Source organism: Eschscholzia californica, unplaced genomic scaffold, assembly GCF_041429995.1.
Source record: "Eschscholzia californica isolate CP2 unplaced genomic scaffold, dmEscCali1.0.p SCAF_5, whole genome shotgun sequence".
Lineage (NCBI taxonomy): Eukaryota > Viridiplantae > Streptophyta > Magnoliopsida > Ranunculales > Papaveraceae > Eschscholzia > Eschscholzia californica.
In genome coordinates this window covers 6,305,872-6,358,154 of record NW_028238472.1, presented here as the reverse complement: position 1 = coordinate 6,358,154, position 52,283 = coordinate 6,305,872, and the positions used below count along the sequence as shown (strand labels likewise).

Genomic DNA, 52,283 nt, shown 5'->3' with positions numbered 1-52,283 from the left:
TTCGAGTGACGTAAAACATGTGTGTCTTTTAAACCAATTAGGTGTCTAATATGTTTTGTTCGGGTTATTCTGATCACTTTTTCTCGAGCTAAATAACATTTTCTAGTGCGTAAATAAAAATTCTTAAATTTCCATGGTAAAGTGGTGAGTCTAGATTCTAGAACTACTAAACAGAGATACAACAACGCATTATATTTTAAAATCACATGATTTGATTGTTACATATCTATATAGTGTAAAAGGTCATTTTCCTTTTTCTCAAATGAGATTCGTTTGTAGTTGGTTTTTGTTATCGACGAAGATGTTCTTTCAACCTTAAAACAAAGTGTGGGAATGTAAGACCAAATAGACTTTGTCACCTTGAAACAGTAAAGTCTTCCATTTCATAAAATACAAGATAGTGGGACATTATTAAATAATCCTCCTTGTGACATTTATCACCTCCAAAAAATGTTATAAATAGTTAATTTGTTTCAACATATAATCCATTCTTAAGCTTTCTTCTTTGTTCTTCTAAACCCTGCCCCCCCCCCCCCCCCCCCCCCTGCCCCCCTGCTCCATACATATACACATTAAGATGGCAGAAAGTAGGGTTTTGGTTGTATGTGTCTCATCAGGTTTCTTAGGTATACTAGCTGCTGTTTTGGGTTTTGCTGCTGAAGCTACAAGGACTCAGGTCTTTCTTCTTCTTTCTCTATCTCTTATCTTTCAACAAATTTTTAAATTTGGAATGTGGGATTATTTGATTCTTGATTACCTCTTACATGCAGCCTGGTGATATATTGGTGACTTCTGATAATGTATGTATATACCCTAATAGTCCAGCATCAGGTCTTGCATCAACTGCATTTGTGGCTCTTTTAATTGGTCAAGCAACTACTACTGCTTTTGCTGGGTGTATTTGTTGCAAAAGAAATTCAAATCCTAATTCAAACCCTAGTTTGGCTGTTCCAAGGCTTTTATCTGTCTTTTCTTGGTAATCTATCACACCCCTTTTTAAACATTGTGTTTATCTATCATTATTCCCACAAGTTTTCTGATGCTCTATGAGTGTATGAGGGAGATTATGATTAAATAGATAATTTTTGTTAAAATATTCTTGAATATCTAAGTTAATTTTTGGGTGTCTCTAAAGGCGCCCCGTCTTTTTTTGCTTAAACCCACCTTCACTCTTGGCACTCCCTGTGGGACATGTCTGAGTCCCTGTTATTCAAGCCCAGCACGGATTAGGTCCAATTCGAGTGTCTCAATCAGTGAGAGCTCCAAAAACCGAATTTCCAAAAAAATTAAAGCCAAAAAACTCTAATATTACCATAACTAGGTTTATATATCTGTTTGTTTGTCTGTTTGTTTGTGTTCGTATAAATTAAACATTTATAATTCTTGTTGTTTATGAAAACAGGTTAGCCTTCGGCTTAGGATCTTACTTTTTAATAGCAGGATCAATAGCTAACGATGTACACGAAGTAGATCTCAAACGTTCAGTCACCTTCTGCTCTTACACAAAACCTTGGATATTTGGAGGAGGTGCCATTTTATCCTTGGCTAGTATTCTCCTTGGTATAGGGTACTATTATCTCATCTCAAAAGCAACTTCAGATATCAAGAATCATGAAAGTAATATTGCAGTTGGTCAGCCGGTGGCGCCACCTCAGGGCAACTACCCACCGGTTTAATTTTTCGAAATGGGAGTTCTTGGAGGTGTTTCTTTTTTTTTTCGTCTAAATAAGGGTTTATTCTTCATATTCTTTGTTCTTATTTTGTTTGTTTTTTGTTATGTTTGATTGGGTAGATGATAAATATGTTGATTAAAGGCTTTTGGTTTGTTTATGTAACGCCCCAAATCTAGATTTCCACGTCGGCCGCCATGAAAACCTAAACTCAAAGCATTTCTCCGCAGAACAGTAAACATAGTCGATATATCCATCAAAAGAGACAAATAATATCAAATGTGAAGCTCATAAGAATCAATAAATCATCTAAAAGAAATCCATTAAACTGTCTTAACTCAAATAATGGTTCTGAATCATCGACACATAGGTCGGACAATAACGAATGAAACAAATAACTATCTAGAAAGTGAAACTCCAAATAACTACCTAATCTCGAAAGCGAAAACTAAGAAAGAAGCTCTGAGCTGACGAACTGGGATCGAGCTGGTGGCGCTCCCCGATCTCTATCACCTGAAAAATAGTAGGCTGGGTCAGAACCCAGCTAGTAGATTTCTAATTACCTAAGGTCTAAATAGACCAATTCAACACAAAACCAAGTATCGAACAACAGAACAAGAATAACAGTCCATTATGTTACACCTTTCGTGCTAACACAATTGAAGTCAACCTGTTACACGGTTGAAGAGATTCATACAATACAACTTCCCTTTTGGAGGGGCATAACCAATTTTGAGGTCCACGAGATAGCGTCACTTACCATTCATGTTTGCATCGTCTTAAACCTCTCAATAGACAAAGGATACCACCCAAAAAGGGGATCCGTGCAACACGAGCACAGTGCAATACGAGCACTTCACATATGAGCAGGAGGCGAGCCAACCTCTAGTTGGTAATTACTTCTCAAACTAGAAGTATGTGGTCCACAAGAATGATCTTGTGTTTGCATCGACTTAGACCTCTTCATAAACTATGGATACCTCCCCAAAAAGGGGATCCGTGCAACACGAGCACATATGAGCAGGAAGCGAGCCAACCACCGATTACTTATGGATTACAATCGTCAATCCATATTTGAACTCAAACCCCTGGTCCACTGGGTAGTCCAATATCACATTGACAAACCCGTGTTTGCAATCGATCCACATGTCGAGCCAACCAGTCTTAGTTCATTCCATTAACGGAACTCAAGATCATGGTCCACCAAGTTATCTAATATCACATAAATAACTAGTGTTTGCAATCGACTCACATGTCGAGCCAACCAGTCTTGGTTCCGACTAGCCTATGCTTTCTAGGTTAACAACCTAAAGCAATATATCACACACAACTATTGGTAGCACTCATGCTCCAATACCACACAAATAATCTCATACAATCAATTATCAATAACAATAACATAAACACGAATAATTCTTAATATCTAGGCTGCTGTCCGGGTGTATATATACACCATATTTATATAACCTAAATAACCTAGGTTGCTGTCCGGGTATATGTATACTCCATTAATATAACTATAATGATCTAGGGTTACTATGTTGTTGTTGTAATTAGTTCCTAATCATAATATATATCTATGGTATCACTAATTAGTTCTAAGTTGATGATAACCTAGTAAACAACAATGGTTCAAAGCTATTATGGTACTACTATCCAAAACTAGGTTAAAAATTAAAGAGGGCTATATAAACCCTAGGGAAGAAGAAACCTACTTGATAATGGAGCACAAAGAAGAAGAAACCAAATCCCTAGCAAAACCCCTTTGTTGTTTCCCTCTTAGTCTTCACTTTCTCTCACTACACCTTCAATTTCCCACTAAACAAAACCCTCACTTTAGAGCTTCTCACAATCTCACGGGTTGACAAAGAAGGAAATAGGGAAAAGGATAGGTTGCTGTTTGGGTTATCTTTTTTTTTAGGTGCTATGCTATAGGGAATCCCGTTTTTGCTTTAGGGAAAGTGACCCTAAATAAACCTGGGCAGCACATGGGCATGTGAGTGATGTCCTGTTATAGGCACTCCTAAATTTTTTTTTTTTTTCTTTTCTAGTCAAGGCTGTTACAATCTTCCCCACTAAAAGAGGATTTCGTCCTCGAAATCGAACATACCTGACGAGAGGAAGAGATGGGGATAACGAAGTTGCATATCATCCTCTCGTTCCCAAGTGACTTCCTTGTCATTGTGGTGATTCCACTGAACCTTGACCATGGGAATCGTCTTTCGGCGAAGGACATGCTCTCTACGATCAATGATACGAACTGGTTCCTCTTCATATGATACATTTGGTTGGAGCTCCAAATCATGGTAATCTATCACTGAATGTTGATCTCCATCTCTCACATGTTTTCGAAGCATCGAAATGTGAAAGACATTGTGGACTCCTGTGAAGCTTGCAGGCAAGTCAAGACGATAGGCTACTTTTCCCACCTTCTCAACTATTCTGAAAGGTCCAATATACCTGGGAGCCAACTTTCCTTTCTTACCAAATCGCAAAACACCTTTCATAGGTGACACCTTCAACAAAACTTCATCTCCAACAGTAAACTCCAAATCCCTTCGTCGGTTGTCGGCATAACTCTTTTGACGACTTTGAGCTGCTTGGAGCCTACTTCGAATCAAAGCAATTTTCTCAGAAGTGTCACGAATCACCTCTGGTCCTTCTAGTTTAGCGTCACCTGCCTCTGTCCAACACAATGGTGACCGACAAGGTCTCCCGTATAATGCCTCGAAAGGTGCCATGCCAATACTAGATTGGTAGCTATTATTATATGCAAATTCCACCAAAGGCAAGTGATCTTGCCAACTCCCTCCAAGATCTAGTACTGAGCATCGCAACATATCTTCAAGTACTCTGTTAACTCGCTCTGTCTGCCCATCAGTCTGAGGGTGAAAAGTTGTACTGAAATGTAAAGATGTCCCCATAGAAGTTTGGAAACTCTTCCAAAACTGTGAAGTAAAGGACGAATCTCTGTCTGAAACAATAGACACCGGAACTCCGTGTAACCTGACAATCTCCTTAATGTAAAACTGTGTCAGTCGATCCCCACTATCTGTCGTCTTCACTGGTAGGAAGTGAGCCGACTTCGTCAACCTGTCAACTATCACCCAAATAGCGTCAAAGCCTCTACTAGATCGCGGTAAACCCGTGATGAAGTCCATCGATATATTCTCCCATTTCCACTCCGGAATGGGCAACGGTTCCAAGAGTCCGGATGGATGTCGATTTTCCACTTTCACCATCTGACACACATTACACTTCCTCACATACTCCGCAACATCTTTCTTCATCCCTGACCACCAGTACTGCCTCTTCAAGTCTTTGCACATCTTGTTACCTCCGGGGTGAACTGTGTACTTACTTCGGTGTGCTTCATCTAATATATCCCGTCTCAAGACCGGATCTGCCGGTACATATAATCTCCCTCGAAATCTCAATCCGCCGTCCTGCCCGGTACTGAACTCAGTCTCAGTCTCTTGCATTAACGAAACCTGTTTCTCGCACCACTCATCATCAATTTGGGCATCCACAATACGATTCAACAAAGATGGTCTAACAACCATACTACCCAGAAATAACGAGTCAATTCCTGACCCAACCACGTCAATGTTGTATGTTGCTACATCCTCCAACATCTTCCACTGGTTCATCATCAATGTTGCCACGATACCCCTCGGTTGTCGGCTTAGTGCATCCGCTACCACATTTGCCTTACCCGGGTGGTATTGCAACGTGAAGTTATAATCCTTCATCAACTCCAACCACCTGCGCTGACGCATGTTCAACTCCTTTTGTGAGAAGAGATACTTGAGGCTCTTATGATCGGTAAAGAGATCGAACTTCTCACCATACAGATAGTGCCTCCAAATCTTCAAAGCAAACACTATAGCTGCCAACTCTAAGTCATGAGTTGGATAGTTTTGCTCATGTGGCCTCAACTGCCTAGAAGCATAAGCAACCACTTTATCTTTTTGCATCAATACACAACCTAAACCCTGAATAGAAGCATCAGTATAAATCACAAATCTGGTGCCACTCTCTGGAATGATCAACACCGGTGTCGTAGTCAACTTCGTCTTAAGTTCTTTGAAAGCCTTATCACACTTTGTATCCCACGAGAATGTCACTCCCTTCTTTGTAAGATTCGTCAAAGGTCCTGCAATACTTGAGAACCCCTTGATGAACCGTCGATAATACCCAGCCAATCCCAGAAAACTGCGAATCTCAGTAACCGAGGTAGGTTGCTTCCAATTAAGCACAGCTTCAACCTTAGAAGGGTCAACCAATACTCCGTCCTTCGAAATAACATGGCCTAGGAATTTTACTTCCTCTTGCCAAAAATCACATTTCTCGAACTTTGCATATAACTGATGTTCCATCAGTCTCTCTAACACTAATCTCAAGTGATCTTCATGATCCTCCTTAGTCTTGGAGTAGATAAGAATGTCATCAATAAAGACAATGACAGATTTATCCAAGAAGTCCCTGAACACCCGATTCATGAGGTCCATAAACACTGCAGGAGCGTTAGTCAAACCGAAAGACATAACAAGAAACTCATACGAACCATAACGTGTCACAAATGCCGTCTTAGGAATGTCCTCCTCTCGGACTCGTAACTGATGGTACCCTGACCTCAAGTCAATCTTAGAGAACCACTTGGTCCCTCTCAGTTGATCGAACAGATCGTCAATCCTTGGTAAAGGATATTTATTCTTCACAGTAACCTTATTGAGCTCTCTATAATCAATACACAACCTCATTGACCCATCTTTCTTTTTAACAAAAAGAACGGGTGCACCCCAAGGAGAACTACTCTGACGTATGAACCCCTGATCTAGTAATTTCTGAATCTGGTCCTTAAGCTCTCGCAGTTCTATCGGAGCCATTCGATAAGGAGTTCGGGCTATAGGTTTAGTACCCGGTTCCAACTGAATGCAGAAGTCAACCTCTCTGCGTGGTGGCAACCCTGGTACATCTCTGAACACATCGTGGTACTCACTAACCACATCAATACTATCAAGCCCCTCACTCATTACCGAATGCTCTTCTAGATCTACGTGACTCAGGTGAACCTCTCTCATCTGACAAGTCAACGCTGACACTGTAAACACTTCTTCCCCTGGAAGAGAAAATGTGACTGTCTTGGCATAACAGTCCAGAAGTGCATGGTATGAGGCAAGCCAATCCATGCCTAAAATCACATCATACCGCACCAACTCAAGCACAAAAAGGTCTGCAGCGAAGTCTCGCTCACCCAATCTAATGATACACCCCTTACAGATGTGGTCTATCACAATCAAACCACCCCAAGCAGAAGACACCGAAAAAGATCTCCCACATCGATCTAACTCTATGGGTAACTTACGAACAAAAGAAACAGAGATAAATGTGCCCATGGCACCAGGATCAAATAAAATTTTACCCATTCTAGTATGAATAAGGAATGTACCTTCCACCACATCAGTAGGTGCGCGGTCATCTCTAGGAAGGATGGCATTCAACTGTGGTTGTTGCCCACGCCCCTGTGGTCTGCCCTGCGGGTTACGCTCATGATGACGCCTCTGATTTCCTGTCTGAGCTCTAGTCCTCCTCGGACAATCAAAAGAACTGTGTCCTACTTCCTGACAATTAAAACAAACTCCTCTAAATGGTCTCTGTTCCACACCATCAACATTAGCCACTGGCGGTTGCCTACCTGTAGTCACCACTGTCATATCCCTGTTGCCTCCCTCGATCTGAGGCCTCTTACCATCCCGTTGACCATTATAGTTGTTGCGTTGATTCCAACCAACCTTCCCATAACTGCTATTGTTCCCCTTTTGTTCACCCTTGCTTTGCACTTTGATTCCTCTCTGCTTCTTTGCCTCCTGTATCCGAGCATCGTGAACCTTAGCACAAGAAACCACCTTCTGATAGGTGTCGAAACTAGGTTGCCCTGCAATGTACCTAGCAATGTTGTCACGCAACCCATTGACAAACCTCTCAATCTTTTCCTCCTCTGTGGGAATTAGTTGAGTAGCGAAGAGGGAGAGTCTGTGAAACTCATTCTCATACTCCAAAACTGATTGATTCTCCCCTTGCTTCAACTCCTGAAATTCCCTCTTAAGTGTTTGTTGTGCCGAGAAGGGAATAAAGTTTTCCATAAAGACCTTCTTAAATTCTTCCCAGGTGAACCTCAACGGATCCACTAGCCTAGACTGAGTGTCCCACCAAGTAGCTGCATTCTTCTTCAACTGGAACACTGCCATCCGCTGCTTATATTCCTCAGAGCAATCAAACGCCACGAACATCCTCTCTATCTCCTTACACCATTCATATGCCTCTACCGGTCCTCCAGTCCCATCAAATGTTGGCGGTTTCATTTTCATAAACTCATGGTAGTACTTCAACCAGGTCATCTCAGTCGGTGGCCTCAGATTCACAGCAGGACCTCCCGTCTCTAGTGTCGGATTCTGCGTCCGAGCTTGTTCCCTTGTTTGAGCCTCTGCTGCGATGTTAATCAAATTTTGCAATGCGGCTGCATCAATTGTCACTGTCTCTCCTCCGTTCAGATTAGGCTTTGTAGTCTCATGACCCCCTGACTGTCCATGTGTACCCTCTGGTGCTGTAGAACCCCTTTCCTCAGGTAGGACACCTCGACCTCGACCTCTACCACCCCCTCGAGTGCGAGCACTGCGACGACCTCTGCCACGACCAGTAGCCCCTTCGCTAACCATAACTCTATTCAAATCCAAAAGAGAAACCAAGTCAGAACTTAGACAGTCAAGAGCTCCGTACAAAAATTTACTACGTACTATGCGCTTAGAGGGGTTGAACCCTACACACTGATCCTAGGATTTATGAACCTAGAGCTCTGATACCACTTTGTAACGCCCCAAATCTAGATTTCCACGTCGGCCGCCATGAAAACCTAAACTCAAAGCATTTCTCCGCAGAACAGTAAACATAGTCGATATATCCATCAAAAGAGACAAATAATATCAAATGTGAAGCTCATAAGAATCAATAAATCATCTAAAAGAAATCCATTAAACTGTCTTAACTCAAATAATGGTTCTGAATCATCGACACATAGGTCGGACAATAACGAATGAAACAAATAACTATCTAGAAAGTGAAACTCCAAATAACTACCTAATCTCGAAAGCGAAAACTAAGAAAGAAGCTCTGGGCTGACGAACTGGGATCGAGCTGGTGGCGCTCCCCGATCTCTATCACCTGAAAAATAGTAGGCTGGGTCAGAACCCAGCTAGTAGATTTCTAATTACCTAAGGTCTAAATAGACCAATTCAACACAAAACCAAGTATCGAACAACAGAACAATAATAACAGTCCATTATGTTACACCTTTCGTGCTAACACAATTGAAGTCAACCTGTTACACGGTTGAAGAGATTCATACAATACAACTTCCCTTTTGGAGGGGCATAACCAATTTTGAGGTCCACGAGATAGCGTCACTTACCATTCATGTTTGCATCGTCTTAAACCTCTCAATAGACAAAGGATACCACCCAAAAAGGGGATCCGTGCAACACGAGCACAGTGCAACACGAGCACTTCACATATGAGCAGGAGGCGAGCCAACCTCTAGTTGGTAATTACTTCTCAAACTAGAAGTATGTGGTCCACAAGAATGATCTTGTGTTTGCATCGACTTAGACCTCTTCATAAACTATGGATACCTCCCCAAAAAGGGGATCCGTGCAACACGAGCACATATGAGCAGGAAGCGAGCTAACCACCGATTACTTATGGATTACAATCGTCAATCCATATTTGAACTCAAACCCCTGGTCCACTGGGTAGTCCAATATCACATTGACAAACCCGTGTTTGCAATCGATCCACATGTCGAGCCAACCAGTCTTAGTTCATTCCATTAACGGAACTCAAGATCATGGTCCACCAAGTTATCTAATATCACATAAATAACTAGTGTTTGCAATCGACTCACATGTCGAGCCAACCAGTCTTGGTTCCGACTAGCCTATGCTTTCTAGGTTAACAACCTAAAGCAATATATCACACACAACTATTGGTAGCACTCATGCTCCAATACCACACAAATAATCTCATACAATCAATTATCAATAACAATAACATAAACACGAATAATTCTTAATATCTAGGCTGCTGTCCGGGTGTATATATACACCATATTTATATAACCTAAATAACCTAGGTTGCTGTCCGGGTATATGTATACTCTATTAATATAACTATAATGATCTAGGGTTACTATGTTGTTGTTGTAATTAGTTCCTAATCATAATATATATCTATGGTATCACTAATTAGTTCTAAGTTGATGATAACCTAGTAAACAACAATGGTTCAAAGCTATTATGGTACTACTATCCAAAACTAGGTTAAAAATTAAAGAGGGCTATATAAACCCTAGGGAAGAAGAAACCTACTTGATAATGGAGCACAAAGAAGAAGAAACCAAATCCCTAGCAAAACCCCTTTGTTGTTTCCCTCTTAGTCTTCACTTTCTCTCACTACACCTTCAATTTCCCACTAAACAAAACCCTCACTTTAGAGCTTCTCACAATCTCACGGGTTGACAAAGAAGGAAATAGGGAAAAGGATAGGTTGCTGTTTGGGTTATCTTTTTTTTTAGGTGCTATGCTATAGGGAATCCCGTTTTTGCTTTAGGGAAAGTGACCCTAAATAAACCTGGGCAGCACATGGGCATGTGAGTGATGTCCTGTTATAGGCACTCCTAAATTTTTTTTTTTTTCTTTTCTAGTCAAGGCTGTTACAGTTTATTAAAGGATTTAAACCAATGACATTATTTTTGGGTCTTCTACTTTTATCAACAATTTTATCTCATATTAATTTGTCCTCAAAAGAGACCTAATAAAAAAAATTACCAAGAGAGAAGGAGAGTTAACTCGAAATTAAAGACTGTTGATTTAGTGAAAGAGAGTTAACTCGAAATTAAAGACTGTTGATTTAGTGAAAGAGAGTTAACTCGAAATTAAAGACTGTTGATTTAGTGAAAGAGAGTTAACTCGAAATTAAAGACTGTTGATTTAGTGTAGATCTTGAGTAGACTTTGACTTGTATTATTTTCTACCATCACTCATTTACGAGAAGACTGGGTAGCTTTAGGACACGTCGTTTTAGATTAGGGCAACAACCACTTATATAGAACTCCCGAACACCAAAAGCCCATTAACAATATAGGATCGTTGAAGTCCAAGTCCGAAGAGACAGCTATCCTTGTAAACCCAAGCACGGAGAGCCCACCCAGACGCTGTAGCAAGCCCAAACCGGAACTCCAACCAATATGGTTTCGTTGCAACCCCCAGGCCCCAATATGAAATCGTCGTAGACCCAGCTACAAAAATCCCTTTCTTGTACAACTTGCCTGTTTGCGAGTTCTGAGCGGCTAGTTATGTCGTCTATACAACTAGCCCGTTTGTACAAGTAAAACTATGAAATGAGCGGCAAACCGCCACAGATTCTTACACAAAAGATTTGTCCTTGCATAGAAAACAAAAAGAACAATACTATATTATAAGGAACCCAGAAAACTATGCTATCAAAAATCAGAGAAACAATATCATAAGAAAATCTTGTAACTGGATGTATGATAATATGAAAAATATCAAATCGTGCTTACAATCAACATTCTTAGAAATTCTTCTAGTTTGAATGATAGATCTTTGACAGATTCTCAACTTTACAATTACAAGCAAAATGTTTCGGTTTATGCCTCAGAAATTGCAGGCATGCAACTCAACAGCAGTAACCAAACCCGAGCAGAGTTTCTTCATTTGCTGTATTCGATCATTAGAGGCGCCTTTCATGGTCATTTACAGGTAAACGAGGAGTGATCGTCGACAATCATGTCTTCAGGCACAAAATTGACTATTAGACTAGTTATTTTGCAAATAGGAGAAAAGGGAAAGGAAGTGAGAGAAAGAAAGTTCCGTGAAAGGAATACGGCACAAATTATACCTGTTTCGAAATCTTAATCATCGTAGGTGAAAAAGGGAACTCCCCTACAAGAAGAACGAGAAGAATGAAAATTTGTTCTCACGAAACTTAACGACAAAAGAAAGAAGACACTATTTTAAGTCATGTAGGAGGTTCTTCAAGTTATAAAAAGATTAGCAAATACTAATTATATCACCAACAGGGCTCAAGTAACCCAGTTCCGTATGATCAAGGGTTTTCAGGCCTACACTGGACTAATCCAGATTTCTTTACCTAACCCAGGCTAGGCCAAGTAAACCTAGAAGGCCTCGACGCCTAGCCAATTTGTAATACAATGTGCTACACCCCAAGTCTGGAAGGTCGGACTTAGCAATTTAGGGCTAAGTGTGATACACATGAATCTTAGCAATTTAGGGCTAAGTGTGATACACATGAATCTTCAGGCTCAAATCATCTACCAATGGGGCAGGGTAGGATTCGCCACACACCCTAATGAATGAATTCTAAAGTTAGAGCCCTTTTTAAGTTACAGGTGGGAATGATAATGTCAATCAAAACCAAAGAATTTCGAAGGTTGTCTTTTATAAGCTTACCACCCTCCGTGTCGTGAGAAATAATCATTATCAAGTGATATTGCAAGAGCAACTGCTACAGCTCTCTCTGAGAGAGTCAATGGGCGTTTGACTTCTAAATCTTGAACCTGAAACACAATCAGCACAAGGAAGAAGAACAAATTCAGGATCGGGAGCGATAAGTAAGATTCACTACTACAAGCGTTTACCGGTGAAGAAGACTCGGTCTTGGAGCTTGGATTAGCATCCCCAAATCTGATTACATATTGACCAGCATCAGTGAAAAGCTGCAAAGAACAAAAGATCAGATCTCTTTAAATTCACAGAAAACTGTGATGATGCACCAAATAGATATATCCCCTCGGGCTTTTAAAGAGGAGCTGAAATTGGCTTTCTTAGGCTCTTGGTGCATTAACTGAAATACTTGTTTAGGATAAGCAATTATAGACGCTAGATTTCAACCTTTATTTGACTTGTATACGTGAGAAGTAGTAAAAGAAACTAATATGGATCGGATGAAAGAGAAAAGAGTTAGAGACAACCTCAAAGCCGAAACCTCTCCAATCACGATCTACCTCAGCTAGCACATTTCCATCAATATCCTTTAGGGTAAACGTCCAGTACCAAAAACCAGGATTTTCCACAACAGCAAACTGTGTATTCCTACACGAGATGGGGGAGATCAGAAAGCATATTAAATAGAGATGAAATCTCCGATTTTACTAATACCCACAAATTCATGGCAATGTACAACACTTTTTCTCATTTTCTGCATTTGATACAACATTAATTCCTTCCTGTGAAACTTAATACATGTCCAACTTCCAAAATTAGATTACCCCAAATACAAATCATATATTCTCCTCCATAGATGCCATCGCCTGTGAACCACACCGACCTCCTAAATAGAAGGAAAAAAGTAGTTAAAAGAAGATTAAGTTTTATCTGAAAAGCATCCTACACTCTCAGAGCTACTATAGATATAGTACATACCTTACCATCAACCTCGGCATAAATTGTACTGGTTATCCACCAAAATGGTCTACGAACCTAAGAACACCAGCAAACAAACCTTCAAGTCATTCATGAGAGCAAGAATCAAATTTTATTTAAGGAGAAGAATGAACTAAACCTCACCCTAAAAATTTCATTACCCATGGCATCAGTTACGTGCGCGATGAAAGGGCGTCTCGTGCGAAGAATCTGCAGAATTGGAAAAGGGTCCTCTCTTCAGAAACAATGACAAGAAGCCGGAAAACATGTCCATCATCATGTGTCATATAATATAGAAAATTGTCTTTCGTTCTGTGTTTGGACGTAAGGAAGAGTGAATCAAACTATGAAGGCCAAAGCAAGGTCCTCAAAAGAATGACTGTGAAACTCCTCACAAAATTGTAAACATTTCTAGAGGAATTCCAAGAGTGCAATGTGGTTTTGTAAGACGAAGGAGGTAATTAATCATTTTACCCTTTTTCACCAGACGTTTAGTTGTTAGGTCGCCTGAGGTAGCTTTCAAATTGTACATAATGAAAATTGAACCTTGTATGGAGTATCTTAGGCTCTTAACTCTTAAGAACCAAATATGAGCTTCATAGAGATTGAACAAAATGTGATGTTGAAGAACTTGAAAAGTCCTTCCCCATAACAAGGAAAAATCAGTTGAAACCCCTCTAAAGATCAACAAACTGACCTTCTTTTCAAGTTTGAGCTTTATACCTCAGTCAAGCACAAGAAAATGTATGAAAAAAAGTTACCAATTTCATTGCTTTGGCATTTAGAAAGAAAGAAAAATAAACTCTTGTCTTTCCTTTCTTTTTCTTTTTTCCTATTTTTTTTCCTTCTCTTTCCTTTCTAGTTACAGTTTACATCTAAAATAATTTTTAAGCAAGAAAAAATGTTAAATAAGTTAAAAGATTGAAAGTGAACAAGGGTCCTAAGAGGTAAGAGCTAACTACTTTTTGAAATATTAACAGTGCCAACATAGGCAAATAGAAACTTTGAAACTACAGAATACTGAATAGCATACCTGCCTATAAATGATATGACTTTGCTCTCGGATGAAACCCACAGGCTGAAAAAAAAAAATAAGTGTATCAAAAACTTTGAGTGGTATAAATGAGGAAACTCACAAACTTCGTGTTCCCGTCTCAAATAGAAAAGCATATTGATAAAGAAAATAGAGTGGTAACATACTGATTGAGGGTAGCAAGGATCTACTACTGCATAACGATTCTCCTGTAATAACAGAAATGAGACTACTCAATAAAAGGATAAACCATAACTTATATAGACAAAACATGGCCAAACTATATTTGAGCAATTTAAGGAGAAACAGAGATAGATAAGCAGAAATTATAGAGCTAGCCCTCATTTAAGAAGATAAATATGGATATCTTAATAATGAGATAATATTCTCCGGTAGCTGACATAAAGGTACCAACTGCGTGCAAACAGGACTTGCTCAGGTCTTGGGTGTGACAAACAGAATGAAACCACAAACACACTAAAACTAGCAGAAAAGAAAATGCATCCACCAAATATGCGCCCTCGACAGCTTGGCACAGTGACCCACCAATTGCTTATCGCTGCAGCATTGCTGACTTCCTCTGGGTAAGAATCTGAAAGTTCATTTTTTTTCTTCACTTTCAGGTCTAGCAGATCCAGATTAGGGACCCTTAAGTGAACCTTCAACATAATATATGTAATCTGGTTACTACATAATCACCTCAGGTCTTCGAAATCATCAAACTCTCTAATATCTGATAGAATAGTACTAGAAAAACAACTATGCTGCAAATATTTTAAAAAAATTCAAGCACACAATTTTGTTACCACGCCAAATGGGAATGAAAATGTAAAAGTGTGTCGAATATAATATTGGAAACGAAACTCTAAATTTAACTCACCTGCTCAAAACCAAGTACAAGATTTGCCCACTCTATATTTCTCGTTATGAGCAAATTCGACCTAGCAAGAAGAGGAGCAATCTTGGCCTATAAATTCAGAAAAAAAGAAGTAAATAAGCAATTATACAAATTAAAGCAAGTAATATCATATATTTAGATTGAAGTACAGAACTAACTAAATATATTGCTAAAGCAGTAATAAGAAACCACTGAACATAACAACGACAAGGAGTAAGGATTATTTCTGCACTCCTTTCGACAACACGCTACATAGAATTTAAAGTACCAGGCACTGGATATCAAATCATGTTGCTGCTTGTTGGCTAGTGTGATTACAACATTAAAAGAAAAACGCAACCAACATCCTACAAAATGAGAAAGTTATAGGGTGAATCTTATTAATCTTTCTGAATTATCTAGATTTTTCTGAAGTCTTGCCACAGTCAGCTCAACTATTCCAATTTCCAATGGGAGTGATTGTAAACAAGATTCCATCCCGAGGTTAACTGGGATTGAATTTTGAACAAGCACAAAAACAGTCATTCACAGTGTTGAATGCTAGGGGCAGCAACTATGTATGTGCAGCTGTTTTCTTTACATCAATCATGTGTAGAAAACCATTCTTAAGATTATTATAATAAAGAATATGTAAACTTTGAAGAATTAACTACGGAGAACCATCCTGATCTAGTGGTACTGGTAACTGAAGTTTTAAAAGCGCCCTCGAAAGTGTTATTGCCGTCCCCTTGCTTCAAGATCCTCCTCTAAGTTTTACCTTGAAGGGACGCCAATAACACTTTGGAGGGGCGTCAATAACACTACAGAGATAATATCTAGCTACCTCTTCTTTGGATGCTGGCTTCAGAAAACCCGTAGCAGCTTGGCTAAGAGGTGGTTGTGCAGGAATTGTTTCAACCTGTTCATTTCCAACACATGGACTAGGAGACCACCAACTAAGTGGTATTGAAAAAGAACGCCGATTCTCAAACACAGCAATACTACTTTGGTCATGTCGCGTTAATCTTTGTCTTCTTTTGCGTCTAGAAATTTCATATTTCCTATCCGCATCCCACAGCTTTGCTAGCCACTCTCTACTTAAGTTGGGACCATTTGAAGCCTGACAAAAACGGCGAAACATATTCTGAGGGTTATACTTTGAAGTCCAAAGGCTTCTCTTCGTAGCCAAATTAACCCCAAAGGTTGAGGCTGAATTTTCCAAGCACGGGGTTTCTTTCAGACCTCTATTGTGTTTTTCCGAGCCAACCCGCTATAACAACGACAACAAAAACATACTCTATGAGTCTATAAGCATATAGAATCACAATTTATGATAGGCATGCAAGCAACACTCTGTGTTAAGTAAGTACCATATGACATGAATATAACGCACCAACTCCGGTAATATCTCCAAAGCGCCTGACATCCTTTTGAGAGCAAGACAAGCCTTTTATAAGCTTCATCTTTTATTTTGGCACCAAAACAAGTAACACCTTAGAACGAACAATTCTAAGATGATGATGACGATGATGTAATCTGTAATGAACAAGCAAGCTTGTCTTTACACAATCTAAGAAATATCGCAAAAATCTTCAAATTTCAAGAAAAACAATATAAACATAAAGAAAGAAACAGAATCGAGTAAGACTGAATCTAGTATCACATGAGGATGGAAGAAAGACTATTATTTTATTTTATTTTAATTTGAATATCGACTACGATTTACGTTAGTCATTACATGGCATCGATACATCGTCAAGATGTGATAAGCACGATAACCGCCGAAGTTAAACTACGAATGAAAGAGGCCTAAAGCCCAACAACATATTAAAGAGGCCTAAAGCTCGACAAACTTATTATTTATACCTTTAATAACCCAAACTCAATAACAATGGATCGACCTCCTATGGGAATTGGGACCTCTGGGATTTTGGAGTTTATGTCAACACTATCAACCACTTGGGCAACCAAGTGTTGACGAAGAAAGACTATTTTTAGATACAACTAACTCAATTTTATGAGATTAATATATCCCATACTAAGAAACATTAACAAACTAAGTTGATTGCACCTGCTAATGGGGAAATTAGCTGTTAAATCTGAGTAGATGGCTCAATCAATACTACGAAATATACAGCTAAGACTTATTTGAATCTTTCTTTCTAAATTGAATAAAAGAAAATACATTATCACCTCAAAGTGGGAAGAAATCAAAAACAGTAGACAATTCGCAGTACAATTTTCACAAACTAAACCCTAAAAGTACCAATACGTCCATTGAGCAATGTCCGAACAATCATTTCAAATCATCGGATTACAAATTATTATTCTAATTTCTAACATGAATTAGGAAATACAATGTTAAATTAGGTTAGAAATACAGTTTCACATCTGTTAATAACGAGGTTAAAGTTTGAAAAAGGAACTTATAAATAAAATGAATAAGAAGAAGAAGAAGAACTTGATTGTTGAATCAATCGAGAAGAGATGCATTAGTGAGAGAGAGAGAGTATATGGCTGAGAATACCTCAACTGTGAGACAAAGAAGAAAACTCCAGACAGAGAGGGAAAGTCTAAAATTTGAGTGTGGAGGTTAAAACGAGAGATTTCTAGAGAGAGAAATGAGAGATTTACTTGTCTCCTGTGTGACTGAGTCTCTAATTGTGCATACTCTTTCACAACGGTGCGGGCCGCGTTTACGTGGTTCTCTTTCTAAATCTTGTCCGCTTACATACCCGGGCGGGATTCTACTAGAAGAGTAGTTAGGCATTTTATTTGTACGATTTGCCGTCAAGGTACGTGGTTCTCTTTCTAAATTTTGTGCACTTACATATCTGGTGGGGATTCTGCTGGAAGCGTAGTTAGGCATTTTATCTTTACGATTTGTAAACATTGAGGTGTAATTGTTTGTAAAAGTGAGATATGACCAAGCTCTCCATGTTACACAATATATTGTTCGGTATCTCGAACTAGATGGTCAATGAAAACATAATTTTCTTTATACTAAAAGATATATTCATGTTAAATCATATTAACAAATTATTTTATCGATCTATACTTGTAACAAATAACAATATCTTGCAATTTAATCTCAATCAAATCAACAATTTTTCTTTGATTTTGTTTTAGTTTATTAGTTGAATTACAAACAGAAATTGTGTACGAACATAGGAGCATACATCCTCTCAGATGAGAGGATTGGCCACAAGCTGACTCTACCACAACCCTCGACCAACCTGGTTACAACCACTCATGTGAGAGGGCAGAATATACAGACGGTCATCCATTTATACAGATACCAATTTCGACCAAAAAAAAATAAATAAAGGTGAAGAGATATAACCCCTTCGAAGTCATTGAGAAATGTTGCTATAAAAAGGGTCTCCTGTTTTTTCATTCTTATTGATTCTTTTCCACGAACTAGTCTGAGACACTACTTGAAAGAAATGTTGTTAGGAGTAATAAGATATAATGGTACAAAACTAACAAAAGAAATGTTTCCTACAAACAAATACTAAAAAACGATCAAGAAAAGTTTTAAATTAATAAGAATTACTTCTCGTTCTCGAGACACGATGATGATGGTGACGGTGATGATGCATGAAGCAATTGGTGAGTGTTTGATAGGGAAAATTTGGGTGGAAGTACCACGCGAGGTTGATCGTCGCCCACCTTCAGCAACGCCATTCCCAATGCATAACCTAAAGCGCGTGAAACTGAAACAGCCACTGCATTCCCGATCTGTCGGTATCTGCCCAAGTAAAACGTGTTATATGAATATATATGTACATGCATTTTTTAAAACCAATAAGAATATTAGTAATAGAGTATGAAATAGAGGTTCTATATGATTGTCAAGTAATATGGTGATTGTCACTCAGAAATCAGATCCCGTCCGAGTAAACTCCTCGAGTGATTGTCACTCAGAAATCAGATCCCGACCGTGTAAACTCCTCGAGTGATTCTTCTGGACACATATACGGACCAACCAAGTCTAGACAGAGTCCCGACTCCCGAGCCCAACCACTAAGGAAACCACATCGACTTGATTGTCGTTTTCCACTACCCTAAATGGGTTTTTGTTCCTATAATATCATCTACATATGAGTAAATCGAACCAAGAGGCCAAGACCCATATAGCCGACCGGTCCAGACCATCATAATTTCCTTATTAAGCTTCCACATACTGGTTCACATCACGGAAATTCCAAATTTCCTTTGCAAGAAAAGTTTCAGAACATATTGGGCAGAAAATTAAGATTTTCACCTCACAAAAAGTAAAACTGATGTGGAAGTCTAATTCTGCAAATAGAAAATTAAAAGGAGAAAGGGCATACCTTTTCTTCACTGTCCCATGGAACCTGTAATAATCAGGAAAACCTTGCAACCTTGCACATTCACGTACAGTGAGAACTCGGTCTTGCTCGGGATGTAAAACAGCCTGTATGAATAACAAGAGTGTAATAGAATTCAGAAAAAGACATGACTAACAAAGAAATTTTTTAAGGTATAACCCGTACCAGGGCATGAGGCTCCGGGAGTGTGATCATAGTTGGCATTGTCTCGTCCCACCATAACCGTGCAAAAGGTCTACATGAAGAAGCAAGAAAATTCAAAACGAAACCAAACATTCAACGGCAAGGCCATGACGACAATCACATACACATGTATGTAAATATACATAACCAGAAGACAGGCAGATGATCTGAAAGGCCACAGCCCACAAGTGTCTCACCTTCTAGATTTCCCTTGACCAAGTGTCAGAGCATAGTCTGGAACCTACAAATAACCCAAACATGAGATAAAAATGGAAATTGAGAATCAGTTTGAAACAAACAAAAAAGACCAAACAATTTATAACATATTCAAATAAGCAAGTTCCGTTCCCATCCAAGCAAACATAAACTGAAACAGAAAGAGGGTTGAGACCATAAACTAAATAATTCTTCAGAAGCTAACTTCCAGATTATTTTTACAGTTTTGGAATGAAACCATATATAGCAGTTGAATTGAGCCGTTCGGAAATGCATGGAAAAATCTATTTACTATGTAAACAGGTCTGTAGAACGATATGGATTTACAAACAGGAATTACATTAGTCTAAAGACCAAAGCTATAAGAATTTCAATGGCAGCAAAAGTCCAAAAGAAAAGAGAAACGACTTAAAAATCTCTCACCAGTGCCTTCCCAGATGGCAATAGTAATCGCTCCATATTTGGGTCTAATCTAGCAATATTATCAGATCCCACAATTACACCAGGGAGGTCCCTAAAGTTTGCACCCTATAAATTACAAAATGAATATATCATAATAACAAAAAAAAAAATATTAAAAAGATAAGAAGAGCTTAATAGATAAATATAAAGTAACAGTTCCTTTATGTTAACACACCTTTTTCCTTGGGATTTGACAAACTCGCAAATAGTCATCCTCACTTAGTGCAAGAGGACGGTGATCATAAAGTACTGCCTTTTTCTTGTCCCTTTCATCAATGAATTCAGAGCACACCATATCTATATAATAAGACAAGAAAGATCATGTCAATAATTAGATGGCTTAGCACCCAATATGGATGTACAAGGATTTGCATTGTGTTGGAGAGCCAAGGGCACTTGTATTGCAAATGTTCTTTTTGTTAGTTTTGGCTAGCACTACCACTAAACGTACATGTTAGAAAAGTAACAAAGTAGTAGATTCTCTTTTAACACTACATGGGTACTCTGTCTATAATAGAAGTGTGGCCTATATAGAGATGTGAAAGGGTTTATGTTATAAGTGAGGAGAGGATCCTCGTGACGAGCAGGCCAGTAGAGTGTCACGACAAGGTGAACACTGAACAGTAACACATAAAAACATTATAAAAAGATGAATGCATACACCATATATTTAGCTAAGGTAAGCGTCATGAAAATAGTAAGAATGTGATAGGTCAGTCATTTTTGCAATGAAATGGTTGCAAATTGGACGAGAAAACGCTCCGTTAAACATTGAAGGAAGATAGCATTCAAGAGAGTGGGAAGAACAGAAAAGGTGAATTGTTAACAAAAGGGTTTCCTGTACACCCTATAGAAAACTAACAAGTCAGCTCCAAATCCAATGTCAAGTTGTGAGGAGTGACTCATTGAATATAAACAAGGCGCTGAAGGCAACTCTTGATATGGTGGTTAAGTTCTTAAATATAAGAATTTAGTAATAAATGTGAATCTTGGATATCGTAGGAGTTCCGCATAGTTAACCGTATGGTGCCAGACATTTGCCAAGTTTTCCTACTGCCATGAAATAAAAAATTTGGTTGGATCGAAGCCTCCAACCATTTAGATACCTAGAAGTATATAGAAAATCGCATATCTCAAAAGATAGAACTTGGAAGTTGTAGTAGTTTCAGAGATTTACAATAGTTCAAAGAGAGCAGCATAAATAGCACATACAAAAAAAAAAATTCCAAGATAGCTGTAACATTAAGTCGGGAATTTTAGATCATAAAAACTGAAACATACCACATTTGCTTGATCTGATGTATTTCTGAAACTCTGTTTGTGGGGCCTCCTTATAAGGCATTTCATCACGAGTCTCATGACTTGTGACCTAAAGGGTATGAAAGGAGGCGTTAAAAGCATTATCTAGTTGAAGAAACATCAACCCAAGCAAATTAAAGTCAAGTAACGTACAGCTGGTAGATCAGAGATAGCGTCACGAAGAACAACTGCTTTTTCTAACTTGCGTGGTTGACCCTCATCGTAAGCAACAGTGCTACTCTGCAAGAATAAAGTCTAACGTTGTGGGAACATACAACTAATAGTCGAAATACCACATAAGAGAATGCAAAAAATTCAGTACCTCAAACTCGCTTGGAACACCATATTTAACGACCACATTATGTGTAGGAAGTGGAAATTGAGGCAATTTCTACAAGTTAACAAGTAATCACTAAAAGTGTTGAGATTGTAAAAAAAAAAAAAAAAAGAATACATAAAAGATTGTGAAATAACTTACTTCATGGGGATGAGCCCCCCATAAGAATGCCCGCAACCGAAACTGCGGAAGACCATAACAACCGGCAGCCATGATCCCAAACCTTGCTTGATAATTCATATGAACCAAACGACTCAAAGCATAACGACCTAGAGTACCATTAGCAAACCTCAAGATATCAATAACGTTTTCCATTAGCACATACTTGGGCTTCAAGAAGTTCACAATATCCATGAAAACAACTATTTGCTGGTTTCTTTCATCATCTAATGGTGCATCAACATTACGGAAGCGATTGTACCCACTGATCCCTTGGCATGGAGGACCTCCACATATAACACCAACATCTCCCTGGAATAAACAGATTTTCTGAGAATGTGAAAATTGTATATAAAGCATATACAAGCCACATCAAGCAACTATAATAACCCACTCAAAGTATATACCATGAAAATATCTCAAACAAATAGCACTTACAGGAAGTGGCAGTATCTTCTTTTTATATCCTTCTCTTACAAAATCTCGTATGTGATCTTCGCACTTACTGAGAGGTGAAAAGATGTATAAATGTTATAAATTAAGGATAAACTGAAATTCATGATAAGTTCAAGGTAGCATACCTTAATCCGCTAACCGGCTCCCACGTATCCTCACTTGGGCCATAACCTTTCCAACGCACCTAAGCAAGATGAAAATGGACTATGATGCACGTCTACGATATGCTTCCTTCTCCAACATAGAAACGAAGGATACAAAATAATTCTGGTACCTTAAATGTCAACCCACGCTTGCCCGTTTCATTTGGATCACCATAGCAGATATCTACTAATTTGAAAACTTCGAATTCACCGGATGATATCTCATCATCTTTGCTGTCTACTCTTTCCTGGCCATTTCTTGTGATTCTTGCATCGGATGAAGGTGATTTCTCAGTACTGCCAGCTCTATGGAGTTTGCAGAGCTTTTCCCATGACTTCAATAAGTCTAGAAAATCTTCTGCTGATTCATTTCTAATCTGTTAAAACAATAATAGAAGTAAATATCCCCAAGAATTTAAGACATACCAGTTTCTCGTCAACCCAAAGTTGAAGTGCAACACTACCTTGGTTTCTGGATGATTTAACCTCAAAGTCTCACAAGCTGGTTCGTCCATATCAACTGCCCATTTCTATAAGAACAGAGTAACTAGTTAGAGACACCATGAAGCAAATTACAGGCTATGTCAACAGGTTTTCTGGCTCAGGGCTTACTCAAGGGAAACTATGAAAGTATCAAGCAAATATACCATAGGATGCCAAGAAACTTACAGTAACAAGATTTACAGAAGAGATTGCAGCACCAAGGCACAATCCAGTTGACATTCCACCACAACCAGAGTAAAGATCTAATAATGCTATATCTGGTTTGTCAAGTTTGCTACAAGTATCATTTGCATGAGTTGTCTTAGTGCCATCACATGAGGATAAGTCCTCGGTCTTTGATGAGTTATCTAAGGAAACAAAGCAAAATGGAATTAATGATGTCCAACAACTGCAACAGAATGAAACAAAGACTTGAATGGTGTCACACTGACTCACACACTTCACTTATCAGTATCCATCTTAATGAATGACTTACCAGTCATTAAATTACAAAAAGTTGTATATTCCTCATTATATTTCATGTTGTAATAAAAGTCACATGATTCAATAGAACTTGATTTCGCCCTCATGCTTAACTGCACAAGACAAAAAACATAAAACAAAGTTACTTCAAATGACTAAGAGAAATATGATTTTCGACTAAGTCATGCTAACCCATGCAAGTAAGCAAGGTGAGAGCCATGAGATTAACCACTAGGTACTACTTAAGAAGGAGGTGCCTCAGACAGAGTTCCACTCTACAACTTAGTAGTTGACCGTGTGGTCCAGCAGAACCTCAAAGCTTTCACCTCAGGTACCTTTATGGCACAACAACCATTAAGAATGAAGCTAAATAATATTAATAAGATGCCTTATGAGAACAGTTAAATTCGCTAAGCAAATGCGCTATTTTAAGTCATACATGAGGTCCCAGTTGTACGATATTGACTTTAGAAACAATGCAATCCAATAAATTGTCATTCATTAGATCAGAATAGAATAAACGCTTCTTGTCATGAAAAGCAGCTTGATCTTTCATAACCTGAAAAAATGCAAAATTTGCAAAAAAAATGAGCACAAACCAAAATAAACTACAACATTTGAAAAATTCGAAAGAATTAGCATTTTTACCGTATCTTCAGCTCTGAAAAACCATTGAACCCTAAAGTAGTCATCTCCTTCCACTGTTTTAAAAAACTCCAATATCCTGCCAATATAATTTGCTCCTCGTTGCTCACCCTGAAAGATAAAGTTAGCAATGCATTTCTATAAAGACGCTTATCAATGAAAACAACTGGAAATAGTTCTTCTTTCCGAAAGCAAAATTTAATTGACCAACCCGAAGAAAAAAAATAACAAATAAAGTGATGCGCGAGATTCGAGAACTCGCGGAGCTTGATCTGCCCAATGGCATTACAAAACAATATTAAAGCTAAAAGGCATCCCAGATAAGCGCAAACCTATGAACTTTATCCTGCTACTTTTTTAAATTTTCAATCTTAAAACTTAAACCATATATAGCCTAAAGCCTGCAGAATGTAGCTGCACTTATAGTTTTAGGCATGACATCAAACTTGATCCATCTTTTAAAGAACTAATTTGCCACGGATAAAACATGTGAACCATGGTATCTGAACGCAAATTGTTGGTGGTATTTAGGCTGAAATGAGACGCCAAGAACGATATGAGGACAAGATAGAAAGAACTAAGGAAACAAAGCATGAAGAAAGAAAAAAGTTCTACCTTGACATATGCACAATCTCCAATATTGAAAATACATTTTTCCACTTCAGCTTGAGCATAATGGCATTGCGCATTCAACATCACATCATCATCATCACTATGGTTAAGCACATAAGCAATATTGACCAAGTTAGGGGTACGTAAAAACAAATAAAAGAAAATAAACAAATCAACAATGTAGAAGTTGATAGATTATTACTCAGCTGTAAACCTTCTTCTACCACCCTTACTCTTACCCTGCAAAATTCAGGACAATAAAATTTCATAATTTTGTCTATAACAAAGAAAAATGTGCAACCAACAAGCATAGGATAAATTTCATAATTCGATTCAAATCCAATTGAGAGTGAGGGTAGAGATCCTAGATACTATTATGTTCTTGATCATCAACTTCTCTTTACGGGACAATTGTCGGAACAAGATCAAGTACAGGATAATCTCTAAAAGGTAATCATAGTACTCTGTGGGGGAAAAAATTCATTGACTCCTCATAAATTTCAGATTTTGACAGTTAAATCATCAATTTTTAAAGGAAATAATCACAATGTAGTACTTCAATGGAATAAAATAGGAAAAAATTTCATTGTTGTCACCCTAATCAATACTTTGAGCTCTGAAATTTTCCGAAAAGAACCCCAATTTGCAATACAGATAGAAATTTATATTGAACATAAATAAAAAGAAGAAAAAAGATTGAACCTTTTCTTCGTATCTCCATGGCCACTTCTTTTTAGCTTCCTCTAAAGGGATCGGATCTCCAAGAAAGAAAGAAACAATTTTGAGCTTCTTTTTCGAATCAGTACTACTTTTATGTTTCTTTAAAGGACTTTCTCCGACTGAATTCCCCAAATCCAATGAATTCTTAACGATTTTGTTGCTCTTGGGAATTGGAGTCTTTCTTTTTGGAGTTGGTGAAGGAGTTGTAGAAAATCTAGGTGATCTTCTCATGAGTTTATCATCATGATGACCATTCTCAGTTCTTGACGGAGTCGAAGAAGAAACGTTCGAGTTCTTAGAAGCAGAACTCCTCGTTACTCTAGCTTCCGCCATTGTTGATGATGATGATGGTAGAAGAGAGAGAGATGTTAAAACCCTAGCTGAAGATAAGCTAGGGTTTTTAATGAGAGACAGTGATCTTGTTGACTGACAAAGGGAGAAGGAGGCGGAGATTCAAAAAACAATTTTTGATTTTTAGATAGAGAGAGAGAGAGAGAGAAAGTGAAAATAAAAATAGTAATTTTAAGAGAGAGAAAGTGGGTTTCTTTATTTTTGGGCTTTGGCGGGAGCTTAGATGTGTCTGAAATCTGAAATTGGCCAATTGCAGGAGCGTCAGTGTTAATGCTTACTTCACACGCGTGCGCACAATAGTTTCATCGTCACTATAATTGCACAAGAGGACTTATACCTAAGGGCACCAGTTTTATTGATGGAGGCAGGCACCAACACATTCGGTCAAACCCCCCAGTACTTATCAAAAGTCAAAGGCCAGCGACACAGTCGTAGGCTCGTGATTATAGGCTAGAGAGAACAAAAACTATATATGGCCGCGAGACTCTGGGGGAATAAAGAATAATCTCTGCGAGCGAAATAAATTATTTAAGGAATTCATGTGGTTTCTGTACATTCTCGGGATTCCAAAAATTGACTTGACCAAATATTGCACCCTAATCTTCATCTCCTTTATCTCGTGACCAATATTTTCATCTCGTGACCAATATTTTCAGCTCTTCTCTTTCCTCTCTAACTCACTATTATCCTCTCTCTCTTGTTGATTTCGTTTTTTTTTCTCTCTCTCTCTCTATCTATCTGTTCTCTCTCTCTCTCGTTCTCGTTGACTATATCTCTATCGTTCTCAGTCTAGATTTTTCTCTCTTTCATTGTAGATCACTCTCATTATTCCTCTCGTTTTAGTCATTTTTGTCTCTTTCTCGCAGTCTCTCCCTCTCTCTCTTGGTATGTGTAGCTTTATCTGTGAAAATCACAGGGTTCATGGGCACGAAACATTTTGTAGCCACGAAATGGTCATGGCCACAAAAAATTTTGGGGACACGAAATCCTCGATGAGGGTCTCATCAGAAACTCTCCTCAATGTCAAGTTTCGAAGAAGGGAACACTTCCCGTTGTCGGAATGGTGTATGTGAGAGAGGGAGAGAAACAATGAGAGACCGATTGAGAAACAGTGAGAGATTAAGAGAAAACCAGTGCGAGATCGAGAAACATGGATAGAGAGAGATAGTAAGAGATAGACAATGAGGACTCGAGAGAGACTAAGAGAAGAAGAGGGAAAGAATAAGAGAATAAGAGATAGATGGTCAGAGACAGTGGGAGAGAGAGATAGAGATGGATAGGGAGAGATAAGATGAAGATTAAGGAGTAATGTTTGATCAAGTCAATTTTTGGACTAAAAACAAAATATGTCCATGAGTCAATATTTATTTCTCAGAGAAATTTCTTTATTCCCCAAAGTCGCGGCCAAAACTATTAAGACAGTTGATCGTGCATTTATTCTGAAATTCTAGATATCACAAGTTAAATTCTCGGTGGAGGTAAAAAATTTCATTTATTTACTTGTGTTGAGGCGCATAAACAAAGTAAAGGTAGAAACTGGTTTTAGGCCCCCATAATAGAGTCTAGGGTCGTTGTTCTTTTAAGGTCTAAAATGTCTTTGATGATTGTACATAACTTATTTTGATGTCGAAAAGTAATTTTCTCAGTTATCTGTAGACAGCCGAGATCTACGATGAGATGATGAATATTCTATTAGAATTTGATGAAATTCAGGTGGGATTGGGCCTACAAAAAAAGACTTTGATGTTCAAGTCAGCGCGGTCTTTTTTCGCAATTTACTGAGTTTAGAAAATGACCTTCAATCCCTTTTTAGGGCAAACCTTATGTGCTCATATAGGTTCGGATAACCATGCACAACTGAGATGATGTGGTGGTAAGGCACCGGTTTTGATGATAGCTACACATGCATGGCAGTTTGGAGGATAATATCTTATGAGTGTCTCTTCTCACACTGACAGATCCTATGGCACATAACTGTTTGCATATGAAAAGTGGGTATTTGGTGTTATCTGGCCTTCCATGTAACTGTTGTTATAGGAGACTGGACTCAATCTAGCTGACATCTCTACAGGGGCGGATCCATGTGTAGACCAGCCTGGGCCATTGCCCAGGCTGGAATTTCTATTTTTTCTCTATAGAGTTATAACAAGAATGAAGATGTGGCCCAGTGGATAGGTTATTGCCTAGTGCATCCGAGGTTCAAATCCCCTCTAAAGCATTTTCATCCCTATTTTTGCATCTTTTTTCTTTTAAAGAGCTGGTTCTTTTCAGTCCTCTTATTATGACCAACTCACCGAATGACCCCCATAATTTAACCAACTTCGAAAATAGACCCTCAAATTACTTTTTTTCCCCTTCTGCTAGTGATTACATCTTATTTTAATTTCAATTACACCCTTATTATTTTTGTACGATGAAAGATAAAGAGTTACTATGAGGGAGACCAAGATTTTTGGTATTTTTATCCTCTCATATTTTCCTCGTGTTTAAGGTCGATATCTCGTCTATTTTATCTTTTTCTAGCAGAAGACAAGAGTTGTTTGCAAATAATGACTAGTTCTTCGTTGGCGAGTCTCATTTTCCCCTTCTCTCTTTCGTTCCTCAAACTAATACATATTTTATTATAGGTAAAGATTATCAAGATTAATGCATGTATGCATAATAATTTGTGAAATTAGTACATATATACATAATATTTACACGATTAACTTAAAATAACTTTATTAATCTTGCCCAGGCTAGCTGAAATCCTGGTTACGCCCCTACATCTCTACTTGGTGTTTCTAACCAACGTAGGGTTTGGGTTGTGGAGTTTGACTCGGGTCCTCCTCCTTCTCGCCTCGAGTAGTGTAGGGCTCAATGTGTCGAGTTGGCTTCTACAGATCTTCTAATTTTTGGAGACCAAATGATGTGGCGCATAGGTGACGCCAAGTTTTACATGGACTCATACTAAAATTGTGGCCAGTATTACTTGTGGATTTGATACCCATATTACTTTGACTCATACTAAAATTGTCTCAAATTCACCTATTTATTTACCTCTAGGCCAGCGCAATAGTTAAAGGTGCCTAAGAAACTCATGACGACCTCTTATGTTAAGGCTCCGGTAGCAAGGCTCTCTCGAATCCACCTCCTCGATGACTTTGACGAGGGCTTGCTTTAATTCAAGTTTGGTCAATTCGTTGACTCTTTAACTTGGTCAAAGTTGATCAAAATTTGACTCACCGTATTCTACTCATCATGTAAATATTATTAATTCATGATGTATCTATGTCGTATTGAATGCAATAACTCTTAAATCTATGTAAAAGTAAAATGGTTATAGGGGGAAATCAAAGTTTAACTCTCCTCACTAATTTCACCTAATCTGGTTTCCAATTATGTTTAACATGTACCCTTGGGATACATTATAAAAAAAATTTGATCATATCCAAGTAGATTAGATTTTTATGTTCAAGTTAAAATCATAGTCATACTATCACGGGTAAATATAACAACAGTTGTATAAATTCTGACGAGATTGCCACTAAACACAGTGCATAAAAATGTATGCCCACGCTCCCTTGTGCAATCATTCCCGAATGATTTTAGTGAATGACTCGGCGGTTCTCTCAATTTTGTGGGTAAATGTATTATGGGTGCAACTAGCATCACCCTAGTAAGATCGGTGGCCGAAGAAGGAGCACTTGCCGGTCTCAATGGGTTGTGATGGTCAAGGGTAATGGCTTCCGGAAAGTGATATCGAAAGGCAAATTATAAATTCACTCAACAAACAAGAAATCCACACGTCGCTGCACCGCCACATATTATAGGAGAGAGTCTAAAATTTACTTCCACTTTTGACCTTGTCAAATTTTATTATGTTAATAGAGAAGGGAACCAACAATGTCGCACTAGCTAAAAAATCTAAAAAATCACTATCAACTGTCAATTTGGATATTAGTAATCCAATATCACCTCAATGTGTTAAATTTACGATTATATGATAATCAGAGAGATAAATTAAAATAGTCGACACGATATTAACGTGGTTCAATCGAATTATCACGACCTACATCCACAAAGAAAGCCAACGGTTATTGTATTAATAGTCACAAAGTTGCGGGTGTGATTCGCTACATTGGTCAGACATAACCGAATGAATAAACTTAGGACCCAACTCATCTTTATAAAGTAAATTAAGATTTCCTAAGTTTCCTTACTAATCTAGGAAAGTAGATAATTTTTGGGATATTTTCCTAATAGCCCCCAACTTTGTGACCGGTTTCCTCCCTTGCCCTTTACTTTATCAAAAATACCCAGATGGCCCCCTTTTCAGATTCCTTTATAACATCGTTAACTAGTCATCCAACTCATCGCCTCTCTCTGCCACCTCATCTTCTCGCCACCTCATCATCTTCACCGGCGAAGGTCACCGACCGACCAATTTTCCGGTCGGTGACCTTCAAACATTTGGTCGGCTGGCGACCTTCAAACATTTAAAAAATAATAATTTAACTCTCCTATTTTTTTTAGAGAAAGAGAGAGGAGAGTTTAAATTATTTTTTTTAAATGTTTGAAGGTCGCCGGCCAGAAAACTGGTCGGCCGACGACCTTCGCCGATGAAGATGATGAGGTGGCGAGAAGATGAGGTGGTAGAGAGAGGCGATGAGTTGGATGAGAGAGAGGTGATGACTAGTTAGCGGTGTTATAACAGAATCTGAAAAAGGGGGTCATCTGGGTACTTTTGATAAAGTATGAGCTAGGCAGGAAACCAGTCACAAAGTTGGGGGTTATTAAGGAAATAACCTTTGAAAATATTGCTAAAGGAACGATGGAATATATGGAGAAGATGGGTATAGCTCTTACCCATGATGAGGAAAATGAAACTGCAACCAAAGTTATTAGGCTACTTGGAGATAAGAACCGCATTACTGCTATCAAGGACAATAATGGCTCTTGGATTCAGGGAGCTTTGGATATTGCTAACATCTTCTCTACCAATCTTTGTAGCATTTCCACTACTTCAGGGTCGCTTATCTCCGAGGACTTACTGTCTCTCTTCCCTCAGCAAATCTTTGACTCGTCTAACCTTGCTCCCACTCGTATTCCTTCGGAGCAGGAAATTCATGCTTCCATTATGTCGCTTAAAGCTGACTCGGCCCCGGGCCCGGATGGTTTTCCCCCTCTCTTCTATCAAACCAACTGGGATACAGTGAAAGATGATATGATTAAGCTTGTTACAGACTTTTTTACCCTTTCTACTCTTCCTGAGCAGGTCAATCATACTCACATCTGTCTTATTCCCAAAACTAAAACCCCTCAGACTACAGCTGACTACCGTCCCATCAGTCTTATGAATACCACCTATAAAACCATCACCAAAATCCTGGCTAATCGGTTTAAGTCGGTGCTCCCCGACATCATTTCGCCCTTTCAGGCTGCGTACGTGTCGGGGAGGCAGATTACGGACAACATCATCATTAGCCAAGAAGTGGTCCACTCATTCAAACTCATCAAAGGCTCGAAGAGCTATTTCGCGCTTAAGCTGGACATGTCGAAGGCCTTTGATCGGATTGAGTGGAATTTCTTAGAGATCATCATGAGTCGGATGGGCTTTAGTCCCACGTGGATTAGCCTGGTTCATACCTGCATTTCCACTTCGTCCATGGCTGTTCTTATTAATGGTCGTCCCGGTCCTACCTTTAATGTCAGTAGAGGGATCCGGCAAGGTGATCCCTTGTCTCCCTTTCTTTTCACTGTTGCTATGGAAGGTCTTAGTCGCCTTCTTGAAAACAACAGTCAGTCCACACCTTTTCAGGGCTTCCCGATTCCTAAATCTGACATTACGATTAAGCATCTCCTCTTTGCGGATGATTGTATCATTTTTGGTCAGAACTCTCTGGACAATATCACTACCCTTAAGAATATTCTGGACACATTCTGCTCGGCCTCGGGTCAGATGATCAACTTTACTAAGTCTACCATATTCTTTTCTAAAAACACCCACCCGAAATTCAAACGTATGATCATTCGTGATTTCAGGGTCCATCAATCTTCTAATCTTGACAAATACCTTGGTACTCACCTCTTCATTGGTGCGAATAAACGGAAGTTGTTCTCATCCCTCATTACTCAGATCCAATCTAAACTCTCTAAATGGCAGACCTCTCTCCTCTCTCCTGCTGGCCGCGCTATTGTTATCAAGACAATAGCTGCGGCTGTTCCCCGATACCAAATGCAATGCTTTGCCATTCCCAAGGGCATAAGCAGTCGCATCGAAGTTCTTCAAAGAACGTTCTGGTGGGGAAAATCTAAAACGATTCATACCATTAACTGGTCCGCTATCTGTCTTCCTAAGAAACTGGGAGGTCTCGGCTTCCGTTTACCTGCCCTGGATAACCAAGCCTTTTTGAGTAAGCTGCTGTGGCGTCTTCTCAAAGATACTGGCTCTCCTTGGGCTAAGATTCTCCGCGCGAAGTATTTCAACCAGGATCATAAACCTATGCGTGCCAAGAACCATCACTCGTGGTTCTGGAAATCCATCTCCAAGCAGGTGGATAATGTTACTAAATTAACCTTCTGGGATGTCAACAAAGGTACTAACATTAATATTTGGTCTGATTATTGGATTCCCAACCACCCTCCGCCTATAGATAATACTACTAATAGCAACCTTACTAAGGTCTCCCAACTTATTATAAATAACCAGTGGAATACGAATATTATTATGCAATGTTTTAACAGGGATATATCTAACTCCATTTTGAGCATCAATCTGCAGGAACATATGAATGACACGGCTCAATGGTCTCTGACCAAATCGGGTAAATTCTCTATCAAATCCATGTACTACTATTTGCGTACGGAATATAATGAGTATAATACTAAAGAATGGCATTTCATTTGGTCTCTTCCGATACAACCAAAAATCAAACTATTCCTGTGGAAATGTTGTACCAACAGCTTACCTGTGCGCAGTGTTATTGGACGATATTTGGATCATAACTTCGAATGTACGTTTTGTAGAGAACCTGAAACGACTACTCATGTGTTTTTACATTGCGAACTAGCTTCTGTGGTATGGTTTCACTTTAATATTTTCTCAGGCAATATTACTAACCTGGTTGATTGGATTATTTCTTGGAAAAGCCTAGATGAGCAGATTAGCGGTCTTTTTGCTATTATTCTATGGCAGATATGGAAAGCAAGGTGTGATAAATGTTTCTCTTCAACTAAGGTTTTACCTATGATGATTATTGATCAGATTCACAACACACCAATACTCCGTAAGGAGCTGGTAATCTCTCAATCTCAGGATAGGAACTCCCTCTGGTCCCCACCGATGGCGCCTTTTATCAAGATTAATGTAGATGCCTCGTTTGTGGATGGCAAAGAATTTGCGGGTATTAGCAACGTAGTGTATGATGATCAAGCCTATTTTCTAGCGGCGTCGGCAGGTAACTTCAGAGGACAAAATGCAGAAGAATGTGAATGCTGGGCAATAGTCAACGCGCTACAATGGTCGGCTTCAAAGAACATTGCTTACCTTCATATCGAAAGTGATAATAGTAACATTGTTCAGATGCTCAATGGTAAACAGGCAGATATTGGGTGGCAAACATTCAAGCTCTTTGACCGAATACGCCAGCTTGAAGGAAACTTCAAAAGAATTATTTACTCTCACGTCAATAGGGAAGGAAATTCTAGACCAGATTAGTTGGCTAAATGGAGTCGCCTGCACGGGGGAAAATGGATATGGCTAGCTCGATCAGATCTTCCTGTTTCCTTACAGTCTTCCTTTGTGTAGTTCTTGTGTTAGTAGTTTTCTCCTCAACAAAAAAAAAAAAAGTTATTAGGCTACTTGGAAATAATAACCCCTCGGCATAAAAAATTATTTGATATTTTTTAAGGGATTTGCTATTAATACGTGTTATTTAAGTTTATGAATAGAACCCACACCCTCAAAATGCTTACATTCTCTGTACTTTGGGAGTCTGAGTAGCATTATCCTTTCATTTTGGATAATGCTACCAGACTCCCAAAGTACAGACAAAGTCAATAAATTAGGCACTATTTGGTTAAAGAATTGTAAATCACTTTTATTTTGGTAAAAGTGAATAAAACCCACACTCTCAAAATGCTTACATTCTTGACTTTGTCTGTACTTTAGGAATCTGAGTAGCATTATCCTTGAATAAAATATTGTGAATGGTGAAAAATGTTTCAAGAGAGAGAAAAAAATCTAAGTCCTTCATTAAGATTTTAATTCTCTTTCTCTCTACAAAAAAAAACTTGGATTTTACACGCTAAATGCGAACCCAGACATGTAAATACCGATCCTGATATTTTCATGCTATTTCCCCCTCTATACTTTTTTCACCATCAAACCGAATCTGATTTCTAGTCTCCTTCGTCAAAGATTTGAATTTTTCTTTCTTAATGCTATAAAATTTATTTAATGTTCATGAATTTGATTGATGAGCAATGCAAGTCATCGAATTTGTATTTTATTGAATGTTAAATATATATAGTACAATTGTAAATGTCTTATGCATTTTTAGGAATGTCTTTTGTACGTGATGAATGTACTACTTACAAGTATTCAACTTCACCAATAAAATACGGGGGATTACTTCACATTTGGAATGACATAAACTGAATAATAGGAAAAACGTATTAAGCATAGAAAATGTCCTATACATTTCATGAGTGTCCATAAATGTGATGGAGGTACCACATATAAACATTAATTGAATATAATTAAGAACAAATAGGGTATGCACAATACATTTGAGAATGTCTTATACATTTTATTAATGCCTTTAATCTGTAAGAGGGAAAGAAATTTAAGAGAAAGATGAATGCGAAGTATACTACTACGACTTTTAAATTGCCAAAGTTCTAATTTCAGTTGACACACGCTCAATTAAACAATCATGTGCCAACTAGCAGGGTCGGTCCTGAGATTTTGGAGGCCCGAAGCGAGTTTTAAAAATGGGGCCTATGCGCGTTTCACAAGGAAAAAAAATTGTACATCAGAACTTTTTGTGTTTTCTTTGCACATAATGTGAGATTTAAACATGAAACTTGTGTTCACAATTAATTTGCACTCTGAATTGAATGATGTGGTTGAGTTACTCGTAAATCGGCATGGGTTCGTGGAGAGCCCTTGTCGGTCTATGAACGACCTCACAATTAAGTGGTTCAGCGAATTCAGAATTCGGTGAATCAGTAAAGTGTTTAGTATTTTTTTAAACCGAAAAAATATATATTAGATAATGATTCTCCAAAAAAAAAATTAATAAGTTTCAACCTTCTTTTTTGCGTTTAAGGGGGGATAGTGTTGATTGTGGTTTAATTGTGATTGTGGCCCTTAAGGTTTTATAATGGTGGTAGTGTTGAGGTTTAGTAATGGTAGTAGTCGTGGTTGTGATGGTGGTGGTAGTGGAGCTACAATGGTGGAGGTTTAGTGATTGGGTGGTGGTAGTGGAGGTTTAGTAATCGTTGTGGTAGTAGAAGTGTCAACCGAAGTAATTTTTTTCTAAATCTACAGATGGTGGTGGTGATGATAGAGATAGTGGTAGAGGTTTAATAACCGTGGGTGTAATAGTGGAGGTACAACGTGGAGGTTTAGTAGTTGTGGTGGTGGCAGAAATCAACTAAAGTAGAAAAGAAAAACTAATAAGAAAAAAATTGCCTATACTTGAGATCGAACATGGGTTGCTTGGACTGCTTAAAACGTTTTCAACCAATTGAGCTGGTGTTAATTTCTTGTCAAATTTGATCATTGTTTGTATAAAGATACAAAAAATCGGGGCCCCTTCGATTCTTAATTTTTTACTTTCGTGAGGCCCTTTGGCCCTGGGGGCCCGAAGCGAGGCTTTGCTCGCTTGCCCCTCAGGGCCGGCCCTGCCAACTAGTGAATACTTATCCTCGTCAAATTGTTACTTCTAAGTTGAACACATAAAAAAAAGCTTATTTTTTTGAATAGTCGTTATTGAGGCAAGTATTGTCAGCTTTGATCAAGTCAAGAAGTCAACAGATTGACCTAAGAAATGTATGGTTAGACCCTCGACGAAACCATCGGGTTAGGTGGATCTAGCAGATTTCTGGTTCATGAACCCTAAGACCAAAGGGTGGTACGAGCGTCCTAGATACCTTAAACCTAGCGTTGGGCCAGAGGTAAGTGAAGAGATAGATTTGAGCCACATTTTGCAAGAACTCTCTACCTTAGTCTCGAATTAGTGAAGGGGAGGTCTGCAAGAGTCAGGTTCGTGCCTTAACCCCTGACATGGGAAGGTGGAAAAGCGTAAGCTCCATAACTTAACCCCTATTGTGGTTAGAACTCGAAGTTGGGAGACCAACTTGAGTGAGCTCGGTTCTCGAACTCAGATCTACTTGAAGAGAACAACAATGACATGGAAGAGTAGATAAAGCTAATGACTTGAAGAGAACAACAAATTTTTGCCTACTTCATATGTTTATGTTTACTTGGATATAGCCCTTTTTTTTAACCCTCGTCGAGGGTTCTTCCAACTAGAAACGAGCTCTCCCCTCCGTTGGAACAGACATAAAAAGAAAGAGAGAGAGAGAAATGGTGATGGTGGTGAAAATAAGGAAAATGAAGATTATGAGTGAAAATGTTACTTCCCCGTCACCAACCCGGATTCAATATTTCAATCAGTGTCCATTGCCGTTGTCACGATCCATATATCTCTAACCGAAATAGATGCCTCAAAGCAACCACCTTAGTCTTTTTAGAGTCACACTATAAGAGGGTGGGGCGTGCAAGAAGTCAGTAAAAGTTCATAAAGAACCATTCTGGGAAATGTTAAACTCAGCTCACCATTTTCATTATGTGCACTCACATCTCCTTCCAGTTGAACTAAAAATACCTTTAATGTGAATGTATATAACAAAAATGGTGAGGGCACTTAAGATATCCAACCATTCTTAACTGGGGTATTTCATATTGCAGTTTTATAGGCGCCCTAGAGTGCGCCCAAACACATATGATGTGGGGTCAGGGTGTTCTACTTGCAGTCGAGATTTTGATAGTGGCAGGATCTGTTTATTGCAAAAAGAAATTCGAAAACGAAAAAGGCACTCTTACAGAAACGGGCCTAAAGCTCAATTAAAAGCCAACTGAATTTCGGACTTATAGTGCAAGTGAACTACTTTATTTATACTTTTAATAAATAATAACTCAAGTTCAATAAACAATGGATTCCACCTCCTCTGTTAATCAAATCCGGAATCTTCGAATTTATGTCAACACTATCAACCACTTGAGCAACCAAGTCTTGACGCACTCTAGTTTCTAATTCTGGGTCGTTTGCAGACGAACCAATCCTGAAAAGAAAGTCGGGAAACACCACATATTATTACTATTGGCACCCTTATGCAAGTCAAATTTGTGAGAGAAGACCTATGTGGAAGTGAGACAGACACCTAAAAAAGTGGGGCTTTTAGTTTAGAGGTCGGCTTTTTTTAATTATTTGAGTCAAAATAACTTAAAAACTCTAAAAGATAATAAACTCGATTTAGAAAAGGAGATTTTTTTTTTCAACTCAACATAGAGTCGGACCATGGCCATGTAAATAACAAGGGTCTTGAGAGAGCCGCCAATAACACTGTAATGAGACGCCTTTAAAACTATCATTTTTATTGTAGTTTTTTTTTTTTTTGAAATTATTGTAGTTGATATTTTAACTAAAACAATCATTCTCTTCCGAATGGGACTGGATTAGTTCTTTTGTGTATCTCAATTCGAGATAATAGTGAAATGTGAACTTTTTTTGTCAAATGGGAATAAACTCGGACCAATACGAGACAACCACGAATAAATTTATTGTTAAAATATTCAAGAGAAGCAAAAAAAGATAAAATAAAATAATAATAAGTTAAACACACGCCAAGTTTGCCTCCTTTAAACCATCCAAATTAATGCCTACAAAACAGGATTGGAAGTAATTGGATAAAGGAAGTAATTAATTGGATAAAGTAAAGGTAGCACCATCATAACACTCAAGAAATGTGTTATTGCTTGAAGACATTTTTAAGTTTCCTAGTAAAGAGGGAATCCTTACCTAATCCAATTTAATAATAACTAACACGAAATCTTGATTAGTTTATTTTGATTAGAAAGTCTCTCTATAACTTCTCATACAAGGACAATGCTAAACACTAAGTCGAGTTCGTTTTTTTACCCGTAGAATTCTAGCTCTTGTCCCCTAAAGTGGGATACACCTGAAGAGTTTATGTCGAGATAACGGGAAATTTTATTTTTGTTGTAGGCATCTTTAAATGCCCCACTCTCGTAAGAATAGTGTCACATGTTTAACTGTTTGACATACATTTTTAGATTTCATGTCATATGTCTTAAACTAAGAAATTATATTTTTGTTGTAGCCGTCTTTAAGAGTGTGGATTGCTGAATCTTAATAAAACCTTAATCATAAATTCACTTTATCTACCATGGCCATCAACAATTTATTATATATTTCTACAAATAAATAAAACCACAAAAAGTTTGAATTCACAAAGAAGAGGTAAATAATCACATAAAAAAAGAGAATATGGAGTCAAATTTTGCGAGCGAGTATTTATTCTCAAATTAATTAGATTTAAAAAGAAACATGAAAAAAAAAAACTCAGAATAAAAAATAATAGACCTTGAAATTTGGTGACATTTATAAAAATTTAGTATTACTTAACGGGAACGACAATAAGTTCCTCAAATTAAAATCAATTGAATTAAAGAACAATCAATCTTCTTTATCTATATGGAACATGATTCTTTGTCTACATATAAAGAGAGAGAGAGAGAGATGATCTCTTTCAACAGAGATTGTTGGCAGTTGGTTGGTTGGAGATCTTCTCTAATATTGAAGAAGAAAATTGAAGAAGAAAGTCCGAAGAAATGGACGTATGACTTTTCGAGAAAGAGTACACAAAAAAAAAAATTATCAACAGTTAAAATTGAGTAACCGAAAAATGTCAAATGGGATGATTTTGAAATTTGATCGTCTTCAAAGGGTCCTTTCGGTGAGTTGGTCATTTTATGTTGCAAAAATAGAATTAACAAGTATTATCCTAATGGGTGACGAGCCAAAGTTGCATCTGTTAGTTGTCTTGTCAACTATTCCGACCTTAGAGAAAAGGGAAAATGACTTTTAGGAGAGAAAGATCTATAGAGAGGGAGAGAGAAGATTTTGAAGCGTGGAGAGCTTTCAATCTCCACAACTAATTTCAATTATATAACGTGCACTTAACCAAAGAAGGCCCCAACTTCTTCACATAACATTTGAATAGGTCTTCTCCTATGTACATGTCTATCCACATTATGATGAGAGTTAGGAAATGGCACAAAGTAGACAAAACCTGTAAAAGAAATATGGCTGGTTTATTACCATTTTAGTATATGGTGGGAATGTTGTGTAATGATACCCTACCTGTGAGGGTGAGGGTGAGAGTGAGAGTGAGAGGTAGGTCTGCTGCAAATACTAGTATTTGATGCATAAATATTTTTTTTTAGCAAGAAACTGAATTACATCTACATGTGACTAGAAATAAAAATGACCGTATGTCCGGCTAGTCTTCTGGTTGAATTCCGGTCGGGTGACGTGACCGGTCCAGATTTAGAGAGAGAGAGTGGGGCCGGTTACATCGACATGTGACTAGAAACTCTCTCTCTAAATCTGGACCGGCCACCTCATCCTCTCGGGATTCAACCGGGAGACTGACCAGACATACCATCACCGTTGGACTAGAAATTGGGTCGTCGCAATTGAATTGTTTAACTAGGGTGAAACCATCTGAGCGACTAAGTCATTGAACTATATCTCTTGAAGTTGTAGCTAGTCAAGCTGCTTACTTTATATTCTTTGTGTTCTATTTATCAAACTACTTACCGAATGAGAAGTGAAAGATAAACACCATAAATAGAGGTACGTATACTAAGCAGGATTAATAACAGAAAAGATTCTACATTATTTAAACAATTTACATATTCACATTAACATGTCGGATCACACTAACACATCAGAAATAGACAACAGCGGCCATTATGCATGAAATACTGAATATGAGGGTAACGGATTCTTTTTTTTTGAGAAATCGATTACGATCTATGTGAGTCATTACAAGACATTGATACATCATAAAGATGTGATAAACACGATAACCGCCTAAATTAAACCATTAATGAAAGAGACCTAAAGTCCAAGTGTCCAACAACACGAAAGAGGTCTAAAATTCAACAAACTTTGGTCAACACTTGCTTGCCCAAGTGGTTGAAAGCGTTGACATGAACTCCCATACTCTTGAGGTCCCGAGTTCGACTCCCGGAAGAGGTGGAACTCATGAGGATAACGAATTACAATGTCCTATGCCATGAATAATTAAAGAAATAAACCCCTTCCACAACTCTAATCAATCTCTAAGATAAGTTTATTTGGTGAACTCGAAGTCAGATAGCGATGTTGGGTTCAGAACCAACACAATTGTAAGTCGATACGGCTATTTCAACAAAAAAAAAGTGGATACGACTACCTAAAAAATTATTTTACTGTATTCTCATAGAGTAATTACTGAGACTCCAACACCAATGACATTGATGTGAATCTCCCTTAAATCATAAGCCACCTAATATTATCAAACTCTAGATAAGGAAAACATAAAAGCTAAACCTCTTTAAGGAATTATTTTTAATGGTTCTATAAAGTTGACATGTGTCATTCTCAATTTCATCCCAATATTAGGGTTTGGCTTATTCATTGGTTGTTGGCTGTTGCTTTATAAAAGGCAGGATCAAGGTGGTCTTATATTTGATTTTGTGGACCCAAACAATCCTCAAAAGCTGATTTGAGATGATTTCACAGGAATCACTTGACAACAATTCTCTCACTATCATGGAATTGAAAATTGTATTAAAAATGTAAAAAGGATAGGACAATACAGGTACAAAGATGATAATAGATTATGGACTTATATGCATGTACAGTAAAACTTAGGTTTACAAGAGAATGTTTTACTGATCAATAAAAATCAAATTTGATACTTGTAGTAGTTGGGTTTGGCTAGGGAGATTTGCTTGGTACAATTTTTTTTTTGTTTAGAAGCATTCTTGTTGGGAAGATCCGTTTTATTGTTTGTTATATGTGAAAGTAATGAGTTTTCTACAATTCATGTGAAATACCGGACGGGCGGACGACTATATATTCTTGGTTGCTAGGTACTCATTCTTTCATGTAAGACTATTCTCACACGCTCCCTCACGTGTGACATTCTTTGATCCAAACACGTTTTTATTTTTCGGGTGACGTGGAGCAAGTGTGGCTTTTTTCAAGCCTATCACTTGTGGGCCTAGCTCTGATACCATGTTAAGTTTATGATCATCCAACTCAAAATCAATTGGCAATGAGCGGAGAGGACCTAGACCTTATATTTTTGGTTGCTAGATACTAAATCTCCCATGTGAGACTATTCTCACACCCTTAACTCTACTTCTTCGTTAAGTTTGTAGGTAGTCTAAACCTAAACTTAATGGATGAGTTTATAGTCATCCAACTCAAACTTAATATTTCATGTTAAGTTTGTAGGTAGTCTAAACCTAAGGTAAATTCTAAGTTATTATTCTTTCAGATATATTGTAACCAGTAAAATTTGAAACAGACAGATGAAGTTAGTGTTAAAATCAGACCCTCCGCTATGTTGTTTTTTTTTTTCTATTTTGAGGGACCAAAAAATATCCAAAGTAGGAGCTCTCTAATGTGTTGGGTTCATCTCGCCGAGTGTTTGAATTTAGATGTAAAATTTTGATATATTAAGGTTTGAAATTGGGTAAAATTAAATGTAGTAAGACATACGACCAGGGGCGGACCCACATAGGGGCACGTGCCCCCACGGCCCATGGTTTGGTTGGTGTTGATTCTTAATAGAAGTGAAAAGATATATAGTAATAACTCCAGATGTTTTCTACTAAAGAGCAGTATGTGTTGTGGTGTCTAGTCAAGTTGTCCACCATCCTGACCCGGGTTCGAATTCCTCAGGCTGCACCTTTTTTTTAAAAAATTTTCTAATGACTACATTAGGATATGCCCCTTAGTTTGTAATTAGCTATGCTTTTAGTCCTATATTTCTTCATGTTGACCTCCTATTTGTCGATCAGTTCACTTTTTAGTCTTTCTTCATCATAAATTCAAAGACTCCCATTAACATTGTTACAGATATTTTTCTCTATATCATTCGTATTCCTTCTTTTTTTTTATTTCATTTTCTTATATATATGTGTGTGTGTGTGTGTGTGTGTGTGTGTGTGTTTTATTTTCGAGACTATTTTTCTAAAATGAGTTTGTCCACCTTCTTTCCTTAACTTCTTTACAATCCGAATGTGTATAAGATTACTTTTATTGATTTCAATCAAAGTAACTCATAAGACGATAGTGGCTGAATTGGATTCGAATGTAACTATAATGTACAATAATTACTCGCTTTGACATTAAAAGATTTGGACGATTTTCGTTCTAACTAAAAGTGCCCCCACGGAGAGAATTTTCTGGGTCCGCCACTGCATACGACTAGCTCAAACTAAAGCAGTGAGCTTTATTTTAGTAGCACGTCTGCCAAAAGGAAGAAAGGGGTTCCCTCGTTAAACTACTCACCTATTGCTAAAATGGTAACTTAGTGAACTATAAGGTGTTTTTGCACAATAACGTGCAAGTCGTGCGGGCAAATGGGCGTTTAGGGCGCTTTAATAGTGCACTTTGCATTGTTGCAAAAAGCAATTGAAGCCTTATTTTTTATAGATTTGGATCCATCCAAAGATGGATAGGAGGTAGAGATTGTGCCACGTGGCGACACATTAAGAAGACTCAACGGAACGCTAGCAAGGCGCGTGGCACATACACACATCATCGATACAGGGTGCCTCCACCAGATGTAACCCACAAACTCATCCATTGTGTACCTATAAATACCCACCTAGTTCAAGAGTTTACTAATTCGTTCGTTCCTTTTTCTTCTTTTATAAAGTCATGAAATATTCTTAGTATGTCCGGAATACAAAACCTGAATTCAGCAGTACATTCTATACGTCTTGATTCTAAAATAAGAAAACTCAAATGTGTGTAACATTACAAAGAAAGGAATACGAGTTATCTCAGTGGTCAAGTCAGATGCAGATAGTTCTAGTCAGACGATCATAATACATCAAAAAATTCAAACATTTTCAGCATTGTTAAGTACCAACACAATCCTGAAAAGACGTGGTTGAATTCTGAGAGACATACACCTTACAATTTGTACTAATATGGAGATGTAAAAGAGTGAAACAAAGACTATATAATAGATTAAAACAGAATGAGTGACAAACTTGATTGGCGCGCGAAACACTAGTTAGAAACATTATAACTAGTTGACTACGACCTTTATAAAGCTAAAAAAATCTTTAAGAAACATTTAAGTTGGAGCAGTTAAAGTGTGAAACTAGAAGTATTTGACAGTACCATGATTAAGTCAACCCAGATCCTAGGTCGAAGTTAATTGTTACATTCCTGAAAACGATTTTCTTTGAAAAACCTTGGAGAACTTCAATACTTTATAGACACAGAAGATTCCCGGTCTTTTAGGGTATTTTTCTTTGTCAACAAAAATACACTTCCTAATGAGATTATCTTCGAGGTGCCAATGATGCAAGAGGAATTTCTTCTTTGTAAATGAGAATTATTATATTTCTATTTTTGTAATTAGACTTTCTAATTCTTGTTTACTCCGTTATATTAATTCTTTCATTTATAAAGATCTATAAATACATGTTCAATGGTCAATAAAGAACACATTTGATTCACCACATATCGGTTCAAGAGTTATTAATATTTTGACGTTATTATTTTCACGGGGCTCAAATTTAGTCACCATCTTTGACTTCGACAAAGAGGTGAACTCCAAATCCAGACGAAGGTATGGTCGCCATACCTTCAAATCTGGTTTCCAAACCTTTTCGGTTTGGAAACCATTCCCCTTCCCCAGAGATGACAAAGAGAGAGATGAGAAAGGAGAAGAAATTTTTTCCTTTTGAAGTTTGAAGATCGTATGAAAATTTAGTCGGTCGGCGACCTACGTCGGAGAAGATGATGAGGTGTCGAGAGAGATGACGTGGAAGTGATGAAATGGAGGAGGGTGAGGCTTTTATGTTTTTAACATTTTTTTTAGAATCGATTCCCTTTTAGTCCCCCTAAAGTTTCCATTTTGACACTCAAGCTCATTCTCTAACCTTTTTAGGAATTAACATATATTTGAAATAGAGAGAAAAAAAGGAGATTAGATAAATCAGAAGAATAATTATGACGAAAGAAAATGTTAACCATAAAAGTTAATTGACGTTGTTAACAAAAGAGGGTTAATTTTGAATTGATGAAAAATATCAGTCAAACAAGAAGTCGGTCGCGAAGTAGGGGACAAAAAAACTATAAAAGAATTAGAATGGAGGTCGATCGTCAACAAATTGTCAGTTGCCTGTAGGCGGGCGAGTCAAACGTTGAAAAATGAGACATTGAGAAATACTTTTGAAACAAAGATAAAAAAAGAAAAAAAAATGGCTATTAAATTTGACTAATGGAAATATGATGTTGAGAGCCAAACCAAAATGTTTGACAAACATAGAAGCCAAACTCTTTAGATGGTCACTTAAGGGCAAGGGTCGGCTCTGATGGACAAGTGAGCAAAGTCTCTCTTTGAAGTTTGAACCCCAGGGCCTCACAAGAAGAATAAGCAGAAAGAACTATGGGGCCCCAATTTTGATTATTTTCTTTCAAAAATATTTCTCGTGAAAACTGCGTATCCACATTCTTAGAACTCGTTTCGGACCTCCAAAATCTTAGAGCAAGACCAGCTTAGGGGCCAAATTGATATTAGTCCTATTATTAGTGATGATAATAAAACATCCCCAATCATATTCATGGGTATTCTCCCTTTACATTATCAGTTCATGAATAGAAGTTGGTTTGCAAATTTCATCTCAACCCCTATGTGTAGAAATGAATTTGACCAGTCAAAAGGTATGAGAGAGAAGACCAAAAAAATTTGGTAGTTTCATTCTGCAGGAGCAACTGCAACTAACAAGGATATGCATAGACTCTGAATAGCAGGAAGTTGAAAGGGTTTCTGCCCTGTCCAAAATTGTTGAGAGAAAGAAAAAAAGTTCCCATTTTAAGGCCAACACAAGTACTGGGAAGGAACTGTTACTGATCCATAAAGATGGAAGGACAACTCAATATTGATTTTTCAGGTGTAGCTTTATGAATTTAATGCCTAACTAAAAGATTACTCACTTTTGAAATTAAAGTTGAAGTGTCCAAAATAATTTACAAAATTTTATAACATTTTATAAAGTTGTTAACTAGTTGTCAAAATGGATTTTAATTTCTGATTTTTGGTACAAATACTGGTTTGATATATCAATTAATTGATTATCTCACGGATTTCACCTTCGCTCGGAATCGAACTTAGAACCTCAAGGGTTTTAAAGGTTATGTCAACATCTACGGCCACTTGGACAACTAAATGTTTACATTTATCTATCAACAATTGAACTATTATTTCATTCAAAAGTATTTATATCTAAGTTTGGTCTTATTCTTATTTATTATCGATTGCTCCAACAAATAGAAATAACTGGTTGAACTGAAAATAAGCGAGCAAAATATTGTCGAGACCAAACTTTACCCCTACTAGAATGGATTTACTAGAAATTATAGGAAAAATCAAGATAAAAATTAAGGGAGGAGGGTGAAAAGCATGGCATGCATTTCCCAACTTCCTTGTGGGAAGAGTAACTGCAATAAAGCATGAAAATATAAAGAGTATGTTTACACCAAGTTGGGTAAAAACCATGTGATATTCATTACCTTCCTAATTTCATTTGGATATTCATATGAAAATTAAACAATTTCTCATTTATTTTAAAAATATCAAATAATTAAGAAAACTCTTCTTACTCCAGTCCTAACACCCATGAAATTATTATTATCTTTGACTTCACATTCTTAAATAAATTATTAAGAATTTAACGATATTAAAATTTACTATTTAAGTGACTCAGACGTATACTAACCTAGGTTAATCTTTTAGTAGACTTATCTGGAAATGTTGTATTTATCTCTGTTTTTAATGAATGTAATGCACTAGTTTTGGGTAACTTATATCAATGTCATTCCATATATCGAGTGATCTATATAGACCAGTAAACTTTTTATTTCGTTTAAGTAAAGTGATCAGACACAATATCTAGGGTCATCTAACGGCCATGACTCAAAGGAATATAGAAGGTAAAGAAAATTATCCTAGTCTTTCATCAACTTTGTGTGAAATAATTTATTTTGTGTATGGAGTAATATTTTAAAAGAAGATTTTTTGTTTCAAATATAAAGCTTAATTAGGTTAATTTCAGTTAACCAGTTTATAGTAATGAAACTGTATAACCAATTCTCTTTTTTTTCTTACTGTTTGGGACCCACTTTGTTTGATTGAATCATTGTCCCAAAAATCAACTGTAACAGAAACTTTTCACTTTTAAGTATGTGAAAAAGCAAAAGTACTGGAGTTTTATTTTGACACTATTTTCTCACTTTAATACAGAAATACCCCTCGTTTATTTTCATGGCCAATTTTGGGATAAAGCACAAATACAAAAGGAAAGAGTATGTTATTTAACTATTTTTATGGAATTGAAACCCTAAGTTTGTTTAGTTGATGCCTAGTTGGTTAGAATAAAAGTAGTTAATGTTAATAAAACATGCGTAATCGAGCTCAATAGCAATAAGCCCCAGCTTCCAGAAAGTGAGGCCGACCAATACCAATTAATGTTAATAATATATGCGTCGAGCTCAATTCACGTTGTTTATATACGTTGAGACAGATGAGTCGACCAACCTCCAGAAAGCGAGTCAGACCAACCTCGAGAGGTCAATACCAATAAGCCCCCATATGCGTCGAGCTATCTGATGATCTCCACTAACGTGGCTTTCCCCAAAACCACGGTTAAAGATGCAGACAACCAAGAGATCACCCCGCAAGGCCGCAACTAGCGTCCACTGAAGGGATGACACACGTGACTCGCGGGCTTCGCGCGAGCTAACTCGTGGGGTTACATCTGCATCTTTTCGAGCATAGTCACATCGTAGTGGTTCTAAAGGACCACCATTGGTCAAATCTCCCTCGACATCTACATATCCATCAACTGTCTAATTGAGGCCTATAAAGACGTCGTCAACGGTCTAATTGAGGTCTTTAAATCCCTACGATCCTCGCCAAAACGTTACCTATAACACCTCTTTGATCAGCTCAACGCCATTAAAACAATTAATTCTCTCGCCCTATATAGAGGTGGACGACTCCCGAGAGAGGGGGATTTGCCCCAGGCTCTCATTTTTCCCCTATCTCGAGCATACTGTGATTCAATTTTTCTTTCAAGAGGAACGCTCCTTGCAATCACCACCCCTCGTCACGTATGTTGATTCCTCTCATTCTCACTTTCAACGAGGGGCTATTAAGAAATATCTGATCACCATTAACACCTATCTCTTATAATCGTTGGACTCCCGTCCACTTACTATACATTAAACCATCTCGTAGAGCCGAGGCTCGGCCACTCTACAAGCTAGACCAAACTTCAACTACAGTTGTCACTTTCCGTTGCTTTAGTTATTTTCCTTACTTGGTAGATATAGTTGTTAACTAGATCGTCAAAGTCCCTTGACTGACACCTTCCCGGTGTACCAAAGCTTCAAAGTAGACCCGGTTTCTTTCTCTTCTAATTCTTGGTACCGAATCACGTAAAAATTATTAATTACTTTGTCAAGCAGAGGATCAATTAAAATACACATCTTTATTTTTGAAAATTTATTGATTGTGAAAGGGTACTCAAGTAAAAAGGATCTATACAATGGGCAACTTAAAGAATTAGGGTTTCTCAAGAACAATGATGAACAAGTAAGAAAATATGTGTACCTTATATCAGAATACGGATATTATAATACATCTTTTCTTTCTTTTTTCAGTTGGGGACCCAATTCTGATAGGAATCTCACAGTAACAACTTCCCTTCAGCCTGTGTGCTAAACAGAGATTGCTACCCACACCTCTCTCTCTCTCTCTAACTTTCTCTCTCTCTAAAACAGTTCCCTTTTCCTCTCTCTCTCTCTCTTATATATAACACATCAAAACAGACAAATTTAAACCCATTTCTATAACTCTCTAACAATAACCCAAAACCAATCTTGTCCTATAAAATCTGCAGAAATTTTTTGTGGGTAACTCTTAATTTTTTATGTTGTTATTGTTTCAATATTCTTGAATCAATTTGGGTTTTTCCTCTATTAAGTTCAAGCTTTCAAGCACTGATTCACTGTAATTTTCTCTCTCTAAACTTCAACTCAATTTCATCACTTAAATCAGTCAATCAAAATTTTCAATTTTGTTGATTTTAACTTCTTTTTTGTGTTTTGGTTTTTTGTGTTTTCATTAACTGATTTAGACAAAGACCCAAACTTCAAGGAGAAACATCACCATCAAAAATCATGTATGATGAAACCCATTACTTTGATTCTCATGATCCTCACTCCATATCAGTTGGAGGTGGAGGTGGTGGTGGTGGTGGTGGTGATGGTGGTGGTGGATCTTCTTCCGTTCTCTTTTGTCCTTCTCAAACAATCCAAAATTCTTCATCAACTCAACCAATACTACTTGAAAATGATCATCAAAATATTGAGTTATCAAACCACAATCTCCAAAACCACTCAAACGAATCGGGTATCGTCCCAAACACTACTATGGATTTTGAACTAGAACAAGAATTCAATACTCATTTGATGCAAGAAGTACTAGTTCATCATCATCAAGATCCAAACAACTTGGTAGGAACATCCGGAACAAGTTTCGATATTCATCAACCTAATTGGGAAGTTCATCAAGAAATGCAAGAAAATCAAGAAATGAACTCTCACCATTATCATCATCAACTACAACAAGAACAATTTTATCAAGAACAACAACAACAACAACAAATGGAGTTACAAAATAATCTTCAATGTTTCAGTTCAAGTCCTTTTGGTAATCATCAAACTTATATTCCTCCACCGACACCGACACCCGATCTTCTTAATCTATTACACTTACCCATATCGTCTTCTTCGATGATATTACCAAGTTCATCAATCTCATTTAGTAATAAGAATCAACAAATGAATTTTCATACTTCTTCACTAGAAATTTTTGGTAGTAATAGTACTAGTGATCATCAACAAGTTCTTAACGAAAACGGGTCATCATCTAGTATTTTGTTTGATCATAATCATCATTCATCTCTTCATTTAAACAATCTTCCACCACAACCTCCTATTTTTAGAGATTTGTTTCAAAATTTACCACAAAATTATGGGTTGAATGGAGGTGGTGGAAGTAGTAGTAGTTCATTATTTGGTGGTGGTGGTGGTGGTGGTGGAGGTGGGGGGATGATGATGGATGGAGATGGGATAATTGGTGGTGGTGGGTTAAGGCAGTTTGAGAATTCAGTATTGGATTTTAGGAGAGAGATGAATATTAATGGTGGAAGTGGTAGTGGGTTGAGAAGAGGAGGAGGTAGTCATGGAAGAAAGCATTTTACAACTGAGAAGCAAAGAAGAGAACAATTCAATGAGAAGTATGATGCATTGCGTTCACTGGTTCCTAACCCTACCAAGGTATGTACCCACTACTACTACTGCACATATCAAACATTCTCTCTCTCTCTCTCTCTCTCTCTCTCTCTCTCTCTCTCTCTCTCTCTCTCTCTCTCTCTCTCTCTCTCTCTCTCTCTCTCTCTCTCTCTCTCTCTCTCTTATTAGGTGAAGCTTTCAATCTCTTTCTCACTAACCCATACACCAATTCAACTCAAATATATTTATAGAACACTAGCAAGAAACCCAAAACACTTGTCCAACACAAAGTTATGGAAGCATCTATAAAACCCTAACTTCCATCTTCTCTATTCTACATATAATTATAAAATTCACAAAACCCACAAACCCTTCTCATTGATATGGTGTATTTGTGTTTTGGTAACTCATGTTTTTGAGAAAAATCAAAATCATGGAGGATCAAACTCTCATTTCCATCCAAAATTCACAAAACCCACAAACCCTTTTACTTTTGATTTAGTGATTTCTATGTTTGGGTAACTCATCTTTTTGAACAAAAAGAAAAATTAAGGAGTTAAAGGATCAAAATTTTCATTTTGATTCAAATTATGACTACCCAAACATGTTCTAACTAATGTTATTTAATATTTTTTGAACATGATAATGATTTTCCTTCTTTAATTAGTACTTTTCTTGATTACCCATCTCTCTAATTCATCATTATTAACTAAAATCACATTGTTATCTATATTATTACTTTGTAGACTGATAGAGCATCAGTGGTAGCAGATGCAATTGACTACATCAAAGAACTAAAAAGGACAGTTGATGAACTAAAAATACTAGTTGATAAGAAGAGATGTAGTATAGAGAGAAACAAAAGGTTAAAAATGGAACCAATCACAGGAGACGTCGAAAGTTCATCAATGAAGCCTACTCTAAGTACAGTTACCGATCGCGAAAATTCATTTAATGGGCAATTAAGAAGTTCATGGCTTCAAAGAAAATCCAAAGAGACAGAAGTAGATGTTCGAATTATCGATGATGAAGTAACGATTAAGCTCATTCAACGTTCGAAGATGAATAATTTGTTATTGGTATCGAAAATCTTCGACGAACTTCAGTTAGATCTCCTCCATGTTTCAGGTGGATGCATTGGAGATTATTACAGTTTCTTGTTCAACACTAAGGTTAGTGCTTATTTTCTTTTGTTGCATAATTCTCATAAGTAACCTTAGTCACAATAGATAAAACCCTAAACACAAAATCTTGATTTAGCACACTAATTGTGGTTTTCAAATTCTATCTTAACCTAGAAACTTGTTTAGAATTAAGGACCGACTAAGCCCGTAGTTAAAACATTATTGTTCGAATCTAAACTAGTTTAATTTACTTTCACATGATATTGTAGAATATTTTGGCATTCAGTTGTATAACGCGAAGATCTACGATTATTAGCTCGATATCAAATATAACAATTTGAGATTGAGCTCATTGACATTTTTGAGTTTTTCTTGATTATGGGTTTTGTAATTTGTGATGCAGATAAATGAAGGCTCATCAGTATATGCAGGAGCAATAGCTAAGAAACTCATTGAAGGAGTGGATAAGAATTATGCAGCTTTTAAACCTGCAGATCATGGCAACTATTAGGGTTTATAAGACTAGAGATTGATTTAAAGAACTAGATTAATTAATTTTTCTTTTGCCTCCATTTCCAATTTATAATAGGATACTGTTGAATAAATGAGTGGAAGGGATGGACATATTAGGTAGAATCTAAATACTTTTTTACATTAATTTCCTACATCAATTTTTTTTCTCATATTAGGCTTTTAGTATTGCTATAGTTCTCAAATATAATTTTTCCTATACAATCAAGAAAAATGTTTTCTAACCGAAAAAAAAAATACTAAACAAAATAGAAGCCCGCAGCGGTGGTTCGAGAGTCCGTCCGATATTTTCATCACTCCTCGGACTTTTTAGAGTTTGGGCCCAAATCTTCATTACCTCTCTGATTTCTTAGAGTTTAAGAGAAAGAGAGTAACTTCCAAAGAGATAAAGAAGATCAAAGACGCATCGTTCTATGGAGAGATGCATTGTGCTAATATATGAGGGGTGTATAGGGAAGAACAAAGTTGATAGCGGGACCTCCTATTACATGATGTACTTTCCTTAATAGGACAAGGGGGTATTTTAGTCTTTTCATAGTTTGAAAAGACTGAAAAAATACTAGAGTACCCCTTGTCGTATTAGCCACCGAAGCGATGAAATATGTCAGGGAGTACACGGGTAAGTCCCCAATCATTTTTTAAGGGAGAACAAAGAAGCAGTAAAGAAAGATAGAACTATATAATTCTCTCTCTTTTGCTTTGTGTCATTCATGTAGTTTCACTTCTTTCAATTATCTATTTTATCTTATACTTCATTGGGATTTAAGTAATCTTTTATACTAATTTTCTATTTTATCTTGTACTTCATTGGGATGTAAGTTATCTTTTATACTAAGATCTATTCTATGCATAATTTTGTAGCACAATGATAATTAGTTTTTATCTTTAGATATCTAGATCTATTTTGTACATGATTTTATACAAAATCATAACTAGTTTTGAGCTTTAGA

The 52,283-nt window shown here is 37.4% G+C and overlaps 4 protein-coding genes and 1 long non-coding RNA gene across 9 annotated transcripts; 2 read left to right on the top strand and 3 right to left on the bottom strand.

Moving 5' to 3' along the window:
- The first annotated feature begins 577 nt into the window (after positions 1–577).
- Positions 578–1,783, top strand: LOC147536609 (uncharacterized). Its single transcript, XM_086642684.1, has 3 exons — positions 578–676; positions 771–976; positions 1,382–1,783. The coding sequence occupies exons 1-3, from the start codon at positions 578–580 to the stop codon at positions 1,674–1,676; spliced, it is 600 nt and encodes a 199-aa protein (XP_086498810.1). The 3' UTR covers positions 1,677–1,783.
- A 191-nt stretch (positions 1,784–1,974) lies between these two features.
- On the bottom strand, positions 1,975–3,470 carry LOC147536608 (uncharacterized). Its single transcript, XR_015225327.1, has 2 exons — positions 3,386–3,470; positions 1,975–2,183 (listed from the first exon to the last, which is right to left on the bottom strand). It is a non-coding gene; the product is annotated as an uncharacterized LOC147536608 (long non-coding RNA).
- Positions 3,471–11,250: 7,780 nt separating this feature from the next.
- On the bottom strand, positions 11,251–17,804 carry LOC147536607 (scramblase-like protein). Of its 2 annotated transcripts, none has more exons than XM_086640850.1 (14): positions 17,627–17,804; positions 16,470–16,635; positions 15,944–16,369; positions 15,103–15,189; positions 14,390–14,431; positions 14,223–14,267; positions 13,334–13,399; positions 13,190–13,246; positions 13,036–13,097; positions 12,739–12,859; positions 12,406–12,483; positions 12,218–12,324; positions 11,646–11,689; positions 11,251–11,537 (listed from the first exon to the last, which is right to left on the bottom strand). In XM_086640850.1, the coding sequence occupies exons 2-13, from the start codon at positions 16,560–16,562 to the stop codon at positions 11,659–11,661; spliced, it is 1,215 nt and encodes a 404-aa protein (XP_086496976.1). In that variant the 5' UTR covers positions 16,563–16,635; positions 17,627–17,804; the 3' UTR covers positions 11,251–11,537; positions 11,646–11,658. The 2 variants fall into 2 exon arrangements, with proteins under 2 accessions (XP_086496976.1, XP_086496977.1); XM_086640851.1 differs by having other exon boundaries at positions 16,493–16,635; positions 17,627–17,784.
- A 659-nt stretch (positions 17,805–18,463) lies between these two features.
- Positions 18,464–26,326, bottom strand: LOC147536606 (DNA (cytosine-5)-methyltransferase CMT2-like). Its single transcript, XM_086638842.1, has 21 exons — positions 25,635–26,326; positions 25,135–25,172; positions 24,936–25,032; positions 24,324–24,431; positions 24,115–24,234; positions 23,689–23,788; positions 23,379–23,560; positions 23,174–23,239; positions 22,841–23,086; positions 22,692–22,750; positions 22,549–22,615; positions 22,093–22,422; positions 21,937–22,005; positions 21,768–21,854; positions 21,597–21,684; positions 20,491–20,612; positions 20,277–20,381; positions 19,835–19,878; positions 19,620–19,689; positions 19,437–19,540; positions 18,464–18,850 (listed from the first exon to the last, which is right to left on the bottom strand). The coding sequence occupies exons 1-21, from the start codon at positions 25,983–25,985 to the stop codon at positions 18,652–18,654; spliced, it is 2,652 nt and encodes an 883-aa protein (XP_086494968.1). The 5' UTR covers positions 25,986–26,326; the 3' UTR covers positions 18,464–18,651.
- A 21,062-nt stretch (positions 26,327–47,388) lies between these two features.
- LOC147536605 (transcription factor bHLH91-like) lies at positions 47,389–51,485 on the top strand. Of its 4 annotated transcripts, none has more exons than XM_086640537.1 (4): positions 47,970–48,392; positions 48,520–49,723; positions 50,425–50,850; positions 51,206–51,485. In XM_086640537.1, exons 2-4 carry the CDS (start codon positions 48,563–48,565, stop codon positions 51,311–51,313), a joined length of 1,695 nt encoding a protein of 564 aa, XP_086496663.1. In that variant the 5' UTR covers positions 47,970–48,392; positions 48,520–48,562; the 3' UTR covers positions 51,314–51,485. The 4 variants fall into 4 exon arrangements, 2 of the variants coding, with proteins under 2 accessions (XP_086496661.1, XP_086496663.1); XR_015225219.1 differs by having other exon boundaries at positions 48,046–48,392; positions 50,425–50,982; positions 51,044–51,485; XM_086640535.1 differs by having other exon boundaries at positions 47,389–49,723.
- The last annotated feature ends 798 nt before the right edge of the window (positions 51,486–52,283 follow it).

Coding starts and splice junctions, on each gene's coding strand:
- LOC147536609 (XM_086642684.1), top strand. CDS start 578: ATGGCAGAAAGTAGGGTTTTGGTTGTATGTGTCTCATCAGGTTTCTTA. Junction 677..770: donor CTGAAGCTACAAGGACTCAG/GTCTTTCTTCTT, acceptor TCTTACATGCAG/CCTGGTGATATATTGGTGAC. Junction 977..1,381: donor CTTTTATCTGTCTTTTCTTG/GTAATCTATCAC, acceptor AACATTTATAAT/TCTTGTTGTTTATGAAAACA.
- LOC147536607 (XM_086640850.1), bottom strand. CDS start 16,562: ATGAAGCTTATAAAAGGCTTGTCTTGCTCTCAAAAGGATGTCAGGCGC. Junction 14,268..14,389: donor ATCCTTGCTACCCTCAATCA/GTATGTTACCAC, acceptor TTTTTTTTTCAG/CCTGTGGGTTTCATCCGAGA. Junction 11,690..12,217: donor TTCTCACGACACGGAGGGTG/GTAAGCTTATAA, acceptor TTCTTCTTGTAG/GGGAGTTCCCTTTTTCACCT.
- LOC147536606 (XM_086638842.1), bottom strand. CDS start 25,985: ATGGCGGAAGCTAGAGTAACGAGGAGTTCTGCTTCTAAGAACTCGAAC. Junction 25,033..25,134: donor AGAAGAAGGTTTACAGCTGA/GTAATAATCTAT, acceptor GCTTAACCATAG/TGATGATGATGATGTGATGT. Junction 21,685..21,767: donor CTATCTCTGATCTACCAGCT/GTACGTTACTTG, acceptor CATACCCTTTAG/GTCACAAGTCATGAGACTCG.
- LOC147536605 (XM_086640535.1), top strand. CDS start 48,563: ATGTATGATGAAACCCATTACTTTGATTCTCATGATCCTCACTCCATA. Junction 49,724..50,424: donor TGGTTCCTAACCCTACCAAG/GTATGTACCCAC, acceptor ATTACTTTGTAG/ACTGATAGAGCATCAGTGGT. Junction 50,851..51,205: donor GTTTCTTGTTCAACACTAAG/GTTAGTGCTTAT, acceptor TTTGTGATGCAG/ATAAATGAAGGCTCATCAGT.